The 72,089-nt window shown below is 43.3% G+C and overlaps 2 protein-coding genes and 1 pseudogene across 2 annotated transcripts; all 3 read left to right on the top strand.

Annotated features, from left to right (window-relative positions):
* The first annotated feature begins 4,141 nt into the window (after positions 1-4,141).
* LOC120225395 lies at positions 4,142-14,304 on the top strand (annotated as a pseudogene).
* Positions 14,305-31,707: 17,403 nt separating this feature from the next.
* On the top strand, positions 31,708-31,953 carry LOC120225402 (cornifin-A). The gene has a single exon (XM_039223616.1). It carries the CDS (start codon positions 31,708-31,710, stop codon positions 31,951-31,953), a length of 246 nt encoding a protein of 81 aa, XP_039079547.1.
* Positions 31,954-38,281: 6,328 nt separating this feature from the next.
* Positions 38,282-42,210, top strand: LOC120225394 (cornifin-B-like). Its single transcript, XM_039223610.1, has 3 exons — positions 38,282-38,323; positions 41,852-41,990; positions 42,062-42,210. Exons 1-3 carry the CDS (start codon positions 38,282-38,284, stop codon positions 42,208-42,210), a joined length of 330 nt encoding a protein of 109 aa, XP_039079541.1.
* The last annotated feature ends 29,879 nt before the right edge of the window (positions 42,211-72,089 follow it).

Raw genomic sequence — 72,089 nt, 5'->3', positions numbered from 1 at the left:
GCACACTCACTCTTGCACACTCACTCATGCTCACACCCTTTTGCACATATTCCCATACCTGTACATTCATGAGCCCTCACATTAGTTAGTTAGTGACAACTAACCACACATTGACACATAATCACATGCTGTCAATCACACTCACAGACGTGGCCACACACTGAAACCCTCACAGTCACCTGAATGCACAGAGGCGCACGCCCATGGAGTCACCCTCACTCACGTGATGGCCTCAGAGTGTGGACTCCAGCTACTGCTCGTGTGCCCCAGCAACATGCCCTAGCAGCTTCCGCCAGGCCTCCACTGCCTTCCATCTGGGACATCTGGCCGTAGCCGAGGGAGACAGTCCGATTCTGGGGCTTGGAAGGACGTGTGTCTTCCTCAGAGGAGAATACAGCTATGGATTTCAAATAAAGGAATCCCCTGAAAGGTGGTGTGGCACAGGAAAAAGAATACCTACCTGCCTTGAAGCCTGAGAAACCTGGGTTCAAATCCCTTATTCCCTTTTTTCACTGAGTGACCTTGACCAACTCACTTAGCTTTCCTAAACTATAAAATGAGAAACACTAAAACTTCCAGCCTGAATTAAAAACGCCAGCAGACATAGCAGCACTCTCCACAATAGCTAAAACATGGAAAGAGCCTAAGTGTCCATCAACAGATGAATGGATCAAGAAGATGTGGTTTATCTATACCATGGAATACTACATGGCAATGAGAAACAATGAAATCTGGCCATGTGTAGCAACATGGATGGACCTTGAGGGTGTTATGCTGAGCGAAATAAGTCAGGCAGAGAAGGACAAATACCATATGTTTGCACGTATAGGAGGATTAGGAGGAACTTGACGGAGGAACAAGGGGGAGAAGAAGGGCGGAAATGGTGGGGGAAAGGGAGAGAGGCAAACCATGAGAGACTCTTGAATGCTGACAAAAACTGAGGACTGATGGATGTGGGGGGGAGGGGGAGATGGGCATGGAGGAGGGCACTTTGGGGATGAGCACTGAGTGTTATGTAGAAACTAATTTGACAATAAACTATTTGTAAAAAAAAAAATAAATAAAAAAATAAAAAAAAATAAAAAGCTTTTCAAATAATCTCAAAAAAAAAAAAAAAAAAACAACGCCAGCAGAAGGGCAGTGGTGGTCTGCCCTTCCCTCTCCCCTTCCTCCATGGGCCCCCTGGGAAAGTGAAGACCTCTCTCAACTGCCAGCCACTATGCTTCGGGGAACCCCAGCTGGTGAGGGCTCCCCATAGCCAGGCTCCAGCTCTGGCCACCGGGAATCGTTAGTGGGAGCCTGCCATAGGTGCGGCCCAGTGTAGCCTACTCCACCTTCTCCTGCGTGTGTGCACGTGTCTTAGCTGTCTGGCATTCCTTGGGGAATCACAGACGCCTGGCCCTGAAGACACAGCAGGCTTGGGCCGTGTCCCAGGCTGCTGAAACTCCTCCTGGGTCACTGTGGTGCCATCTGGCACTGTGTGTGTGTGTGTGTGTGTGTGTGAAGGGCCGCTGTCATCTGGAAGTGCTGCCCAGGGGCAGAGGGTAGTCATTGTTGACATCTGACTCCCACTTAGACCTCTCTTCTATAATATTTACACCATCTATCAGGTACCAGACTGACTGATGCCATCTCGCTCTTTGATAACATTACAAGGCAACCATACTTTCTGTTCTCAGCCCTCCAGGAAGGCTTCGGCTTGAGTGTCCTCTGTCCCCAAGGGCTGATGGGCTAATGAGGTTCACCTTCAGTGGGTTTTAGGAGGCACTACAGCTTCAAATAAGGAGCGCTGGACAGAAAAGTCATGAGAATGGAGTTATTATCTTGGTTCTGTCTTTACCTTCCTGTGCAATGACAGATTGGGTAAATTATTTCTTTTTCCCAGGCCTCAGTTTCCTCACTTGTACAAGGTCCCAGCGGGCTTGCTGGATTCTTCCTCAGCTTCCTTCCCACTCTGACTCACTAGAAGGTGACTGACTCATTCTGATCTTTGTGTAATCTCCCCATCCCCTAAGTAGTCACAGTCACGGAAACCCTTGGAGGCAGGGATGGGGTGAGGCCACCTGAGAGCCAGATCACCGTGTATGGCTTGCCATGGAGGCACAGAGCAAGTTTCCCTAAAATCCACATCCATATTTTAAGATCTTTCAGCCTTAGGACTAACCTGCCTCCTTCCATGACACCAATTGCTGTCAGTTTTAGATTTCTATGTACATACACACATATACACATATACATATGTGTACACATGTGTATATTTAAAAGGATAAGTTACTTCTACAAGTAAGGCACCATACTAGGATCTTAACACTCTTTCCCTATTAGTATTCATTACTTCCATAAAAAATAACAATTCTTATCTTGCAAATGAGGAAAAGGAGGCCCAAGGAGGTAACAAACTTTGCCCACGATGACATAGCTGGTGTCTGAAGAGCTGCGATTCAAACATAGGTCTGTCTGTCATGCAAGCCCATCTTTTTGACTCATTCTCTCCCCTGATAGTTGGGCTGGAAACTGTTCCAGAGCGAGCAGGTGCTAAACTGTTCTCATCTGCATCTCACAGGGCATGTGTTGGGAGAGAAGTCTGGGTGGCACCTCATGGGGTATCTAATTAACCACTACTTCTGGCCTCCGTGGAACTGGCCAGGAGCCCTTTCTCTTGCTGATAATGCCCTTGAAGAAGCAAAGAGTAAATGGCAAGACCGATGTGCATGGAGCTAGAGCTGCTATGTTGGGAGAGACAGAGAGATTAGCTTGTGTTTAAGACTGATTGACAGCTGTCAGCCACAGGTTCAAGCCTTCACTGAATATTCTTATTCTATTCCTTGCATGGGCCTGGGTCCTGGTGGTGCCTTGTGCCTTGGCTCCCTGCAGACAAAGCACTCGTGTGTGTGTGTGTGTGTGTGTGTGTGTGTGTGTGTGTGAATGTGCGCACGCGCGCGCATGCACACACACAGGCGTACATGCTGTTGTCTTTGTAGACAGGCAGAAGAGCACCCACAGTTACCAGAATCTCAGTAAAGTTTGATGCCAGTCTCCCTTCATGTCTTGTATGATGAGGGCCCCCTGTGGGGAGACTTGCAAAATCAGAATCTTTGTTATAAAGGTGCTTATCCTGATACTCCTTAGAACGGACGGGGGCTGGTTAATAGAATACTGATGGCTTTGCTGTCCCAGAGGGCTGGCAGCCTGTGGTTGCAGGGCAGGTGACAAGAAAAGGGGAAGGTAATAGAGACAGGATTAGACAGGAGGGACAGCAGCCATGTAAGGAGGTGAGCAAGGCCAGGCTTGCACTCAGGACACCCCTGGTGCCAGCAATGGAGCACATGCAGCGTAGACTCAAGCTGACTCTAAGTTCCTCCTGCCTCCAAAATGGGCCAAGAGGGGCTGTCTGCCCTAGGTCTGGGAGCCAGAAAAAAGGTTTTTGCAGGGAGAAGAGTGGGGGCTAAGTCGTAATTAAAGCAGACTCTGTGAGAAATCTCCACAACCTGAAATTAGAGACCATCCTGGGAGGCCACCAGTGGGAATAAACCCCCAGACAGAATGTATACACCCTCAGCCCAAGTCTCACATCTCCAGATTCATCTTCCACTTGGAGCTCCTTTGTTAATTGTGGCTTCCTCTTTCACTAAGGTGAAGTACACTTCAGACAGGACTGTGCTAACAGCTCAGTCACAACCACAGGCGAATGAACACGCACCAGGGCGGCATGTCACGGGGCCATCATTCTCACCATGAGCCCCCCTGCACGAGTGCTCCCTGGCCCAGCTCCTGCCTGCCTCCGTGCCTCACCAGCCAGAAGCACACTCCACATAGGGAGGCTTTCCACAAGTTAGGCCCGTGCTTCACGTCTCCCTTGCTCTTCCAATGGCAGTGGTTTGTTAGAATGTCATTTTTTAAAATTTTCTTTCATAGGTATTTATTTATTTTGAGAAAGAGAGAGCATGCATGTGTGCATGCACGAGTGAGGAAGGAACAGAGAGAGAGAGAGAAGGAAAGAATCCCAAGCCGGCTCCACGCTGTCAGGACAGAGCCCGATGAGGGAATCAATCTCACAAATCATGAGATCCTGACCTGAGGATGCTTAACAGACTGAGCCACCCAGGGACCCCCTAGAGCAGAGCCTCCAAAAAGGGAAAAGATGACAGAGGTCTATGCTCAGATATCACCTTTTTCAAAAGCTCTTGGTGCATCCCCAGAGGAGACTGAAAGGTCCTACAGCTTCCCTAGCCGGCTGCACGTAGGAGCCTGGAGACTGTCACACTCCATTGTAATCACCTGGTCACTTGTCTTCCTCCCCACCCACTGCCTGTTTGTTCACCAAACATGGGGTTTGGCACTAACAGGTGCCCTGTAAACTTATGCCCTACTACTGTTCAAAGCACTGTGTCTGGGTCCGGTGAGCAAACTCTCATGCTGTAGTCTACTGACTGCCTGAAAGAACCACATTGTGTGGCCTGGGTGACCCGAGCCCTGCCTGTCACATGCCCTGTGCCAGAACAGTAAGGAGGCATGGGAGAGGCAGTGCGATGCAGTGCAGAGTCCAGTCTCAGACCCGGACTGACGGAGGCCTGGGCTCTGGTCCGACAATTTACCAGCTACATGACTGGAGACAAGTTACTTAACCTCTACAAGTTTCAGTCTCCTCCTCAGCCAAACAAGGGCGGTTCTTCTCCTCCTGCGGGGGGGGGGGGGGGGGGGGGGTGGCAACAGGTAGAGAGCCTTGCATTTTGTGTAGGAGCTGTTGAGTAAATGGAAGCTTTCCCAGGGAGAGTTTGTCTTAGTCTCCATTCAAGTTGGCCTTCCTGAACCTCACTAAGTTCTTCCCTGTTTCCCATGCAAGGACTCAAGTCAGTCTGTCTTCATCGAACCCCACCATGACTGAGCCAGCAAGGGACCCTTGGAAAGGCACTGGCTCCAATGGGAGGTAGCTGGTTCCTCCCTCTGATCCCTCCCCCTGACCCAGCTTGAGAGTCACTGAGGTGAGAAGCGTCCCAGCTGAAGTCCTTAGATTTTCTGCCTGTAAAGTGAGTAATTCAAGTCACTAGAGTTCCTCTGCATCTGAGGTCTCCCTGCCTCCCTATCTGTACCAGCCTTTGCAAAGGAGGAGCTCTGTTGAAATTGGGAACAGTCGCACTGGTTTGGCGGACCCAGCAGATGGCACTCTGCCCCAGCTGCCCAAGGGCTGACTTCTGACGTGGTTTGGCACAAGGTCTTGTGGCCAGAGTGAGGAAAGAGATGGTTTATTTTTTTTCCCAATCACAGACAGAAAGTCATTTGTAGGAAAATATCAGTTGACCACAAGCATATGGTTCTTGGGCACGTGTAAGCCCAGGATGCCTCCCCATTTCCCTCCCTTTCACTTACTTTCCATCCCACCTCTGCAGTCATATGTGCACACACACCTGTACGTGGACATGCACACACACACACACACACAAACACACACACACCTGAGTCATGGTCTTGGCTACCAGTTAGTATACACTGGACTTCAGCATTTACTTTCCCTTTGGGTAGAGTGAAGCAGAAGTAGTAGGAGTAGAATCTCCTTAAGTCATCTCTGGCATATCCCAGTGTATTGGTCAGGATAAGCCAAGTCATGCTTCAGTAACCAATGAGCCCCAAACCTCAGGGGTTCAAATCAATAAAGTGTTACCTCTTCCTCACCTTAGATCCCCATGGGGTGTCAGCCAGAGCCCTAATGCTCATTAATTTGATTTTGGGGGTGCAGGCTGTCAGGGCAGCCTTGATCTGGAACATGGTCAGTCCTCATGACATAAAGGCAAGACAGCATGCTCAACTGTGGCTCCTAAAGATTACACTTTACAGACAAAGCAAGTCCCATGGCCATAGCACCAATGGGCATGGTAAGATACCCCCTGAAGGAGAGGGGCAGAGGGTACAAAATATTTATGAACACAGTACAATCTACCTCACCCATGTGAAGTGATCCTTGGATAGCCACCCTTTGGAATTATTGATGCCAGTGTTGTCTTCTTTGGAGCTGTGAATATCATCCTAGAAAAGCCAACCAGACTTTATCAAGTTCTCCTATATGCAAAGGAGACTATGGCTCTGAGTAAGAGGAAGGAACCAAGATGGAGAAAAATAGGTTCCTGCTCTTCACAGGCTCATGATCCAGCAAGCAGGAAAGCATGGCTGAAAACAAAGCTCATGGAAGACATCTTTGACATGTGCCAGCAAAGGGGTGGACAGGCACAGGTAGGGTAAGCCCTGATGATGTAGAAGACTGGGCTCTGCTGCATCAGACAGAGGGTGTTGGTGCCCTTCCCAGCCACCCACTGGGAGAGCCCACATCTGCATACACTGTGGACTGACCGCATATTGTTTGTCTGGGCACACATTCATTATGAATGAGGTACCATAGTACTACATACAAGAGTTGAGGAAAGTAGGGAATGTTCCTGCCCTCAAGGAGCCCACAGCTAAAGCAGGACAGATCAGGGGATATTTTATCCCCAGACTTCAGAGTCAGTATTAAGACAAGAGCTTCCTGTACAAATACTGACACTATATGTGGCCAAGGTAACAGAATGAGGGCTGTTCAGGGAAGAAATGAGCTAGTGGCTGAAGTTCTAAGATTTGTCAGGCACAGATTAGGGACAGGCTCTCCAGGCAAAGGGAGTGGTTTATTGGCAGGAGAAGAATGAGAAAAACAGCACATTATTAAGAAAACAAACCATAAATAATTCATCAAGGCTTATGCCTAGAACAGTAGAGTATTTGTGCAGGGAGAAAGAGGAAGGTGGGGTGACTGTGGAAATGAGACTGGAAGACTTCCCGGGTTGGGGGGGGTGGGGGTTGGCCAGAGCAGGAAGGCCCTTTGAAGCCATGTCAACAACCATGGAATTTATCCTGAGGCCTGTGGGGAATCACAGAAGGGTTTGGGCATGGGGTGGCTTGGTTATGAGGTATAGTCCCACCCCCTCCCTTTCATCCTGCTCCAGAGGCATAGCAGTGGTGGGATGATGTATTTGCATACCAGCCTGCAGAATATGTGCAAGACTAATCATAGCTCAGGCTGGTAGCTCAGAGCTCTGTGATCCCTGGTCCCACCTAGGGGCGTCAGTCACCAGGCACTGTCTGAGCTGAGGGTGGCAACTCTTGCCTGATGCCTTCTGCAACTACTTTCTCATGGAAAATCTCTGTGGTCAGAGAGCAGGGCATTGACCAGAAAAACTGGCTCAGCTCTTAGTATCTGCTAATTTGTCTATTTGGTTTGGTTCCCTATCTTAGCCACCATCACAGAGACCTGTTTCTCTAGACAGAAGGATGATCTGAGCCCCAGCTCTCTGCTGCTAAGGCCCAAGGCCCAGGGAACAATCGGGTGCCTCAGTGGGCAGTGTCATAAATGTAAATGTCCTGTGGCCCAGCCATCTTCTGCCAGGAAGAGAGCTACTGTTCCATCATGGCTGCCAGTGGCTGGACCAGCTCACTTACCCTCCTTCTTTCACTCACTCCATGACTCACTCATTCAACAGCATCCTTTGGTAATTGGACCACCCACTCATCAACTCACTAGTGTATCTGTGGCCAAGCACCAGTTCTTACCAGGGTAGAAGTTCTATCCTGAACATCCTTCCTGCCCTTGGGAAGCTTACAGTTTGGCCACCTCTAAAGACATCTTCCTACATACACACACACATCAACAGGTACTTGGGCCTCTTACAAGTATGGATAATATCAGCATAGGTCTTCAAAGACAATGCATGTGGTCAGATAAAGAGAAAGAGCTACTAAGACAAGACAAGCAACAGCTGGATTTTAAAAAGATGGATTAGTTCACAAAGCATCTTGGGGCTTCATTGGTTCTTCCTGAAGGTTTATCATTCTGTTTAACCCATTCATTTATGAGTCATTCACCCACCCATTTAGGCATTCATTTGTCCGTATTCGTGGAGGGGATATGATGTGTTTGGTTAGTATGGGGAGAAGATGATAAACACATGAATATATGATAAACTTGAAACAGCTCCTACCACCAGGGAATGTACATATGATGCTAAGAGTAGTGTACACACACACACACACACACACACACACACAGTTTATAATTTATATGTGTTCAAGTTACTACATAAAAAGGGCTCATAGGTGTGGGTGTTGAGCAGAAGAGGAAAACACATCTTTTGGGAAAGATTTAGGAAAGAGGTCACAGAGAAAGTAATACTTCAAATGGTTCCTAAAGGTCACCTTGAGTTTCACTGCAAGATTTGAGAGTAGCATGCCATCACAGATTGCATGATTTGAGGCAAGAAAGCATGGGGTGAGTTTTGGGAAGAGCGATACCCTTGTCTGGGGCTGAGTTAAGGGAAGCCGGAAGCCAAGGTAGGAATGGTTTCAGCTTGTGCAGGATTTTCAAACAGTTCATACCCTCCCTCTTTCTTCAAGCGCTTTAGTCATTCTCTCTCCCTGCTTCAGGCTAATGAGGATTAACTGCCTGTGTCCACATAAGTCACTTATCCCTCCCACAGCAGATGCTTCTGACCAACAGATCAGCTGAGCCTGAATGCAGCCTCAATGCCCTCCACTCATGATTAATGACTGAGGGTGAACTTGGCTGCCTTCCCAGACCTAATCATGCATTTACAGAATGGAGGCTCAATGGGACCTTCGAGGGAATTTTAGCCAGTCTCCTTATATCGGAAAACAGGAAAACTGAGGCAAGGGAAAGTTAAGAGGGGGTGCCCAAGACCCCAGAACCAGTGAGAGGAGAGCATCAGTAGAGCTGTATCTTAGCTCCCTTGGCTGCTTCCCTGCCTCGAAACACAGCATGTCATGTCCTAGGAGAGGCAGACAAGTGCTTTAGCTCCACTTGACTTTCCAGAGGCTAACATTGGCCATCTTGGAGGGGGGCACTTTGCCCCCACATCCCTCTCATTCCACAGCCAGTCTTCGGCTCCCACAGATGATGGTCTGTGGCTGGTCTGTCAGAGCTAGCCTCTCACCATCCAGGACTTCATTTCCTCCTTTATCAAACTCCTGGGACTGTCAAAAGCTTTCTAGAAATATATTATTGAGGGGTGGAGGGGGGAGAGAAATTGCTCACATATTTCCGTAGCCTCATCCTTTCCTCTTCTCGCTCCATGGGACCACTTTCGATATTACTGCACAGAATACTTAACACCAGTAATCAAGAATCTTATTTGCAAACAGAAAAATTAGAGGCTGAAATGATTCATGTTGCACATGGATTTTCTACATTTAAAAATGTCACAAAGTCTCTTTAAGTAGCATCTTCTAAACTTTTCGTTGACAGATCTTCAAATGAGTAGTGGAGAGAGAAACTCAAAACAGAAATGCTCTAAACCATGACTGCTGATTAAGTATGTACCAGAACTCAAGATAAAGCAACTATGACATAATTCTGATGTTTTAAATGAAATGCGATTTGCTCAGTTTTAAATGTTCATTTTACTGACCAGGCAGCTGAAATATAGGAAGGCTGGCAGCTCAAATTCCACTCTCCTCCCTGCCAAGCAGTGCTCTCCTGTCCTAAAAGCCTCTCATGAGTAACCCAGAGTCCTCCTTTTTTTTCTTAATCTTGGTTCAATCTTGGACATAACATAATAAATATGTTGTTTCTAGAGGGAGCCATCAAACCCTTCTTTTCCCCAGAAGTGCCCTAGTGGAGATGTGTCCAGATTGAGAGCTAGGTGATTAGCATTGTCTCTGGCAGGGTCCCCTCCCAGAATCAGGCCTCTATATCCCAGTCACTCTACTGTTTGCCCTTAGGGTGGGGATGGGGTTTCTCTAGCTTTGACTCACCTTCAGGACTGAGTCTTGCCTGTACCCTCCCCTCCCTGATGGAGTCACAGCACACACCTACTCTCTGGTGTCTGCTCTGTAGGGAGACTTAGAGCCTGGCTTCCTGCTTTGAGTCCAACATGGCCGTTGGAGGATGAAAGGGCAGATGCAGGACTGAGCAAAGCCCAGACCACAGTGCGGTGGCCGGTTTGGATGGGAGGGGCCAAGTCGCTGGTCCGCACTGGTTCTCAGGGCCCCCCTTGAGGGGTGCAGCAACTCTCCTCTCCTCCTTTGAAAGAATAAGCCGCTCCCCAGCCAGCCAGGGTGTCTAGAAATCAGCCTTTACAGATGTAAAAGTCTTGGGTCGGCCCTGTTTTCTGGATTCCAGATTTAGCTACTATTGGAAGCAGCTTTCTCATCTATAAAATTTATTACACAATTAGCTTTCTTCATAGCATATTGTGAAAGCTTATATAGAGAGGTGTAAGTTGAATGACTAATAAAGGTACACCCGTGCCTTGCATTGTGGGGGCAAGGGACCAGTTAGAGTCTCTTAGAAGAAGGAGGGAGACAGGCTTGATGGAAAGAATGACACTGAGTGCCAGAGAAGAAGGAAGAAGGGTGGCAGCTTGGGAGGAGGTGGAGAGCCAGCTTCCTAGTCGGTTGCTGACAGGGCCTTGGCTGGAAGCTTTCTGGAGGCTCAGACACTCCAGCTGACTGAAAATAGCTGTGAAGTCAGGAGCCCTGGGATCCAGCCCTGCATTTGACATCGGCACCTGTGTGACTTTGGGCCAACCATGTCTTCATCCCAAGTCTCATTATCCCCCAAAATGGAGATATTGTGGCTAACAGGAAGTTGAGTGACAAGGTTTTGGAAAGTCTGTGTTGGATGCATATGAGCTCGTGTGCTCACACACACATCATGACCTAGAGGTCACAGCCTCTTCAAGGCCAGCTATGTTGGGCTGTCTATCCTGGCCATGCTTGGGGTGTCCTCAGAGATGATAGCTGTGTTCTAGCACTAGAGAGAGTTCTCAAAACTAAGCAGGAAGCCAATGAACAGAAGGGGAAAGGTGAGGACTACAGTTTATTCCAGAAAAGTTGTGCCAGTGCCCGAGCCATGAAGGGAGGGCACCATCTGCCCCCGGCCTGATGCCTTCTAGGTGCCAGGCTGTGACAATGCCTCGCTTTGTGTCCATGCCGGATCTGTCTTGCTGCTCCCTTCTGGGGGTGCTTGCATCGAGGGAAACACAGTAGAGCAGGGCCTGGAATTGAGGTGTGGGAGGGGGCAAAGGTAGAACGCAGAGCCTGGAGTCTGGGACCCAGAATGTGACGTTCTTAAAGTCGTCAGGCTTCGGGACAGGGGCTGGAGGCCTGGCCAGGAGAGGAAAGTAAGGAAGGGCTAACTTTCACATGAGGCTAACCCTGAAAACTGAGCAACATATAGTGGAAAGCTCAGGAAAGGTCCTGAGTCATGACCTCACCCAGGAACAGTGTCTTGTCTGCCTCTGAGAAGCTGTCCACTGCCGTGCAGGGGAGAGAAGCCCTGGCCCAGGCCCGCCCAGCTCCGCCCCTGCTCACTGCATGTTGTTGAACAAGTCTGTTAACTTCTTTGGATCCACTTTTTCAAACTGTAAAATCAGATTTACACTACCTGACAAGATTGTCGTGATTATTAAATAAGGCAAAGGGTTTGAAAATGCTCAGGAAAATACTTTTGGGTATGTCTATCATTTCTCAGGCAGCCTCACACTTTTGCTCTGATAATGACAGAAATGAGTACGTCAATGTCTGCAGTCCGGCTGGATCCTGACATGTGAGGCAGCCGTACATCAGCTTTCTAGAGTAGTCCTGCCTTCCCCATCCCGGGCCTCTGAGGTCAATGGGGTACCAGGGCTCCTTCCTGCCATCTCAATAGGCCCTTGAGTAAATTACCAGATTTATCAAATAAAAATACAGCATTCCCGGTTTAATTTGAATTTCAGATTAATAAGTAATTTTGTACTATAAGTACATTTTATGCAATATTTGAGACATACTTAAGCCAAAAAAAATTCTGTTTATCTGGCAACACCACCCCAGGGGCCAGGCTCTACCCCACTCTCTTTACCCACCCCCCCATACCCATCAGCAGCTGACTCCTGGTGGGCAGGTGGGGGACAGCAACACCATGCTGATTAAGCTTCGGGGCACAGTCTAGTCTTTGTGCTCAAGTGGAAGCTTCCCAAACATAATACAAACAGTCTCAGCTGCATTGGGAAGAGCATAAGCACCGTGGGGTATGGAGGCCAGGGGGCTCTGTGCCTAGAATTTTGACTTCTTCCTCCAATGCTTGGGTTCCCTGAACCATCCAGACCTGAGTCCCAATCCCACCTCTGCTGCTTACTGGCCGTGTGATCTTTCCCGGTCTCACTTTTCTCATCTGCAAAATGGCAACAAGGACATTTGCCTTCTGGGGGCTAGAAATTTAAAAGGAAACAATGGGTGTGACAAGCGATTTTAGCACCAGGCAGCGCCCGCTCAGGGCAGTGTTAGATCTTCATGCTCAATAAGTGGCAGCAGTAGCAGCAAAAGTCATGCTCACGTTTTTGCTGGAAGTGGTCCAAGCCCGTATTTCCTCTATTCCTCCTCCTTCCTCCAAGTTTCTTACAACTCTCAGCAAACTGCGCCTCAGATTTATTTCATTTTTTAAAATATTTTGAGTCCTTGAGTTTGTGCAGATATCTTAAGTAGGTGAAGCCTGCTCAGCTAGACAGGGACCCAGAAGGCTGGAATATCTGGGAGTGTTTTCCATCAAAACCGGCCAGTAAACCAGTCCCTGGAGGAAGTGCAGATGGGAGAAGTGGGTGAGAAATTCCCTGGAGGAGGTGATCAGGGCCACACAAGTGCCTGGGGCAGACTGGGGACTTACCAAGGGCCCAGGAGAGGCTGGTTTAAGACCTGCACTCCGCCTCCTCTACTGGGGTCCTGCTTGTGCCTCTGGTAAGTGGGGACGCATTCCCCCTGCTGGGACCTGCTGGGCCCTTCCTCCTTCAACTGTCTCCAGCCCCTACGCAAGCCCCTGTCCTCTTCTGTAATCAGAGAAATGACTTAAGCCCTGTGACAATTAAAGAAATGTCACACTAATTGCTACTTAGGCAATTCAATCTGCATCCCTCACCATTGCTAGGCATGACTAATTCCTGATTCTGGGTCTCACTTCCTGGCGAGAGGATTTTTCTCACTGAGGGCAGGTATTTAGAGCTGTAGCATTTTGTAGCAATTCTGAGCCTGCTCCAAATGTTCTTACACCGTTTCTGCCTCTTTGGCCATACAGGCAGCCTTTTCAAACATTGCTTTCAGGTTTACAGAAACAGGTATATTATATATTGCATTTATACTCTGCAGCTCCCATGTCTCTCATGATTGCCACCTGGAACTTACGTGTCCTTTATCATCATCATAATCACAGATTTAGAAAAGAGAAGTACTGCCTACAAACAAAACCAGAGACACAGGTTGGAGCTGGGAAGGCCTCAGAGGTCTTTCCGGATCAGCCTCTTCCAAATAAGGGCACGGAGGTCCAGAGAAGGCAGATGGCCCGGAGCTCTGCCTGGCCAGTGCCTGGCAGGTTTGGATCTAGAACCCATGACCTGTGGCTTCTTGGTCAAGCCTCCTTCCACTGAACTAGGCTGCCTTTGGGGAAACATCCCTCTCTAGTCCCTGACCTCCAGTGATCTGGGACCTTTACGTCCCCAGTTCTCCATGAAGGGCTAGCACCTGTATCTCACAGCCACACTAAGGCACAGGGGAGCATGCGGTGGGTCAGGGGTGGAGCCAGACTACAAGTCAGGCCTTGGAGTTCCTGGAACAGGCTTTCTCCGTGTCACTTATGCTCCACACACATCCCTTGGACACACTTAGGGCGCTTGCCTCTGCTCCACACCCTTCCACCCTTGCTGGCACTCACTGCTCTACTCACGGCAGCCAGTTGACATTTCAGATCTCATGCCTTGATCTTGCAAAAACGTTTGCGCTACTTTTTAATCCTCAACTCCGCCCCTTGTTTCCTAGGAAGACTGAGAAATCAATTCTGTATTCAGGTAAGTCAGGAGTCCATGGAGGGATGAAAGAAAATAGGAAATCAGAACAGCCTAGTGGAAGGAAGAAAGGGAGAGGAAAATCACAGCAGGTTATGTGTGTGAGTCAATCCACTGACTGATTTGAGGCCAATCAATCGCTAATCATGTCCTTGGCTGTTGTAAGGAAACATTGCTCTGGGAGTCAGAGGGAGGGGGGTGGAGGAAGCCCTCTCACAGTGTCCACTGTCTCCCCTGTCCCTGTGCCGACGTCTCTCAGCAGCAGCAGTGGACTCAGTGCCTGCCCCAGAAGGCCCAGCAGCAGCAGGGGAATGAGTCCTGTCAGATACCCTGTCAGGTGTCAAGAGACATGTGCGCCCCAGCCCAAGAAGCAATGCCCACCCAGGGGTACAGCCATGCCCACCCAACACAAGTGTTCCTCACCCGGCAAGCCCCCAAGAGTAAACAGAAGTGAGGATGAACTGGGGTGCCGTCTGCCCAACATCCAGGCTGGCAGAAGGCGCCCTCTCTTCCCTCCAGCCCCAAGAGTTGCGCTCCTCTCCCACCCCTTTCTGCCCAGGGTCAAATTCAGCATTGTCAGCATTTTCTCCCACTAAGCATTGCTCAAGTCTTCCTCTGTACCCTGCCCGGACATTCTTCCAGGGGGATATGAGAAGGACACTTCCTCTCCAGCCCCTAGTTTGACCACAGCTAGGGCCGCATCCATGTCCCAAAGCAGCAGATGCATCTGGGTTTCTCCCGGGGCTCCACCCTGAGTAATGGGGACACCAGAGGCTGAGGCACAGCTTCTGCCTTAGTCCTTCCTCCAAACCTCCCTCCATGAGCTTCTCTTCTATTGCCTCCCCTAATAAATCCGTGCTTCACATCATTGCATCCTGCCCCAGTCTGAGACCCATTCATTGGTGCAGAGGGAACATTTTGGGGAAATGTGCAAGCACTCACATGCTGGGAGTGCATCTTCATGGGCGTCGTGGCTCTGGTAACTAAAGGTGGGGAAGGCCGGACCCTGAGGGAAAGAAAGCCCAAGGGCTATTTGGCCAGAGTCTGGGAGACCCTGGCTAAGTAGTCGCATCTAGGGAAAGACAAAGGGAGGAAAGTTTTAGCTCCTACCAAACCCCCAGCCTACCTGACAGTTGTGGCTTTTGTGTCTCAGAAGTTGTCATTCTGAGATAGAAAAATATCTTTTCTGGGGCGTCTGGGTGGCTTAGTCGGTTAAGCGTCCGACTTTCGCTTAGGTCATGATCTCGCGGTTCATGGGTTCGAGCCCCGCGTCGGGCTCTGTGCTGACTGCCAGCTCAGGGCCTGGAGCCTGTTTCAGTCTGTGACTCCTTCTCTCTCTGACCCTCCCCTGCTCACGCTGTCTCTCTCTCTCTCTCCTAGAAATAAATAAAACATTAAAAAAAAAAAAGAAAGAAAAGAAAAGAAAAATATCTTTTCTGATATCTATCTATTTTTCTGAGCAGAAAAAATATATATACAGATATAAGAGTACTTCAAAGCATATTTACAGACAAGTGCAAATGAACTTTTCATGTATTTGTTTATGTGTTTTCCATTCATCTATTCATTAATGCAAACTCCATCACTCACCCATCTAATATTTAGCAAGTTCTGCTGTGAGTCAGGTTTTCCACTCTGCCATGCTGGTTTTCCAGAGCTCTCCCAAGACAGTCTAGCCTGAGTCTCAGTCTGGATGTCATGGTCATTTTGTCACACAGGGAAAGATTGTTCCAGGATTATTGTGTACACAGTGTGCACAATTTTACAATTCACCTTGTCAGTCAGTACAACTTACGGCTTCTGAAAGAAGTCTTATTTCTACAAATGGCTTCCTCACCTGAGTGCAAGACGGGCCGCCTGTATTGAAAAGAAGCAGCAAACCTCCAGATATAAAGAGCTGAGTTGTGAAGGCAAGGCCCTCAGAGGCAGGAGCAGCCAAATACACAGCCAGAATTTCTCCTTCAGCTTTATTCTTCCCTTGGGCATTGCTCACTGAATCTAGATGCCACCATGGGCAACTGAAATATTAAATTTCTTCTTCATTTAACACTGGACTGAGAAGAAATTAATAACCACTTTCTCCATTTCTCTTTAAAGATGCTATTGGTGGCTAATATTACAACACAGTAATTTCTTAACATTTAGCGGTGCAGGTATTAACCAGGAAAGTCAGAAGGCAGTACAAGGAGTTAAGATGGAGATGTGCATGCCTCTAATCCATAGAGTTCTCTGTCAGCCCACTGAGCCCCAGTTCATACATCCTGAATGAACTCTGTCAGGAAAGAAAGGCTGATACATCTTGGCAAACCCCTTTTCTGAATTCTTCCTTCTAAGCTCCAGCCAGATCCTAGGGGGCATGGGTTTTGAATGCCATCCCCATGGCTTCCTGAAGGCTTTGGTGAGTCCTCCCACAGACACTTGGAGCCCAGGGCTAGTAAATCTCCATAAAACAGCTAGTCAGCAAGATGAAAATGATGGAAACAAGGTGTGCTTCTGCTGCAGTATGAGCCTGAGGCTATCAGCTCACATCCATGCCCTCTACACCGGTCACATCAGCGGCCAACGACAAGGTCCCACTTCTCTGTGAATATGTGAGAATCCATTCCCTTCGCAAGGAATGCTTTACCCTCTTCTTTTTACCTTTTGACCATTCACTCATCCCTCCCCACTCCACCTTCATATATATATATATATATATATATATATATATGATATATATTGCACATAGACAAAAGAGCATATGATGTTTGTCTTCCTCTGTCTGACTTATTTCACTTAGCATAATGTCCTCAAGGTCCATCCGTGTTGTTGCAAATGGCAGGATTTCATTCTTTTTCATGGCTGAATAGTATTCTACTGTGCATGTGTATACCTATATACCACAATTTCTTTATGCATTCATCTGTTAATGGGCACTTAGGTTATTTCCATATCTCACAAGTTATAAATAATGTTAATTGTAAATAATGCTGCAGTGAACATGAGAATGCATATATCTTCTCAAGTTAGTGTTTTCATTTCCTTTTGATAAATGCCCAGATGTAGAATGCTAGATATATAGCAGCTCTATTTTTAATTTTTTGAGAAATCTCCATACTGTTCTCCATAGTGGCTATACCAATTTACATTCCTGCCAAGAGGGTGCAAATGTTCCCTCTTCTCCATATACTTGGTGACACTCAGTATTTCTTACTTTTTCAATAAAAGCCATTCTAACAGGTGTGAGGTGATATCTCATTGTGGTTTGATTTGCATTTCCCTGATGACAAGTGGATGTTGAGTACCTTTTCACATACCTATTGGCCATTTGTATGTCTTTATTGGAAAAATGTCTATTCTGATCTTCCCATTTTTTTAAGTTTATTTATTTTGAGAAAGACAAAGAGAATGCGTGTGGGGGAGGGGCAGAGAAAGAGAGAGAATCTCAAACAGGTTCCACACTGTCAACGCAGGGCCCATGTGGAGCTCAAACTCACAAGACCATGAGATCATGACCTGAGCTGAAATCAAGAGTCTGACCTAACCGACTGAGCCATGCAGGCAGCCCTGATCTTACCATTTTTAATCATTGTTTTTGCTATTGAGCTGTATGACTTCTTTACATATTTTGGATATTACCTTCTTATCAGATATATAATTTGCAAATACTGTCCTCCATTCAGTAGGTAGCTTTTTTATTTTGTTGATGATTTCCATTGTTGTGCAGAGACTTTTTAGTTTGATATAGTCTCATTTATTTTTACTTTTGTTGCCTTTGCTTTTGGTGTTAGACTGAAGAAATCATTGTCAATAGTGGCGTCAAGGAGTTTATTGCCGGGGCGCCTGGGTGGCTTAGTCGGTTAAGCGTCCGACTTTTGCTTAGGTCATGATCTCCCGGTTCGTGGGTTCGAGCCCCGTGTCGGGCTCTGTGCTGGCTGCCAGCTCAGAGCCTGGAGGCTGTTTCAGTCTGTGACTCCCTCTCTCTCTGACCCTCCCCTGTTCAGGCTGTCTCTCTCTCTCTCTCCTAGAAATAAATTAAAAAAAAAAAAAAACATTAAAAAAAAAAGGAGTTTATTGCCTATGTTTTCTTCTAGGAGTTTTATCATTTCAGGCTTTACATTCCAATCTTTAATCCATTTTGAGTTACTTTTGTGTATGGTATAATATATTAGTTTAATTTTATTCTTTTACATATGGCTGTCCAGTTTTCCCAATGCCATTTGTTGAAGAGACTATCTTTTCCTCATTGTAGATTCTTGTCTCCTTTGTTGTAAATTAATTGACCACAGATGCATGGATTTGTTTCTGGGCTCCTTGTTCTTTTCCATCGATTGATCTGTTTTTATGCTAGTACCATACTATTTGATTACTATAGATTTGTAATCTACTTTTCAGTCAGAAAATGTGATGCCTCCCACTTTTTCTTCTTTCTTAGGATTGCTTTGGCTATGGGGGAGGAGTCTTTATGATTTGATACACTTTTAAGATTTTTTAAAATATAACTTCATCCATCAGAGGCTTAAAAGTATCAATGTCCTATATTAAAATTTCATTTATATATGTGGCAAAAGAAGGGTGATTTGTATATTTCTTCCTCTTCACTTAAAGTAATATAATGTCACCGGCACCTGTGTGGTTCAGTCGGTTAACTGTCTGACTCTGGATTTCAGCTCAGGTCACGATCTCATGGTTTGCGAATTCAAGCCCCACATAGAGCTCTGTGCTGACATTGCAGAGCCTGCTTGGGATTCTCTGTCTCTCCCTCTCTTTCTGCCCCTCTCCCACTCATGCTGTTTATGTCTCTCTCAAAATAAATAAATAAATTCTAAAAAAATAAATAAATAAAATAAGGTAATATAATGTCAGAACAAAAGGGACATTATGCAACATTTGCTTCACCTTCTTCATTGACCAAAGAGAAAACTCAAGAGTGCTCCATAATTCCTCTATCAAGTATAAAAAACTATTGAATTACTCCAAAATTCCCCTACAAGACCCAAAATATACCACAATTCTGCAATACCAAAAAATTCACTCTCCCCAAAAACAACATTTAGTTTAGACACTTGGGTTTTTTGGTTCATGCTATTCCTTCTGCCTAGAAGGAATTTGTCCACTCTACTCTCTAAGATACCCTCTTAGTTTTAAAGGTCTAGTTGAAATATTTCTATGGAACCTCACTTAACATTTTAGTAAGAACCAGTACCTTATATAAGCTCTTATGACATCTTTGTACAAATTTCTATTAGTAATATAATTGTTATAATCTTTTATGAATTATGCATATAATTAGATTTTGCATTATAGTTCACCTATATGTGTTTATTTCCCTTATTGAATTATGAGCCTTTGAAGCCTAAGGGTCTTACTGTTCTTACATCCCCAAGTGCATAATGAACTTCTGCTTCTGAGTGGAATGGGGTAGCTTATAGCAAACCAGTCATCTAGAGCAAATCTAGAATATATTCATAACTTTTCTGAATTCAGATGAGGACACTAAGACTCCAGAGGAAGGAGAACTTCAGAGGTGAACCAAAAGAAAATTTTTTGCACTGGCATCATTGGTGGATTCTGGCCATGAGCAGAACTAAAATCTCGGTTTTCCACTGTGGTAGACTCTTGCTGGGGGACAGAGAAACCGAAAGAGCCAATGGATGCTTCAAGCCAGTGACTGACTTTTCCATTCTTAAAATTTAGTGAATTCTGGGAATGTTCAGGTTAAATGCAGGAAGTGTCTAAAAGGGAGAGAGGAGGTTTTAGTAGGTTTATAAGACAATGATTAGCATTTGTAACCTGCTGAGGAGAGAGGCCCTCCAGATTGGCACTTAGAAATATTTTTTAATGTTTTATTTATTTCTGAGAGAGGGAGAGAGTAGGGGAGGGTCAGAGAGAGAGGGAGACACAAAATCTGAAACAGGATCCAGGCTCTGAGCTGGCTGTCAGCACAGAGCCCGACATGGGGCTCGAACCCACAAACCGTGAGATCGACCTAAGCCGAAGTCGGAAGCTTAACCGTTGGAGCCACCCAGGTGTCCCAGGCACTTAGAAATATTAAGACTATAGGAAAATACAATCTGTTATAGAAATCAGAATAGTGGTTATCCCTGGTGAGAGCGCTGACCAGAGGGGACATGATGTAGCTTTCCAGATTTCCAGAAACGTTCTGTCCCATGCTTAGTGGTTTACATGAGTGCATAGGTACATAAAGACTTCACTGATCTGTACTTAAGTTTTTGCTTTTTGTTGACCTCAACAACAACAGAGACAAACATTTCACAATATGTGCTTGTATTAAATTACCACATTGTGCATGTTAAAGCTTACAAAATGTTGTATGACAATTGTATATCAATAAAACTAGGGGAACAAAGAAACCAAAAGAATAGCATCAATTACCTTAACTAAATTTAGTGAACAATATATAAGACCTTTATACTAAAAGTATAAAACATTAGTGAAACTAAAGAAGAGCTAACAAGTGCAGATATATGTCATGTTCATGTATTGAAAGATTCTATTAGAGTCTAATACAGTCACACACACACAATTATCTTACTCATTCCCCTCAACCCACACCCAAAAAATGGCATTACAAACAAATGAGAAAAGAATGTTTTTTCAATAAATGGCAATGAGTCAAATAGATCTTCATAAGAAACAGATACATCTTAACTCTCAGCTTGGGCTGAGAGATTTTGTTTTATTTTATTTTATTTTATTTTATTTTATTTTATTTTATTTTATTTTATTTTATTACAAAAATAATTCCTGGTAAATTATAGATCTTAATTTCAAAAGTAAAACAATATAAGATTTTAGAAGAAAGCCCAGGGGTGCCTGGGTGGCTCAGCTGGTTAAGCGTTCGACTTCGGCTCAGATCATCATCTCACGGTTCTTAGGTTCAAGCTCCACACCAGGTTCTGTGCTGACAGCTCAGAGCCTGGAGCCTCTTGCAGATTCTGTCTCTCTCTCTCTCTCTGCCCTTCCCCCACTTGCGCTCTGTCTCTCTTTGTCTCAAAAGTAAATAAACTATAAAAGCAAAAAAATATGTATAGAAGAAAGCACAAAAGTCAGTCTTACTGACCTTGGAGTAGGGCAAAGATTTCTTAGATACCACAAAAGTGCTATGTAGAAAAAAATTAATATATTTAACTATATTAAAAGTAAGAATTACTTTTTGTTCAACAAAAGATATTATGAAAAGACACAAAGACACAGACTGGGAGAATTTTACACAAACACACGCACATATATATATGCATGTGTGAATATGTATATAAATACATATGTATGATATGTACATGGTACAGATAAAGTATTATATTCAGAATACATAAAAGACTCCTAAAATCAATAAAAACTACAGACAACCTACTGGGAAAATGGGCAAAGGTTTGAACAGGTGCTTCATGAAAGAGAATGTCAACATAACCACTAAACATATAAAAAGCTGCTGAGATATTCAGATTAGAATGAAAGTCTAAGGACACAGAAGATGCCAGGTGTAGGAGAGGGGGCAGATAAATATGATGTCTCCTGCACTGCTGATGGGGATAGAAGTTGGACAGCCACTCTGCAAAACTGTCAGACAATATTTGCATCAGAGTTGCACCTCTATCCCAGCAAGTTCACTCTTTAACGTATATGCAAATCAAATATATACATATGATTGTAAAACACATAGATGAAAATGTTCATTGAAGCAGGACTTGAAATAACCTCAAGCTGAAACGATCCTAAATATTCATTATCATAAGTATGGATAAGTTAACTGTGGTATGTTCAAACAATGAGACACTACACAGCAATGAAACTGGACATGTTACACTACAGAACATGGATAAGCCGCATAAACACATCCCTGAGGGAAAGGAAGCAGATAGTAACATATTTATATAGGGTGAGACTACCGGAAGGTGAGATAAGGAGGCTCCAGGTACCGGTCGCATTCTGTGTCTCTCTGAGTGCTGTATAGACGCGTGTGGTCACTTGGTGAAAATTCATTGAGCTATGTGCATTTTCCTATACAACATTGTACTTCCAAAAATTTTAAAGGGTATATAAATTTAAAAAGTACATAGGCACTATTTCCATCCTGACTTGACCTGACAAATGATGACTTTTCTCACTGTGATTTCTCACCCCATTCTGTCTTCAAACCCCATCCACAACAAATCAATGAGGTTGGAAGAACATTTCTGCTCTTCTGAGGAAAGGAGAGGATACTTAGAAAACCTCTAAATACTGCAGTAGGGGAGGAAGCTCACCACCCCCTCTTCCTTCTTTCCCAACTTCTCACCATTCCACTTGATCAGAAAATTCTCTCTACCCCGAGACAGAACAAAGCCCCTACCTGATCCAGCTGCACAACTGGATGGTCACAAACCTAACTTGTATTCCTTGCTGCCTCCTATTTCAGGAGCCCCTCGGGGGCAAGGTGGCCAGGGCTGGGTGTCCACATAGGAGCTCTTCTGACATTCCATTCCTTTGAGAAAGGAGCAGGCTTCTGTAGTCAGGACCGAACACACTTGAATCCCAATGTCTCCATTTCCTAGCTGTGTGATTGCATCCAGTCACTTAGATCTCGAGCCTTATCCTTCTGTGAAAAGCTAGAATGGCTAATAACAAGTATTTTCAGGATTTTTGTGAGGATTGGTGATAATGTCCAACTTGGCTCTGTGTGTGTGTGTGTGTGTGTGTGTGTGTGTGTGTGTGTATCCAGTATATGCTCAATGAATGATTGATCTTATTATCATTCATAGCTGGGAAAGCTAACTGCCAAAGCATTAACCTAAAGACACTTCTCTGTCTGGAGAGTGGCCATACGGAATTCTTTTCACTAACTCAGTAATACGTGTTCATTGCAATTGTGGTCTGGGGAAAATTGTAATTCTGCACTGGGGGAAAAGTTGTGGGCTATAGCTCTACTCTGCTACTAACAGATCTGTGCAACCTGGGCCAAGTCCCTCCACCTTGGCCTTTACCCACAAAGTGAGGACAGGTGGGATGCCCTCTTCCTGCCCTAAAATTAGGTGGATCTAGCAGTCTTTTGGGCTTTTGCGTTTCTGTGGGCCTTGCCCCTACCCCACCCTTTCTACCCCCATAAAAGTGGATGTGATGTCCTCCCAATAAGCAGAGTGCACATGTCTGAGGCAGGGGCGAAGCCCAGAAAGTGAGAGAATGAACATACGGGTGAATAAGCAATGAAGGAAGGTCAGATACCACGAACCATTTCAGACTTGTGGTCTGGACCAGAACCCCTAAAAAGAGATGACAACTGTGCATTTTAGTTGATTTTGAAAAATAAAGAATTATTTTGATTGATCAGAGAAGGGAAGAGGATAGAAAGCTACAATTTTTAGTACTTTGGGACTCCAAAACTCATAATTTGGCACTGCTTGAAGCTTCTTGGAGGTAGGAAGCATGCGCCTTTAATCCACTGAAGGAAATCAGAATGTCACCCATAAATATGCCTCTTTGACATAAGAATTATTTTGAGCTGAAGACAATTAAGAAACAGCAAACACAGGAAAGTTCCCTGTTTTCTCCTAGAGGCAGTCTATAAATTCTCCTTCTACTGGAAACAGATGCCAACCAGACGTAGATGGCTACAGATGAATCTGCAAATAAACCTCCCCACTTCAGCTCCCACTCATATATTTACCTTCCCACAGTTTTCTGCCCTGGGAAGCCTGTCCTGTCATTTATCTACAGAAGTATTGTTCTTTGTTGAAGATGCCTTACAAGCTGCGGTCCTGGGCCATGGTGTTGACTTCCTCTTTGTTTTAGGTTTTTCCCTGGAGATGTGTGCTGCACAAATTAGTAAACTGTTTGGTTTGGGTTTTTTTAATCTCATTAATCTGTCGTTTTTTAAAAGGTCTGAGTTAAAAAGCAAAGATGGTTAAAGGTACATGTCTTCCCTACTATCTGAAAGTAGTGCATCCCTATGAAACCTTCAGTAAGCTAAAGTAGAATAAAGCAAAGAAGCAATGACTATTAATTTAATGTGGGAATTTTTTAGCATTCCCAGCCCCAAAACACAACCTCTCTTAGGCTTTTCTGATACCTTAGGACACATCCTGCTAAAGGATGCACAAACTAAACGAAAATGAAGCACAGATGCTCACAGACAGTTGTGAAAGAACTTTAATTCCCTACAAGAATTTTCCACAAGAAAATTATGGAATATTCTGAGTCACTTGAGATGAGTTTCCAATAATCAATGTACTTCTGACCAGTGGCTGCTGGCTCCTTAGACACTGAGTGCCATTCCCAGGCCACAAGCTTGATGGGGACGCTCTTGCAGTTCCGAGGGTGTGCTGCCTCTATAAGGGCTGGCTGCAAAACAAGAGCTTAGCACTGTTCTCACTTTTCGCCTTTTCTTTTGTAAATACGGCAATATTCCTTCTTTTTGGTTAGCAAAAATGGAGACTAATGTAAGCCTTTGGTTTAAAAAAATATGGTATAATGCAAAGTTTTGAAAAGTGAGGAATACCTGTAAAGTTTTGCCTCCGCCTCTCCACCTGCCTACACCAGCAAAACATCTCCATACCATGTGTGTAATGTTAACGTGGGACAATCTACTGGCTCCAAGCCAAGTGAACCAGAGCCTGTCCTTTGATGATTCTTTGGAGGGGAGGTTGGGTTCAAGGGTGTGCGGAAGTATTTAGCCTCCCTTGGATGAGGCTTAATTGCTTCCCAAGGTTCCCAATGTCCTCAGGTTAAATACTCACATCCACCAGCATCTAGTTGCATCAACATCAATATGTGCCCAGCACCTACCTCACCTCCTTTCCACAGGGAGGAGTTCAGGGCACTGGGGCTGTCTGGGTTCAGGGAATAGGAGTTAAGCCTTTCTGTTAGAGTAGTGATTTTCAACTCTGACGGTTTCTGAGGACTTGTTAAAAACCAACTGGTTAGAACTAAAGAGTAACCCATATAGGGATTTAAAAAAAAAACAAAACCAGATGATGTCCATTGCAATCAAGGAAGAAAAGCCATTTGGCTTAGAATCTAATGTTTACTTATTTTATCATAAGAACTGTCTGATAAACACTTTAGAAATACAGACTCTCAGGTCTCCCCTAACTATTTCTATATCATTAAAGTAACGAAGTTGTAGCTATACTTTTAACAAGCATCCCAAGTGATTCTTACGCTTAGGACAGTTGGGGAAACACCCTTTGCCAATGGGTAGTGGGTTCCAGAAGCTCACAGAAGCTGGCTATGTCTCGACCAGATGTCATAAAGGCTGGGACTTCATGCTTGACATTTGGCTGTGATTCAGCAAATATGTGTTAAATAAATGACTAATTGACTATTTCACAAATCAAGAAAATTATAGAATGTTCTGAGTCACTGAAGATGAGTTTCCAATAACTCCAATAACCCTAAGGAGAAGAAACACACATGATATCCAGTATCCATCTACTATGCTCTAGTCACTATAGTAGTTGCTTTGCATATGTAATCTCATTTAATAACAGCCCTGGAAACAAATATTATCATTCCTAACTTACAGGTAAGATCAACTGAGATTCCTACGCCTCAGCGCTGGATTTGGATCTTGTCCCTGCCTCCCATTCGCCATGTAAACTTGGTGCAGGTGACTATTCTTTTGCTTCGGCTTCTATGCCTGTAGAGTGGGTTCAATGACCTGTTTGTAGCAATGCTCTTGTGAGGATTTCTGTCAAGAGCTGAAAACAAAATTTTGTAGGTGCCAATCAAATGGCAGCTGTTACTATTAAGAAATTTTCCCAATATCGTCCACACACAGCTAGTAAGGAGCAGAATCAGAATTTGAACCTAGAACTTTATGTTTCCAAACTTGGACCTATGAGTATAGATTTTACTATGTACTTTGCACACTGGAGCTGCTTGCTTTCAGCAGTGGATAGAGGACAATGCTGAACAAACAAAAGAGGGGACAGGCAACTACAAACAGCAGTCACTTCCAGTGGGGTTTTTGACTATGTGTGGAACATGTTTGCCATGAGGCTGCCACTGCCCTTCAACAGCCCAAGGGACAACGAATAGTGGGCAGGACACCTGGAACATTTATCCGAACCACCTGAGATTCCATTCTAAAACTCGATACCCTCAACAAGAAAATATATCTGTGTCTTTGATCATCCATACCCAGAGAAACTCTATCTCAAATAGACAGCAGATGGGGAATTTATCAGTTCAGCTGTGGAAGAACAGCAGGACTGGGTCCGTGTTTGTCCTGAATATAGCCCTCCATCTTATAGAATGACCCATTAGTGTTGAGAAGCAACATAGCAGAGTTGTTAAGGCACTGTATCCTTGCACCTCCTATCCTTTGACCTCTGAGAGTTTTCCTTAATGTTTTTCTGCCAAGTTTCCTTACCTAGGGCATGCCCAGGTCATTGCAAGATCTCCAACACCTTTATCCACCCCCTGCCCCCCAGCTCATATAATGTCTAAACTGGGCAATCAAAAAAAATGTATACCTGAAAATTTAGTAGAAATAAACAGGGAGATAAAGTAATTGGAAAGCCCAAGCAGGGTGCTCCTTGAGTGAGAGGTGCCTGGAGCCTGGGTCCTCACACACACACAGAGACACACGTGCACACACACATACATCCACAGAGCAGAAAAAGGGAAACACACACACCACAGGAGGAAGTTTCATCTGATTTCTAGTGAAAGAAGAGGAATTAACAAGAATTAGTATGCACATTTTTAGTCCATTCATCCTAAGAATGTTTGAAGCATCATTTCATTTCATCTTTACAACACTCTTGTGAAATACACCTTAATGTCCCCATTTTAAAGATGGGAACATGAAAGGGCAGAAAGCTAGGTAACACGCTTAAGGTCATCCTGCTATGAAGGTAACAAGGCTTTGGAACATCTGGGCCAGTACTAAGTCTGGGTCCTTATTTTTCTACCTGCCTCAAGTAAGATAAGCCAGATTTAACTTTTTTATCCCTCCCTTGATGGATTGAGAAGGGAAGAGAGGGAGGCTGAAGGGGCTGTGCTTTTAGAGTGACAGTGAGATAGAGAGGCAGGCAGGCATCCCAGGCTCTAGCCTGATTCTGCTACTAAACCAGCTGAGAGGCCTGGAATGGGTCCCCTTCCTTCCCTTTTGTCTCTTCCCCTCTCCTGGACCAGGACCAGGACCAGGACCAGGGCCAGGGTGGAGGCTCTCCAGGGCTAGGACTCCTGTTCCTCTCTACTCAGCATCCACCCCTGCAAACTTCATGTCTCCTGCCTGCTGGACCAAGGTGTTCAAGAGGTTTCTAAATGCTTAAGATCTGGTGTCTTTTCTTTGGTTTCCTTCTCTTTTTTCAAATGGAGGACCTCGTGTGCTATGGAGACTTCTTTAAAACCATCATGGCCTCAAACGGTGTCTCTACCTATTCAAGGTGATAGGGGGAGGATCTCTTAGCACTGCTTGCCTCCAGGTGTTAGCGTGTCTTAAACATGGCCCTCATGGTAAAATGACTAGAGTTGGAATTCTGCATGACAATTCTTTGAATGCTCTGAGTCTTGGGGAAGCACAGGAGGAGGGAATGACATAAGCAGAAAAGGGCCTGATCACTGACAAGGCTCAGAGCTACCCACCTTCCCTGCTCTGCAAATGCATGATGAGACTGAGGCACACTCCGAGCTAAAGGACCTTCTCACAGCTGGTCCAGATGGGAGCCAGGTTTTAATGTGTGAACAGCAGCAGCCCCCTGTGTCCTAAAGAGGATATCCTGTGAAATCATGGGAGATGTACTTCTCATTGGAAGCCACTGTTTTCTCCCTTTCTTTATGTGGGTCATTTGTGGGGCCAGATTCACCAACTAACCCCACACTGATAGTGAAACAGAATTTCCCTGAAAGGGAAAAAAGACTTAACACTAACCACTGAATGAGCCTCAGATTAAAAAATAAAACAGGGAGAATAATGTTGGGGGTCACAGAAAGTTCCAGAGGCTAGAGCCAGAGCAGCGTTGGGTGGAGTGAAGGGAACACAGGCCAAGATAGGTAGGAGAGTCAGCCAGGGCAGGATCAGGTGACAGGGTAATTCCTTGGCATTCAGGGCCAAGGCCCAGGGAGGGTAAAAGATATTCCAGCTGCAGAGCTTGGTTCAGATCCTCCAGAGCCTGAGACAAGCTGGGTGACCCTACAGGACTGAGGAGTAGGAAGCAGGCTCCTCCAGCTAAAGATCCTACCAGGTAGAGCAGCAGGCTCTGCCTGGGGCTCCTCCTGTTAGAGCCTCCTGAGAGCAGGTTTGGGTGAAGATAGGGACCTAGCCCAAGCCTGGAAGAGAGCCAGGGTGAGGTGAGAGGCTTGGAGCTCAGCTATGGTCATGGCACTGAGACCAGGTCAGAGGGAGGTGGTCACTAGACTGGCTGACAATGAGCAGATGCATGGGGTAGGCAGTGGCAGTGCTGTTTGTCCTTTGCTGAGCCTTTCTTTCTCTTCCCAGCTCAACCCCCAAGGACAAGGAACTTCCCAGCAGCCTCTGGGCCTTTCTTTATAAATGATGCCATTCATTCATTCATTCATTCATTCACTCATTCATTCTATAATCACCAGCTTGCTGAGCCACTACAACACAACAGGCACCTTGTGAGGATGGCCAGGAAGACACAGTGAGAGGCTGATCAGGACTCAAGTTCGCTAGAGGTGACCCAGCTGGAACCAGCAGGTGCTCCACAAACATTTAGGTGTATGTTTGGGGGTAGGGGAGGGGAATGAGGAAGAGGAGCTATCCATGCACCTGGGTTCTAAGGGTGATTCGGATTTTCCAAAGGCCACACCTAGTAACAGATGTGTTTTGAGGACAGCATCGAACCAGTGACTTCAGTTTCACGTTATGTTGATCACAGGGAGTTGCTGGTGTAGAGACCTTGGGAATCCCTGTTCTGGTGTTCCCAAAAAAAGAGAAGCCTGTGGCAAGGAGAATCTTGAGGATCTGACCATCATGGAAGGAAGGCATGCCTGGGCAGGATCTCAAAGGCTGCTCACACACTGCCAACCTCAGTGTCATTACTAGTCAGGATACTTGGATTCTGTCACTGTTCCATCCTGGGGTCTTCTCCAAAGTGAAAGCAACTCTGGCTCAAAACAGGCATTTAGCTTTTCCCTTCCTCTCTCAGACCCTAGTCTACTGAGTGATGATATGGTGAAGGAATCCCTTATTTCCACCTATGCTAATTCATGCCCCTCCTATTTTCAGTGGAGCTAGAAATACTACTGTTAATCCCAAGGCCACTTCAAACATTAAGCAGCTTTATTCCTACCTAAAAGGATTCATCTTAGCAAAGATTAAAGATTTACCCAAAAGGCAAGGCTCTTTTTTCTCATTACGTTGCCTGTCACATAAAGCTCTCCCAGGGCTGAGTGGACCCAACTGCAAATCAGGAAATCTGAGTTCTCCTTCCCACCTGTAATCATTTCCCTGCCTGGGCTTAATTTCCTGTATAGGTATTAGGAGTAGGGAGGGGCTAAAACAAAGAAGAACACAGAATTTCAATGTAGAATTAATTTTCTCGTGGGGATTGTTATTTGACTTTGGGGGAGTTATTTCACCTCTGGCAGCCTCAAATTCCCCAATCATCACTTGAAGAGTATAGACCGAAGCTCTCTGAGATCCGTTTAACTAGTGGCTCTGAAGTAGGATGTGTCTCTGGTGCTAGGAATCTTCCAGTCTGTTGAGGGGAAGTGGCCTTCACACTTGGATAGCTCCCAGAATGAGACGTGCTTGGCATATACTAGGGTCTCGATTAATATTTGTTAAATGAATGTGGAAACAAATATCACCATGGGAAAGCTGTGGTTTGAAGCAGACACAGCTCTGATGCTGGGAGAGCCCCCAGGTGATACCAAGAGAGGAAAACATTGCAGCCAGCAAGACCTCCAGGGGTCAGGGCTGGAACTGAAAGTGGCAAAGGAGTGGGAGTGGGCTCATGGGGGCTAAGGTAGTTAGAAGAGGCTTCTAGGCTTTTGGTGGGTGGTGGGTGGTATGCAGCTGGGTTAGAAAGGAAGGGCCAGGGCCAGAAGGCTGGGTGGAGTGGAGGGAAAAGGTTATCCCAGAAGACGAATTAGCCTTTGAAAATCTCTGATGTAGGAGAGGGGTGAAGGTGTGGTTGGTAAAGACAAAGCAGGTTTACCCAGACTAGCAACCCGTCAGGAAGGGGTGGGGTTGGGGGGGTGATAATTAAGTAATCTGAACGTGCGTAATTCAGTGGAGTTAGGAGAAAGATGGGAAAAATGTATTAGCCCCCCAGACAAGAAGTCTGTCCTACGTCAATCGATGACCTCTAGCATCTACTTTCATAAGACAAGTGGTGCCCACCTCAGCTCCTCCGCACCCCTCTCCCACATGTTCATGTGCCCAGATGTGTTCTATCCCACAGAACGGAAGACAGAGCAAGAAGGTAGCAAGGCCACAAGGACTCAGATCTTCCTCCAAGGTTAACTCATTAAACCCTCTAGGAAGCCTGTGGCTCACCCCTCCCCTAACACAAACCCTATGCCTGGGTCTAAGGGAGAGGGTGGCACTGGAAATTAGGTACCAGTGACATCATCGTCATACAGCCAGTGCCAAAAAAATATCAAGTGGGTGGTTTTCATCACAAAAGCTGAGCCAACTGGTAATTGAGGGGAGTAGGGTGAATCATGTTTGACAGGTAAGGAATGAAAACAGAGGGGGCCTGGGGTGATTCTGTTTCCTTGAGGCAGGGCACAATCATCCTATAAAAAGCCAGCTGGCCACTGACTTCACAGCAGACCAGAGCAACCAGACAACCTGTTCTCTGTGCACCAGGTGAGTCTCTGATTGGAACTATTTGAAATTCATGTTTAGTTTTTTATTATTGGAAACTGGACAAAGGCACATATGTTTAAGAGGGCTGATGGGGGTATTAATTACAGAGAGAGTACTGGGGTATCTGCATTTTAGAGTAAGGCGCAGTTTGGGTGTGAAGGGAATTTAGGGGCAGGTAAGTCTGCCACTTCAATGGATAGCTATGGGACTGGGAGCCAGGGAGGGGCCAGGTCTGTGTAAGTACCCATAGTCAGTGCACCAGGACCGTGACTAGGACTCAGACACAGACACTCTCAGCACACCGCTATCTTCTGTTTATGACTCTTATAAAAATGCTAATTCATGAGATAGATCTCTCCTGTGTGTTTGCTATATTTCAGGCACCATGCTAGGCACTTGGTGTAAATCAGACCGTGATATAACTTCCTCAGCAAGCTCATAGCCTAGCAAGGAAAATAATGCATGCACCTATAAAGATGAAATGCAAAGCAGATAGTGATTGGCATGGGAACAGAGGGACAAGAAAGGGCTTTGGCAGTTTGGGAGAGCCTGTTCAAGATCTTCTGGTGATGGCACATGATGCCTACACTGGAGGCATATTTGTACCAGCAGAGATGGGAAGGAGAACATTTCAGAGCAGACTGTATAAGCAAAGGCAGAGTGGGGTCACAGGAGCTGAGACTCACAGAGGCATTCTATAAGTCACAGGTGTGCTGCATGGTTGTAGGGGTGGGTAGACTGCAGTTGTTTCTACAATGTCACTTTCAAAAAGACCTCAGTGTGGTCCTGGGCACTTGTAAATGAGGGATATGACGTGCCTGGAGATGAAATGTTGCTGGGGGAATGAAGCCCACTGAAATGGAGCAGAACAAATTGTCTTTTAGCCCCTTCTCTTGAGATGGCCCAGAAATTATCAAAGCATATTTTACTTTCAAGTGCCGGGGGGACAGCCAGTGGAAATGAAGGCTGTTTGATCTAAAGGAGACTGAGAAGAAACCTATTTGACATTGAACGTGGCTTCTACCCTAGTTAATCCCTGTTTAAATCGTCTGATCTGTCTGTAGTGTCTGTAGGTCCAGCCTCCTGTGAAGCATGAGTTCTCATCAGCAGAAGCAGCCCTGCCCCCCTCCCCCTCAGCCTCAGCAGCAGCAGGTGAAACAGCCCTGCCAGCCTCCACCCCAGGAGCCATGTGTCCCCAAAACCAAGGAGCCATGCCACCCCAAGACTCCAGAGCCCTGTCATCCCAAGGTGCCAGAGCCCTGCCACCCCAAGGTTCCTGAGCCATGTCCCTCAACGGTCACTCCAGCACCAGATCAACAGAAGACCAAGCAGAAGTAATGGGTCTACAGCCAAGCAAGCCCTTGGGGAGCTGACCACAGGATGCTGAATCTCCTCTCCCATTCTGCTTCTATGCCTATGCTAATTACAAAATTAGCATGCTGCCACTCTGGGTCATAACCCTCCCTCTGTGCACCCTCTACAAAAATTTCCCTCACACTCCTTTGGAGGGCTCCGAGCCTCTGAATGACCCTGAGAGTCTCACTGGCTGAGCTACTCTTCTAACTTCTCAGGGCTCACCTAACGAGGGGTTTGGGGGATCAAGTGGATCTTTCCTGCCCTGCCCCCCATTAAATCACTTTAACTCCACAGTTGGCTGTGAATGTCATTTGCTTACTCCACCTTCTTAATTGTTTTTTCAACATAAAGCAGCAAAGGGTCTGGCACTGGCACTGAGTGTGTGGGTGTGGGTGTGTGTACGCACGTGTGTGTGTGTGTGTGTGTGTGTCTGTGTGTGTGTGTCAGGTCATCTGTGATCTGGCAGTGTCAAGGCCACCCAGAGCCTGTTATTTTGGGCAGCTTTAGCTACAGCAGGGCTTCTGCACCCGAGTGAGCCCTTCCTAAGTGTAGATAGTACCTGTTTCAAACTGTCTGGCTTAGTTCTGGCTCCCAAGTTGCCCTTTTTCCGTTTGATTCATTCCTTTATTATTATTATTCTTTGAAAGAAATAGTGCTTACACACATTCCAACATGACTTTTCATACATTCTCCCTTGCTGATGCCCCAACACATGGAGCCAACTCTGAAACATACAGACCCACACACAGATAAACTCCTGCACACACTGACCCTCCTCAAACCACACACACACACACACACACACACACACGCTGATTTGATCATTGAGACCTTTCTGCTCTAGCAGGACAAAAGAGAATAGAATCCAGTGCCTGCCTAGGAGAAGCCTAAGAGGGTGATATCCACCCCTTTCCCACATAAATATACACTCATGCAAATACTCACTGATACCAGAGCACACATGAACCTTCCCCTACTCTCTGGCATGTGCTCTCTCTCCCCTCCCTGCCGCTCCCACCCCACTCCACACACACATCTATTTTCTCTGAAGAGAATAAAAGCAAATGCACCAAAGAAGAAAACATAAGTTTAGACAGGTTTCAGAAGGAAGACTGGTTAATGTACATTAGACAAAAAGTCAGCCTGAAATTGAGGGAGAGCAAGTCATCATGGGTAAATATTAGGGTAAAAAGACACTTGAAAGCTCCCAGCAAGCCTATTCAGCTTCCAGATTAACAAACCAATGTCCTTCCCCAGAAGGAGGAAGATAATTCATCAAGACCACCAAGAAGCCATGTTTCTGAATCATACCTAGAGCCCAGCTCTTCAGATTCTGACTCTGCTCTCTCCCTGAAGTGACGTCTTCTTGACTCTGCTGGTGGCAAGCAAAACATCTAGGGATTGAGAGACCAACAGAATTTCCAGAGGACCTGCAGTGGTCACTGGGGAATGAACCCCATCTGTAAAATAACATCAAGCAGGTGTGAAGCAGACAACAGGTGTCAGGTGCCAGGTGTACTGCTTGTCACCTGCCTCACACCTGCATGATGCACACACACTCCAGATAGGTTTGAAAAGAACTCCAGAGAAATTTGGAGACTGTAAGGCAAAAATTATCCAGCAAAGCTTTGCTAGTTGGTAAGTAACCATCAGACTGGGAGGAGAGAATGATGTCACCTAGGTCTTCAAGCTTTGCCCATGTTCAGGGGATTTCAAATTGCTGCTTGCTGGCATGATGGGAAATGTCAAAAGTAACTCTAGGGGCCAACTAGGACTGGGGACGCTGGCTGGACACACAGATGTTGGGCACCTAAAGTCGAGGAATGATCTTATAAAAGTCCTTCCACACCTGCATGCCCTCTGCATTCCACTGGGAAATATGCATTCGGGCACGCAATGATTTATTTCAAAGTATCAGCACTTCTGCATTAAACATAATTAGCAAAAACAGAAAATAAAAGAGCTGGGAGGGAAACAACATGTTACCCCAAAGAGAAATTTGATCAAACAAGTTGTATATCTGTCATGAAATATACTGCAATCATAAAATAATATTTAGTCGTATGGGAAAATGTTCAGACAATCTTAAGATCATAGAAAATATTATGGTGTGTAACACTTTGTTAAAATGCATGGGGATACTGTATAAATTTTTAAAAATCCAGCAGAAAATACAGTAAAACAAAACCAGCAGCTATGTTGGGATGGAAAACAAAACACATTGTTTATTTTATTTTTGGAACGTCTCTATATTTTAAAACATGTTCATAGATCCAAATAAACTTATTTTTAACATTTCTTTCCACATCTCAAAAACCAAAGCAGTCCAATCGGCTGACGAGTTAGAGGTAATATTTTTTCCAGAGCCTGCCTGAAGCCCTGCAACAATTTCCAGTCCAGCTTCCCCGAAGGAAAAGAGGGGAGTATAATTAAGCCTTTAAAATGATATTCTATATGAAACCCCAATGCGCCCCTGAATCGTTTTTGTGGGAACCCCCCAGGACATCACTCTTTCCATCCCACGCACAGCCAAGGGCTCCAATCTTGCTCATTGACTTTGAACCTGTGACCACGTTAAATGAGGTTTTGGGACAGGTGTGAGCTTCTCTCCCCTCTACTCCCTTGTCATCAGTAAAAGAACACCATTCTCCTGGCCAACAGTAGAGGGCAGGGTACTGCTTTTGTGTGAGGAATTCAGGGGACAAACTGCACACAGGTTGATAAACTGCAGGTGCATGGTGCGGCTGCAATCTCATCTGTGCGGACAAAGAAACGCATATTTCGTTCTCTTCGTAGATAGATCTTGGTTTCCTGGTGCCGTGTTCCTCTGTCCTAGGAGTGTGTCTGCTGAAGGAAAAAGAAGATAGTACCTGGTTTAGATGAGAACTGTTCTGTAAGGAAGTTCAACTGGACGGCGGGTGCTTTCCTCCTGTGTCTGACTCAGAAGAGCCTCTTTCTGAGGGGTCTATGCCAACCACTTTCCCAACTGGCTTCCTGCATCTTCCTACATAATGTCCTTCACTCTCCACCAAGTTGCTTCTCCTCCTGTCTCTTTTCTGCAATATGCTCAACGCCCCTACCCTAGACACCCCACATTTCTGCAGAACAAGGTGTCCACCAAATGGTAGGAGCTTATGTGATGTCTGCTAGGATGCTGAGTAGTCTGTACCTTGATCAGAAGATGCTGTTGATTTGAGGGGAATCCTGAACCTCTCTCTGCAAATGTTCAGGGCTTCTGTCATTCAAACTGCCCGGGGGGAGCAGAGCCTCCGGCCCACCCCATCCTCATCCTGTTAGGACTTTCACAGGGCTGTGTGTTACCCCAGCAGCTCCACTTCTCAATGACAGGGCCCACCTACCCTACAAATGCCTATTCCTCATAATTGCCACTCTTTTAAAATTTGATTCTCACCCTGTATTAGAGAATTGGGTGAGTTGGAATTCTTGATATTCACGAATTTTTTTTTCAAGAAAAAACATGACAGAAATCAGGGTATGATCTTTTGCAACAATATCTGCGTAGTTTTCTAAAAACCTTTAGTTTCATGGTACATAATTCTGAATACAATTTGGAATATGAGTCCTGGACTTATTTGGTGACTCCAACCAACATTTGCTACTTCAGAAAAAAAAATGTTCTTTGACTTATGACATAAGAATGGAAGATCTTTATAATATAGAACAAATTGCCAAAACCAAAAAATGCCAGATAAGAAGGCAGCTGTTCATTATATCCATAGATTTACTTGATCAAAGAATATCATCACAGATTAGATGTGGAATTTCCCAGCTCATAATAGGAGCATTGGTTTCTCTCACCTCCACTAATACTTCACTTGCTTCCTTTAAACTTCCCTGAGTTCAAAGAAAAGGAGATGCAGTGCAGGCTTATCTGCTGCCACCTGGAATTCCACGCATGTGTCCTTGTCACGCCCCCTCTACTACTTAGAGACATGAATCCCAAAAACCCAGTACCTTACCTACACCCACAGAGTTCATCTTGCCATTGTTGGCATTTAGTTTTTCAGTGTCTACTTATCCAGCGCTCAGCACCACCCCAGTGTCCACCCACACAGTACCCACCTTAGCATTAGCCATGTCCACAATGTCAGACAACATGTTGCCCTGCGAAGCTGTCTCCATTCAGCAGCTACAGTGCCTCCCCCACCCCACCCCCACAGAAACAGAGAAGCCACAGAAGCTTGCAGGACTCAAACACAACAAACATAAATGGTTCTTTCTTTGGGAGGATTTCCATCATATTCCAGCAAAGCCTCTTCTTCTATTGGGAGGTGGCATTGTCAATAGATTTCACTCATAATCTCCTCAGAGTGATGAGAACTGACTTCTTTCTTGAATTTGTTACCATGTAACATTCCAGGAATCTGCTGAGAAAGCATCGTTCTTAGCCCTGCCATACTTGCAGATTCCAGAGCCATCCTATACAACTTTCTGTGGAGACGGAAACATTCTCTATCTGTATGGTCCAGTACAGTGGCCACCAGCCACATACATGAAATGTAGTGGCATGACTGAGACACTAAACTTAATCAGATGTAAGTTTAATTAAATGTGTGTGTTGTCTTCAAATATTTATTATTAATTCATTAAAAATACCAAATATAAATCCACAACATGTTCACATAAAAACAACTACATTTTCCCAAACAGAAGAATTAGTTATAAGAGTAGCACTGTTTAAAAAATACCTTTAATGTCTTTGTTAATGACATGTAGTTGGTTTCTCATATCCGCTTCTGCATTCAGCCTGTTGTGATATGCTGTTTTGGTTGAAGGATGGGGGAAAAAACAGCCTCACACAGATATGTAGTTGGGAAATAGAGAAGTGTTTTAGTAACTTTTGTATAAGTATGGATATCCTTTGGATGGATATATATATAGATATATATCACATCTTCATCTTCTTTATCCTTTCAATCAACATGATACAACACATTAATAAAAGAAAGGAATTTCCATTAGGGCATATATACCAGAAAAATGAAAACATTTTCACACAGAAAGTTATACACGAATATTCATAGTGGCTTCATCAATGTTCCTTAAGGAAGGAAGGATGAAAAAGGCTGTGGTACATTATTTCTATGGAATACTATTTAGCAATAAAAAGGAGTGAAATATAGATACACATACAGCTTGAATGAACCTGAATGGAATTATGCTGTGTGAAAAAAAAAAGTTAACTTTAAAAGGATACAAACTACATGATTCTATTTATAACATGGGTGAAATAACATCATTAAGGGGATGGCAAACTGATTAGCAGCCGCCAGTTGGGACGTAGGGGGAGAAATGAGTGCAGCTATAAAAGGGAAAATGAGAGAGTCGAGGTGATGGTAAAGTCATGTCACTTCATTACATTGGTGGTTATGTGAAGCTACACATGTGATAAAATTGCAGAGTTATACACACACACACACACACACACACACACACGAGTGCATGTGTAACTGATGAAATCTGAACAAGCTCAATGGATTGTAGATCAGTCCCCTGTTTTTGATAATATCTTGCAACATGCAATATGTTAGCACTGGAGGAGGCTGGATGATGGTGTACATTTCTTTGCACCTTCTTGTGAATGTATAATTACTTCAAAATTAAAAGTTAAAAATATGCATATGGAAAAATACTGAATTTAGAAACTGATGTTAAGAATCTGTCCAAAAATTAAAGAGATCATTCTTTCCCCATATGTGTTCTTAGCACTTTGTCAAAGATCAGTTGACTGTATATGTATGGATTTATTTCTGTGCTTTCTATTCTGTTCCATTGGTTTATATATCTGTCTCTATACCAATACTGTACTGTTTTAATTTTTGTAGCTTTGTAACATCGTTCAAAATCAGGAAGTGTGATGCCTCTAACTTTGTTCCTTCTCATTTTGACTCTTCAGTTTTTGGTGGCTCTATATGGTTATTATTTTAAAAGCAAAATATAAGTGTTGATAACATTATAAAGAAATGGAAACCCTTAAACATTGTTGATGGAAATGTAAAATGGTGCAGCAGCTGTGGAAAAAAGTATGGCAATTCAACTCAAAATTAAAAATATAACTACCATGTGATCCAGACTTCCCACTTCTGGACCCCTATCCAAAAGAATTGAGACCAACATCCCTAGGAGATACATGCATTCCCACACTCTTTGTAGCACTATTCTCAAGAGCCGAGGTGTAGAAACACTACAAGTGCCCACTGACAGATGAGCGGATAAAGAAAATATGGTACAGACACAAAATGGAACATTATTTGGCAATCATAAAGGAAATCCTGCCATTTGTGGCAATATGAATGAACCTGAAGAATATTCTGTGAAGCAAAATAAGCCAGTAACGGAAGGACAAATACTGTATGACTCCACTTATATGGGGCATCTAAAATAACCAAATTCTCAGAAGCAGAGAATACAATATTGGTTTTCATGGGTGAGGGGGTATGGGAAATGGGGAGTTGTAACTCAGTGAATAAAAGTTTCAGTTATGCTGGATCAATACATTCCTAGAGATCTGCTCTGCAATGTAATGGCTATAGTTACGAATAAGATACAGGGTGCCTAAAACTTAAAAGAGTAGGTCTCATGTCAAGTCCTCTCACGACACACACAGCAAAAGAGAGACAGAGAGAAAGAAACAACGGGAGGTTCTGGATATGTCTATGTTCTTGATTGTGGTGATGGTATCACAGTTGTTTGTGATGTCCAGATTCATTCAATTGTGCATATTAAATATGAAAAAAAATTATCTCAGAGGTGTTTTCCCAAGGATTGAAAGAGAGAAGCATTATATATCAGTTATGGGGAAATGTGGCCATCAGGATTCAACTATTCAAGCCTGCACTTCCACAAATGCATTGAAAATTCCCACAAACATCTCATGCCATGGGATCCTGGAACTCAGGATCGAGAGAGGAAAGGCAGATTCCAAGGGAATGTGTGGGAATAGTCCATGCAGACATGACTGGCAAAAAAGCAGGACCCAGACTAAGAGTGTTTTAAGGTACCTAATGCCATCCATATACAGGCCCAAAGTAAGGCTCTGGTCACTGATATGGGGACAGTAGCAACCTCCTGCCACAGAAAAAGGGGCCAGTGGGAAAGATCAAGGTATCTCTAGAAGTAGGACTCAGATTCAGAACTAATGTGATTAAGTAATACTCTGTTCGGGGTCAGTTTCTTTAGTGGATGTGGCACTGGCGAAGAAACCAAGCTTCTCTTGAGGGTATCAAGAGCCTTTCACCCAGCCATTGACTATACTTGTCCAAACAAATAGGAACACTAGGGATAGGGTGAATTAAAAGTTCTAGAGATGGATGCCAGGAAGGCCTTTGTTAGGTAGAGTGAACAAGGCATGGTTAGGACAAAGCAGAAGAAAGCCCACCCAAGGAAGGAAGACAGGAAATAAGGAAGAGATTTCTTCTATAACCAAAGTCTATAATCAAGATAGGACAAAAGAAGACAAACATTCATACAGAGGTGCAAGAAGCAAATTTTTCTGGAAGTAAGAATCCTAGTTGGAGCAGGTCAGCCAAGAGGTGGTTCTGGTGAAGACAGGTACCGAGACTCATCCTAGAGGATGGCTAATGTGATACCAGAGACTAGAGCTTAAGTGTGACAGTGGCACTGCACCACCCCAGAGGGAGTTGGCTGGTTCAACACTAACAGAGAGGGGAGAACATGGGTGGGGAAGGAAGCCGACAGCAAGGCTGATGAGTCCTCACCCCTTCTCAGCTTTTGCCATGAGGCCTGTCATAAGATGAATCATTTTCAAGAAGTCACTTTAGGGTTGTCAAAAGCAGTATATAGACATCTTTCTAAAATAATCCAATTTTCTCTTTCCCTCTCTCCTTCCCTTCCTCCCTGCCTTCCACCCTTCCATGAACCTGCACATCACTCCGTGAAAACAATAGTTGCCCACTGCCTGAGCATCCCAAATAGCACAAGTAGGGCATTGGGAAAATGACAGAAGGAGCGCACGGTGTGTCTGTGCCTGAGGGCTCAGGTTCATGGGAGGTAACACGGAACCAGTAGTGGGAAGGGAGGAGCGATCCACATACCTGAGTTGTAAGGATGTTTGGATTTACAAGCGTCATGGCTAGTAAGAGATTTTGCTTTAAGGCCAACTCTGGTTTAGCGACCTCTGTTTCATCTTATCCTGATCAGAGAATGTGAATGGTGTACGAATTCAGAGAATCAGAGCTATGCCCCATGTGGAAAGATCCAGTCAATTCTGACTGCCCATTCTCAGTGACATCTACCACCTGTGGTCAGCATGGCATCTTACGGCTCTCTAGAGTGAAGCATTTCTGCTTTAGCCTTCCCTGTCCTGCCGCAGGCCTGGATCAAGTGAAAGAGAGAATGAGATGACTCACTTATTGCCAACCTTTCCATGGTCTCCCAGAAGAACCAGTTCCTGCTATTCATTTCCATATTCACTTTGAAAACTAAAATGCTCAACGGAATTAATCTGAGCTGAATATCAGGGTCCTGCCCAAAAGGCATGGTTGTTTCTGTTCCCAGAAGACCAGAACTTCTACCTGATTTAAGTCATCTCCACCCAAGAATCCTGTTACCCACAACAGCCTCCCACAAAGGGTGGACAGTGAGGACAGCCCCAGGTGACATCACTGTCAAACAGTAGTGCCAAAAATATGTTCAGCCAGAGATTTTCATTTAAAAAGCTGAAATGAAAATAGAGTAGCCCTAAAAAAAATCCCACTTCCTTAAGGCAAGACTCATATTCTGTATAAAAGCAAGGCTCATATTCAGCTGGCCAGAGACTCCCCACCAGACCTCAGAGGCCTATCAGTTCGAACTTCTCTGCGTGACCGGTGAGTCTCTCCACTTCGATTTTTTCAGTATTTGCACCATAGCTTTTTTTTTTAGATTGGGATTTCTTCTCCGTGCTAGGATATATTTACTTTTAAACGCAATGCAATTTGTGTTTAAGATTACTTGATAGATCTTTTTTGACTTCTCACTCAGATTATAGCTGTGGAACTTGGGGTCAGAAAGGGGAGTGGCTTCTGTCGCCCATCTGTTCAGTTAGCAGAAGGATATGAACTACAGCTCATGACCAGGGCACTTGTAGTGACACTTTAATACTCATTATAACTATTGGGAATTCACAGTATTGAAGGCATTGCATTGGCAATTTAGATGTTTAAAAGATACAGTTCTCTTTACTCTATGAAGCTACAACCCATCAGAGAGCATAATACATGAGCGTAATTTGCAAACATACCGCGTGGAAAGTGATTAGTAGAAAGGCAAGGCTGATATTGTACTGGGGCAAAATAAAGAAGATGACTTGGAATCTGGCAGAGAATGTCTAGGAAGAGAGACATAATGGGCAGGCATGTGTGGACAAGCAGAGACAGAAGGGAAAGACTTCCAGAGGCATGCAGAGTGATTGATGTGAACCAAGGATCATAGGAAGGATCATGTGGGCTTGAGGAGTTTTGTACAGAATTTTTATATGACAGCTAAGGTACCCTATGTTGTAGACATGAGAGAGTAGACTCCAGACTGTATCATCTTTTCATGTTATTGAAAACCTGGGGCCTCTATTCAATCCTAGGAGCTGACTGCTGTGTTGTGTTGCTAATAAGGATTTTCAGAATCAACAGAAAGAAAAGAAGCACAGAAAAAGACTCCACTTCCCTGCAGCAGAGTAAATCACCTTTAAGCTTCTCCTCCTGAAAGTTCACAGGAACCACCAAAGTTTCCTTCAATCTCAAAACCAGGGAAACAGGAAGAGAGTCTCTTGTTTCTGAAGGGTCATGAAATAAGACATATTTCTCATTAAACTTGCCTTCTTCTTCTGTTTTACCAAACCACTGAGTTGGTTTTCTGTCTGTAGGTCCAGCCTCCTGTGAAGTATGAGTTCCCACCAGCAGAACAGCCCTGCACCCCTCCCCCCACAGCTCAGGAGCAACAAGTGCTACAGCCCTGCCAGCCTCCACCCCAAGAACCATTTGTCCCAATAACCAGGGAGCCGTGCCACACCAGCGTTCCACAGGATGGCAACACCAAGATTCTGAGCCAAGCTACCCGAAGTATCCTGAACCAGGCCATCCCATGATTCTTGAGCCAGGTCACACCAAGTTCCCTGACTCAGCCTACCCTAAGGTCCCTCAGCCTGGCCACACCCAGGTACCAGAGCCAAGTCCCTCAACCATCATCCCAGGCTCAGGCCAGCAGAAGACCAAGCAGAAATGATAGGGTCCACAGCCATGTTTTCAAGAAGCTATGGCCTTGAGGAGCTGACTGCCAGGTGCTGCCTACCTCCTCCCCTTCTGCTCCTGTGTCTTCATTGCATAAATATTATAATCAGTATATTTTCATCCTGAGTCATATCCCTCTCTTACTAGCATCATAAAAATACATGCTATGACACTTTACCTTACATACTCTGAAGAGTCCTTTGAGCCCCTAAATCATGCAGAAGACTTTAGGGGCTTTGCTGGTCCTCAGTTGCTCAGGGTTCATCTGAAGAGGCAATCTGGATTGGAAGAATGCATAGAGGCAATCTGGATTGGAAGAATGCATATTTCCTACTCTTCTCTCATTAAATAACTTTTAATTCCACTCTTGACTGTTTACGTCATTGGTTAAATCTGCCCTTTCTTCATTCTACCATCATGAGTAGGACCTGTAGACAGAAGAGTTAGTGTAAACATCATCTATCTAACCATGATACCATATACTGTTATGTGTGTGTGATTATATTTAGGGGGCATCCCTGAAACAGCAATAGCTGTTTTGTAATGGAACCCAAAGTTTATCATTCTGAGCATCCACCTGGAGTGGGGCTCTCTTCCGACACTGGACTGTCATGTCTGTGTTCCAATGGTGCCTGCTCCAAGCTATCTCTCATCCTGAGTATCCTGTCGCCAAGGCTCCTGTTTATGCCCCCCAAATTACTCCTACACATGTGAATCTGATATATCTGGTTTTCTTCATCCATTTTACCTTACAAATACCTAGCACATGGAGACACACTCTCACAACAAGGCACATTTATTGTAAATAGCCACATGCTCACAGAATCACCCACACAGGTCCTACCCTCATTAGCTGAGATAATGTTATCTTTTGCTGGGGACCCACTGTGTGCAGTGGGACCTAAACCTGTACCAGGAAAAGGGATGGGAGGATACAGAGTGCCTTCTCTTGGAGGATTTGCATTCTTCTCTAGGAGGGGCGATATTCACATTCTTCTCATGCAAATACACATACAACCGTATGCACATGCACAAGCACACACACATACACACACAAACACACTCACACAACAGCGTCTCTCCACAAATAACTCAAAGGAAGCTATTTATTAAGTGATTAGGATAAGGAGGGGATTATTAAACTGGGATTACAAGTAGGAATACATGGTCCAAGGGAGATGAATTCGCAGTCTTGAATGGCTAAGCAACATCATTAAGGTATAAAATACCAGTAGTGAAAAAAGGGCCAAATAACACCTAGCGTGTCCCCTACATTTCAAGATAAGGAAATTGATATCCAGAAAGGAGAAGATTAATTGAAATCAATAAGTAACTGTTTTTGAAGCACCCAGAGCCCAGTTCTCCAGATTTCCCCTACAGCCTAGTCTTGATTAGGGAGTTGGGTTGTTGTTGTTGTTGTTGTTGTTATTAATGAAGCTTGCATACATTTTCAGAAGGTTTACAGTGGTCACTTGACAAGCCAGATTGTCCATAATATCAAGCTGGTGTGAGGCCGGTGATAGGTAGGTAGCATCTGAGTGGTGCACAAATGCTCCAGATAGAGTTGGCAAAGACTCAGAAATATTCAAGACTGTAAGACAGAAATTGTGCAGCTTGTCATTAGAAGGTAACAAGTAGTTGTCAAACGGACAGCAGTGCATGATGTTACTTAGGTCTGTGAGGTATGCATCTTTGAGGTGGCTTCATGTCACTGCTGATTTCAGTGTTGGAAGTGTCTAGGGATCATTCCAGGGTCACTCATAATTAAACTAGCTGATCCCAAGTGGGGAAATGGGTTCTACAATACACAGCTTTTATGAAGAAGAGTTCAGTAGGGATGAGTCAAAGATTTGAAGGTCTGACTCTTGAGCCACCAATTTTATTCTAGAAATTTACTTTTAGGAAATACTTATGCATGTACACAAAGATTTTATACATCAGGATATTGACTTAAGCATTGTATATAATAGCAAAATATTGATAATTTAAATGCCAGTTCAATAATTGATGGATGTCTATGTGTTGGGATTGTACACCGGCAATTAAAAAGAATGTTATAGGAGAATGGTTAGTCTTAACGGAAAATGTTCAGATTATATTAACAACACAAACAATATAACAATATAAACAATACAAACAAACAGCATCAACAAAAAAGCCTTTTAATAAGGTAGGCATGTCTGTGGATTTATAGAAAAAAATATCCTTCCACTACATACAACAAAATATAACTAGTTATTTCTGGCCACTTATATGTAAGTGTTCATTTTCTTCCTTTTTTTTTCAATAGCTCTGTTTTTCTCATTATACATTATATAATGTTATTTTATTGCTTTTAAAGCTTTCTATCAATATATTAAAAATACATAAGTCAGAGAAGATATTGATGACTAGAGAAACTGTAGATCCTGTCCGTCCAGAACATTCCCGAGGCTCTGCAGTGGGTCCCCTCTGAGCAGCACCCTGCCTCCTTGTTAGAGTAGCCATGGTGTCTCTCCTCTCCACATACCCCCACCTCAGCTCTCCATCTTCTGGTGAGGACCTTGGGTACTCCAATACCCACACAAACACACACACACACACACACACTCAGCCTTGAGCCCCTTCATCCTGCTCACTGACTTGGACAGCGGATGTCAGTCATGGGTTAAAGGAGGACTTGTCTCTTTCCTGTTGCAGCTCCATGTCTTTCCTTGGCTCCTCATCTCCTCTGTGGCTGGCATAATTGTCCCCTATGGGGCTAGCCATTTAGAAGAGCAGATACTATCTCAGTGTGAAGAGCATGGGGTCCAGGCTGCACAGTTTGACAACCTCAGGCTTATAGCGTGGTTGCTCATGTTGACTGTGCAGATGAAGAAATGCACATTTGGTTTCTCTCTTTGTTTCTTCCTGGTTTTCCTCATCTTCACTTCCCTTCATCCTATCAGAACTATAACCTCTATAATTTTTAAAAACAGATTCATCCTGGCTCGGATAGAAAGCGGTGATTGAGTAAGTTCTCAGTACTTACATATTTCTGACTCAGAAAAGTCATTTCTGGGTGTTTAGGTCAATCACTTTTTAATTTATTCTTCACTAAACCCAAGCTAAATTTTCTCTATTCTCTCCCTTCTCTTCTGTCTATTCTCTTTTATGTCCTATATTTAACAACCCTCCCCACCCCTTCTACCCCCACTTCCCCAGAACCAAGTGGCATGTCTGGGCTTTGTGGTCTTATTAGGCCCATCTGGCCCTTGATACGCTTGCAAACACAGCTGTTACAGCCAAACTGCCCTGCACTCCCCACACCAGGGCTCTTATCATTCCCTGGATGCTGGATCACACCTGACTTCTCTGTACTGTAGGCATCATAAGGGGAGGAACCCTCTCTGTCTTGTTCAGGGTGGACAGCCTTGTTCAGGCCCAGCCTGTACCTACCAAATGGTGGGAGCTTATCTAATGTCTGCTGAAGTGCTGGGTGGTTTATACCTTCATCAAATGATGCTATGGATTTGTAGGGGCACCTTCTGAATTTCATTTGTTGATCCTGGATCATTCCTGTCCTCTGGTAAGTCCTTGAGCCTGAAACACCCCAACCCCATTCTGTTCCCTCTACATCTAAAGCAACAGGGTTCAGAGCTGCAAACCACTTGCTCTTTCCTGTCCATACCTACAATACTTTTGGAAAAGATGGGTTCTGTATTTTCTAGAACACTGGGAGAAATCCTGTGGGCAAGATTATCTCCCCCAAATCTTCTGACAGACCCCTTCTTCATTAAGGTCTGTCCATTTCCTATGTAAATTTCACGAGGACAATAGGGGTTTAGGAATAGAAGACCTACATAAAATAGAAAACTATGGGACACAAAATATAATTATCAGTAGTACATTAGTCTATATTCTTTATGAAATGTAAGTTGCTATTTCTGACTATTTTTAAATATTTACAGTGTTTGTTTTTCATTAAGATGAACAAAACTCAAAGAGATCTATAAGCAATTTGTTATAAATCAGCCAATGATGATACTATATCACCATGCCACTTCTACCTGGATCTGTTACCTAAAAACAAAAAATCTATTTGAAAATCTTCAAAGCTGTCATCCCTATAATAATTCTTATTTAGTTAATGTCTCTTACCACATCCTAGTAAGCCATGTACCTACCACTAAAACAAAGAAACAAGTAATAATCAAACAAAATTTATTATCCCTGTTCCGTGTCATGTTTTTTGTCAGGTTACACTTTCTCGATGACAAAAACAAACAAACAAAAACACCAAAATGTTCTCAGCTGCATACAATAGAACTTTATTCTTCATGTATACCATAGTCCAACTTGGGTGGGCAAGAAGTCAGACTCCTGCCCTTCCTTGTTTCATAACCTCAAGGTCATTCCTTCCTTTGTATACTACAAAACAAATAGTAAGTACCGTCACCATACAACATTATTACAATATTACTGACTATCCCCCTTTGCTGTACTTTTCATTCCCATGACTTATTTATTCTGTAACTGGAAGTTTGTACCTCTTAGTCCTCCTCATCTATTTCACCCATTCCCCCACATACATAGTTACGTTTTTAAGATCATGTTTCTGTATTGTAATGATTCATTTCATTTCTACTTTCAAGTTGGCCATTTCCTTCATGAATTCATTAATATTTTACCAAAGGAAGTCAGTAGTCACTGATACTAACCAAATCTCTGCATCGTTCCATTTTTTTTTATAGCTGCAAACTTAATGGGCAAATAGTTTATTTTTCAAGTACCAGGTAACTGATTTACTAACCAAATGTTCTCACACAGGGTAACATTTAGGGACGTGCTGAGGAAAGGTGAATCAGGAGGTGTCTCAGTGTCCAGTAATGCAGAGAGACTTTTTTTCTGAAGACACATAAAGCCAATATTATTTAAACATTTTTTAAAAATCCACGGTTCAAGAGTGGATGGAATCAGGTGCGAGAATAATTGTGCACTGGATGACACTAAACAAAAGGTTTATGGTGGATTTTGGTCAGGGTTTAAGATAGGAAACAACAGAGGGCTTTTCTCAGGCCCTACATTACCAAGAAGACCAGACAGGTGCCATTTGGCTTATAGTAAAGGATATACGAGGGTATATTTTTCCAAAATTCAGTTACTCATACCAGCATTCCTATTTTACACAAACTCATATGCCTGTACTGTTAATGTGCCCAATATATCTCTTTAACATTACCTTATAACAAAGGATATCTTTCCAAAAGTCACAATTATGTATTTACCAAATGAGAGTGACTTGGTGGTGTTCTCATCACATAAGAGAAACTAAAGCCTGCTTAAAAAAACATTTTCTTGGTAAGTAAACTTTCTTTCCTCAAAGGGCTTTATATGCTATTTTAATCCACACTTACAGGTAAGCCTACCTCTGTAGAGTAGAAACTTTAAATCCAAGAGAACCCAGGGGAACTAAGTGGCATGTGGACACCCAAGGAGACATTCCTCCATGCACTGGACTCTGAGCTGATTGTTTCTGCAGACTGAGGAGGCACTCTGGAAGAAGGAAGGGTAATAATGTCTTAAGGAGGGCTGACGACAAAGAGTCAAGGCAGAAGATAAGCTTGCCTCTGTTCAACTTAATCTTTCCAGTTAAGCCACGGCACCCTCCAAACATGCCTGGTTCTGGTCTTGGAGCATTGGGAAGTGTATTCTCTTTCCACAGATATTCTAACATCGAACTCCTTCACTTTCTGCAAGTCTATTTGAACACCACCTTCTCAGAGAGGACACACAACTCCACTCTCATCTCTTTGATGCTCCCAATTGCTTACACTACTATTCCTTTCTTCATAGCAGGTAATATATAATTTCCCAATGGGCAGGTTCCAGGGCACATCATCATCTGATGCTCCCTGACTTGTCCTTTCAGATGACTTGTACTTAGCTTGGGAAATAACTGAATCTGCCCAGCCTTGGCATGCTCCACTGTCCTGTCCTCCCTGTGAAGATGCAATTTTCCCCATGCTGAGCTCTTGATCTTCACATCTTTTTTTTTTTTTTTTGAGTAGACAGATTGTATTTTGAATCTGAAAAAAACAAATGATACATTGTGCTTTTTTTCATATGCTTTTGAGGAGAAGAAACAAATATCATGTAATATGACTTTGCTTTGTTTTACGATGGGTTGTCTTGAAACCTACATGGACAAGAAAGTTAGGCAGATGACACTGGAAAAAGAAAACAATGAGAACAAGAGAGTCTTCATTTAAGAAAGAATTCCTCCATGTTGATTTCAAAGAAGAGTGAACTAAATGTGATCATTCTCCTCAAGCAGCCCAGGCCTCATTCCCAGAGGCTGTTTAGTTAAAACAAACTTTGTGGTAGATAAGGAAAAGGGAAAATTATTGAATCATAATTTCAAAAATTTGGTGAGTTTTCCTTCATTCATCCAGTGTTTTTACTGCATAAGAGAAAAAACATTTTCTTTGAATAATGGCATATGGGGGGAGAGTAGTCATAGTAAAGCACAAATTTCTGGTAAGAAAAAATGCTAAATAGGAAGGAAAGGAAAGAACTCCAAAGTTACAACGAAGGTTTTAGGGCCTGAATAAATATTTTCATAGGTTGGGCAAGTACTGCCCTAACTCACCAGGTGAACTTTGCCTTCTGCCCTGCAATAAAGACCCGCTATTAACACAGTCACCTGTTTCTTTTAGATGCTGCTAAGTAACAAGAAAGATGTTCTACTAGAAGTTGCCTCACCAGCCACCTCAGGCAATCACACCTCCTTATCCTGTGACATCCTCCCTCAGCTCTAGAGGTATGGCCTACAAGTGTCCAGCACCTTCCACATTTCTGCAAAGCCCACTTGCTACCATATGCCACTACAGGACTTCTCCCCAGTGTCTACCCCTCCAGTAACCACTTATACAGTGTCTGCCCAAGCCTTCTCCTTTGAAGACCACTTTGCATTTCCCAAAGCTAGCAAAGCCTCAGAAGCTGGCCGAGCCAGAACACCACAATGATAAATGGATCCTCCCTTTCATGACACTCTATCAAATTCTCTCCATAGCCTGTCATGGTGAGAGGGGGCATATTTACCAAGCCTTAGCCCCTGACCTCCTTGGGATGACACCTAACAAAGTAATATTTCTTTCCTGAGATTATTATCAGGCAATGTTCTAGGATTAAGCTGAGAAAGTGCCATCCTCAGCCACACCAAGCTTTCCAGAGCCTCAGAAGGCACTCAGGTCAACTCTAACCTTCTTACAGTGATCCGTCTCCCTTCCTGTGTTCTGAGGACTGATTTGCATATTCTGGATGATTGTGTTTATGTGTCTACCTTGTGAATTATAAGCCTGTTTCATAATTGTCTTAACCTATGTTTTCCAGAAAATTGTGCTTGATGCTGATGCCTCGTGTGCAAAGTTTATTTGGGAATGTGATCCCAGAGAAAAAGGGATAGCTGAGAAGGAAGGAACATACATGCAAGGAGGCATTATCTTTTATGCACATCACCAAGGACATGTGGTGGTCAGGCTCAGAGAACCTTTCAAGGATTCTTAGGGAATGGTCTTAGGACTCATCATCCTGGAGATGAAAGCAGGAAAATTTATCCATAGCCTCCTGTCACTTCCCTTCACCACCACCATTTGTCCAATCTGGCTCCCAGTGCATTAACTTCACCACACTTCCAGACTGAGCACACAAACTTGCACTGTGTTGCACAGGTACTCTGCACTGTAGTATCATAGATCACTTGGATCAGGAAGGGAGAGGGACCCCCGCACAAAGCTTATCTGGATCTTTGTGGAAGAGCCACATGACAGTATGTGGATAAGAGGGAGGGCAGAGATCATTTGTAGGGATACTCAAGAGGTATTAAAAAAGCTAATTAGGAAGAGCAAGATATGATAAAATTAGCATCCTATGATCCTGAGAGGGCATTAGTATAAAAGTCAGAGGCATGTGGGGAGATGCTACTGCAATTAGAAACCATGTGGCTTTTCAGCTAATTCATTGGCTAATCCAGCACTGCCGCGAAAGAAATCGAGCTTCTTTGCATAGTAGAAAAAGCTTTAATATTCAGTACACTTTGGACAAAAGCAGAGAGTAAAGGAGAAATTTCAGGAGCTAGAAAGGAAAAGGTTGCTGGGGGCAAAGACGTACAAGTCAGGTAGATTCACAGACTAAATCCTAGCAAATATTGAATGACAGCTCTATTTTGCACCCAGGAATGTGGGTCTAGGAAAGACATAAGAAGCAGGAGCTTAGCCTCAGAGCTGAGGCTCAGGTCAGCTAGGTCCATAGCAAGTGCCATGGAGGAACAAGGAGCAGAAAGCAGGTTGCCCTAGGTCTGAGAATCCCATGAGATCAGCAAAGTGTACTTGGAACTCCCTCTGCAGAGTCCTTAGAGACAGAGTCTGGATGAGGAGAGGCTTGTATCCAAGACTAGAAGAGAGTTAAATTTATGCAAGAGGGCTGGAACCAGCCAACTTCAGTAGAGAGGGCCAGATGGCCGGGGACAGTGGCAGAAACATCCACATCTTTCTGAACCCTTACTCGTCATCCCAGCTCATGTTAATGAGGCTTGTTGCAAGGGAGCATTTCTTTTATAAGAAACTTCTTTGTCATTGTCAAAGCAGCCTCTGGGTATCTCATAAGAAATGTTCATTCACCCATTAGTTCTATAATTGTCTATCTACAGAGCAGCTATTCCACACTAGACAACATGTGAGGATTGAAGGGTAGAATAATGGCTAGGGGGGCCCAGTGAGTGGAGCTTTTGGTGGTGGCTAGCTAGGCCCGGGCTCAAGTTCAGGGGAGGTGACACTGCCATAGAGACAGCAGGTACCCCACAAACATTTAGGTAAGCAAAGTAAGGAGGGAGAGGCCACACAAGCAGAAAATGATTTAGATTTTCCAAAGACCACAGCTTGTTGGATTGTGTGTTGAGGGTAGGTCTGGTTTAGTGACCTCAGCTTCATTTTACCTTGAGGAGGGTGAACTCTAGTGTAAAGAATCAGGGACTCCCATACCTCTTGTCCCTGTGCTGCCCCAGGAAGTATCCCCATTACACACATGCTTTTCAGGGCCTGCTGTCACATTAACAGAATAAGTGGATAGGCTGACAGGAATGCATTATTTGGGGCTGTTGAACCCAATTGCTTTCCCCCATGTTTTCACAAATCAGGGTCCTCATGCCCTGTCTGCTATTGACTCTGAGACTTTTCTTGGAGTAAAGCGTTTTTATGGCCCAAAGAATCATTTTAGACTTTTCTCCCCCCCTCCCTCAGCCTCTTCCCCCCACCACCTGTAACCCCCAGGCCTGGGTACATTGAGTGATGGATAAACAGAATTACTTTTTTCCAACTGGGGAAATTCATCCTGTCATACCCTTGGCCTCCCAGAACCAAGAAGATCTTGTTCACCTCCATCTACACCCCCTTCATGTATTTAGCAGCCTGACAAGACTGGCCTGTGCTAAGAATTAGGACCTTCTAGAAAACAGAGCTTTTTCTAGTTCCAGACACCCTAGGACTTCTTTGTCTCTCCTTTAAGGCCACACCACACTCACCATCAACACTACACCTGGGTTCAAAGGATGCTCAGTGCGGTTTTGGCACAGCAAGTGCCAAAAACTAAATTGTCAAGAGGGTGGTTTCATCACAAAAGCTGAGACAACAGATAAATCATTGGGTTGAGGTGAATCATGTTTAGCAGGCAAAGAATGAAGACACAGAAGCCCCAAAAGTGTCCCATTTCCTTAGGACAGGTCTCGGTCACTGTATTGAGTGGTGGGGACCCCGCAGCAGATCCAAGTGACCACACAGCCTGCTGTTTTCTGCATCTTCTTCCTTTGCAACTTTTTACCATTCGCTCAGGGTATTTGACATTTATTGGAACCTCCTTGGTCTTCATGGTATCTTTCCCTCATTATTGGAGTTCAGTCATCAGATGTATAGCCTCTAGAAATATCTTTGTTTTAAAAGTAATCATAGTTTGGGGGCGCCTGGGTGGCTGAGTCGGTTAAGCGTCCGACTTTTGCTTAGGTCATGATCTCGCGGTTCGTGGGTTCGAGCCCCGTGTCGGGCTCTGTGCTGACTGCCAGCTCAGAGCCTGGAGCCTCTTTCAGAGTCTGTATCTCCCTCTCTCTCTGACCCTCCCCTGCTCACGCTGTCTCTCTCTCTCTCTCCTAGAAATAAAAAAAAAAAGTAATCATAGTTTGAGCTTAAAGGGACTTAAGACGTTACCAATTCTGTCCCACCAGTTCTTGCTGTGTTAGTAAGATGGGGCTGGGTTGTGCAAAGTCAGCAGGATAAAGATGAGAACTGAGGTCCACAGCACTATTAGTGATGTTATAATTCTTGCTTAATTCATAATTTCAATGCAGAGAATTTTATTCTTTCAATAAATCATTTTGTGAGAATTTATTATGTTTGATACTTTGGCTGCTAAAACACATTTGGGCAACAGAGAATACACTCCATGAAACTACAATTTATGCAGGAAAAAAAAAAGACATGGGCACAAAGAGCTAAAATTCAACATTGAAAGTCATCAGCCAGAGTAAGAAAGTGAAGTACAGTGGCAATTTGGGAGATAGATGATTTCTGGAAGACTTGCTCTAGAAAACCTCCTACAAGTGTCACATGAAGACATCTATGATCCATGGTGGCTGGGTAGTACTTGAACAAGCAGGAGTGAGGAAAATATTTGAAGCAGGGTGGGTAGGAGAAAACCAGAGGCAAGATGGTGTTCTAGAGAAGTCAGTAATTATCTTACAGATGAAAAGCCATTCTATTTATCAGAAATGTGAGGGTGGGCTAAAGTTACTGAGTTTGTTTTTTCTTTTACATAATATCACATCTCCATATGATCCAATCTTGGGATTTCACATCCCTGCCAGGAGCCTGCCATTGTATTGTGTTATTAATTGGGTTTTAAGATGTGCCAGGAAGAGAGGGGCGCTACTCAGGTGAGACAAACCAAATCACCTTTATATTCCTCCTCCTCCAAGGCTCAGAAATCATCAAAGTGTCCTTTGTGGTAGAAAGGGATAAAAGAGAACTGAAGCAGCATGGAACATGGCTTCTACCCTAGTTAATCCCTGTTTAAGTCGTCTGTTCTGTCTGTAAGTCCAGCTCCTTGTGAAGCATGAATTCCCACCTGCAGAAGCAGCCCTACACCCCCTCCCCCTGCCAACTCAGCAGCAGCAGGTGAAACAGCCCTGACAGCCTCCACCCCAGGGATCATGTGTTCCCAAAACCAAGGAGTTGTGCCACACCAAGGTGCCAGAGCCCTGTCACCCCAAGACTCCAGAACCTCAGTGGTCACTCTAGCGCCAGCTCAGCAGAAAACCAAGCAGAAGAAATGGGGTCCACTGCCAAGCAAGCCTTTGGGGAACCAACCACTGGATGCTAAGCCTCTGCCTATTCTGCTGATGCATCCTATTTGCCTTGGAGCATGCTGTCACCCTGAGTCATAACTCCTTCTTTATTTGCACCCTAAAAACATGTGCTATGAAGTTTTCTTCCCAACAGTCTGAGCTCCTGAGCCTCTGATTTTGACTGCTGGTCTTGATACCATAGAACCTGAGTTCCAGCTGCTCTGGTTTCACCTGAAGAAGGACTTAGATGAAAACAAGTGAATCAGCTCTGTTATTCACCTATTAAATGCACTTCCAATTCCACTCCTGATTGTGTGCTGGTCTGACTTTCCCTTGTGAAGTAGGACCTTTACACAGATAGGTTAGTGAGGAAGGCCTCATTCAGAGGCATCTGGTCTTGGTACTAGGTAGATGGGGGTTGCCCCCATCAAGCCTTCCTGGGATGGCAATGGGAGGTTGTGCAATGCTACCCAGAGGCTGTTGCTTTGGGCATCCAGGATTAGAGTAGGGCTTCTCTTGCAACTCAATGAATCACACCAGAGTCTAGTTGGTGCCTGTCCACGCTGACTCTGATTCTTTGCCTTCAAATTTTGCTTCTAGGTTATTGAGTTATCCAGCCAATCCCTGATTGTTTCAAAGAATGTTAAGTTCTACATATGTGACTCTTCTCATTTCTTCCTGATACCCATAATTCAGATTCTCAAATATACCCAAAGACTCAGAGCCTTCACCTGTGTTATCTCAATCAATCCTCTTCCATTCACTGGGGTCCCCCTCTGTGCCAGAAAAGAGTTGAGGACTCATGGTGTTTATCTTGGGCATTTACAGTCTTCTGTAGAGGCGTACTTCACTCTCTGATCAATGCCTCAAACAAACAAATGCATAGACCTATCCACACTAGATTGGGAGTCTCCCAGAGAAACACGAGAGCTGAGCCTCTGGGTCGCACAGGTGGAGACTGTTTACTTCACACATGGTGTGGTAGGAGCCACAGAAAGTGAAGATGTGAAGCCCACCAGTGCATCTTCCTAGAGTATAGAAATGTTTACAGTGACAAAATAGAATTGTCAACTGTACATTCATATGTATGTGTAAACATTTATATGAAAAGTATGTTTCTTTTTTATGTGGCTGAAACTTTTATATTACAAAGCAAATTTTCCTGCAGCAGTATAAAAAGAGACATATTTTTCCTAAGCTTTGAAAATGAAACAATGAACAAACCATTAACATTTGGTAGAATTTAAGCAATTGTGAATCTTTTGTTCATAATGTCTTTACCTGATTACATTCTTTAAGCTTATGACATCTCTTTGAAAATATTCACCCTAAAAGTCTTGTGATCCTAAATGTCTTCGTGTTTAATTAGTAGATAAAGTCTACTATCATATCCGACTAAATAGTGCCTCCTAGCACCAGAACCAACTAACCAAACAAACAAGGGGAAAAAAGTGTTCTGATCATGCTGTTTATTCATCAGCATAGGTCAGCTTCTATAACAAACACCTTCACCCCACAACTGTTGTATCTTATCCCAGTAGGAGTTATTTCTTACTTATGCCCAAATCCAACATGATCTTTGCTCCATGTAGTCATAAGCCAGGTTTCTCCCCTCACATGGTATCACCATCTTTGAGTGTTTTGCCCTTCTCTGAATTCAGGTATAAGAGCATGGAAATCAACAGAGTATGGGAAAGACACCCCTTCACTTATCCACCTGTAATCAGAGATAACACACATCCCTTCGGTTCTTATTGGCATTCCCATCAGCAGCGCAAGAGGGTTCCCAATTCTCTGTATCCATGCCAACATCTGCTGTTTCCTGAGTTGTTAATTTTAGCCATTCTGACAAGTGTGAGGTGGTACCTCATTGTGTTTTGATTTGTATTTCCCTGAAGATAAGTGATATTGAGAATTTTATCATGTGTTTGTTAGCCATCTGGATGCATTCTTTGGAAAAGTGTCTATTCATGTCTTTTGCATTTCTTCACTGGATTATTTGTATTTTGGATGTTGAGTTTGACAAGTTCTTTACAGATTTTGGATACTAACCCTTTATCTGATATGTCATTTGGAAATACCTTTTCCCATTCTGTCAGTTGTCTTGTTGATTGTTTCCTTCACTGTGCAGAAGCTTTTTATCTTGATGAGGTCCCAATAGTTCATTTTTGCTTTTGTTTCCCTTGCCTCCAGAGACATGTCAAGTAAGAAGTTGCTGTGGCCAAGGTCAAAGAGGTTGTTGCCTGTTTTCTCCTCTAGGGTTTTGACGGTTTCCTGTATTATATTTAGGTCTCTCACCCATTTTGAGTTTATTTTCAGGTATGGTGTAAGAAAATGGTCCACGTGCATTCTTCTTTATGTTGCTCTCCAGTTTTCCCAGCATCAATTGCTGAAGAGACTGTCTTTATTCCACTGGATATTCTTTGCAGCTTTGTCAAAGTTTAGCCATATGTTTGTGGGTCCATTTCTGGGTTCTCAATTCTGTTTCATTGATCTATGTGTCTGTTTTTTGTGCGAATGCCATACTGTCTTGGTGATTACAGTTTTGTATACAACTTGAAGTCCAGAATTATGATTCTTCCAGCTTTGGTCTTCTTTTTCAACAACACTTTGGCTATTTGGGGTCTTTTCTGATTCCATGCAAATTTTAGAATTGTTTATTCTAGCTCTGTGAGGAATGTCGGTGTTATTTCAATAGGGATTGCATTGAATATTTACATTGCTTTGGGTAGTATCAGCATTTTAACAATATTTCTTCTTCCAATCCATGAGTATGGAATGTTTTCCCATTTCTTTGTGTCTTCTTGAATTTCTTTCATAACTTTCTATGGTTTTCAGTGTAGAGATTTTTCAATTCTTGGGTTAGGCTTATTCCTATGTATTCTATGGTTTTCAGTGCGATTATAAATAGGATCAATTCCTTGATTTCTTTTTCTACTGCTTCATTATTTGTGTGTAGAAATGCAACCAATTTCTGTACATTGATTTTATATCCTCCTACTTTGCTGAATTCATGTATCAGTTCTAGTAGTTTTTAGTGGAGTCTTTGGGTTTTCCACTACAGAATCGTGTCATCTGCAAAGAGTGAAAGTTCGACTTCCTCTTTGCCTTTTTGGATGCGTTTTATTTCTTTTTGTTGTCTGATTGCAAGACTAGGACTTCCAATACTGTGTTGAATCACAATGTTGAGAATGGACATCTTGTCATGTTCCTAACCTTAGGGGGAGAGCTCTGTTTTTCCCCATTGAGGACGATATTAGCTGTGGGCCTTTTGTATATGGCCTTTACGATCATGAGGTATGTTCCTTCCATCCCTATTTTCCTGAGGTTTTTTTTTTTTTTATCAAGAAAGGATGCTGTATTTTGTCAAATGCTTTCTCTCCCTCTATTGAGAGGATCATGTGGTTCTTATCCTTTCTTTTATTAATGTGATGCATCACATTGATTGATTTGTGGATATTGAACCAGCTCTCATCCTGGAATAAATCCCATTTGATAGCGATGAATAATTCTTTTAATGTATTGTTGGATCCAGTTTGGATCTCTTGTTGAGAATTTTTGTATCCATGTTCATCAGGGAAATTGGTCCGTAGTTCTTTTTAGTGAGATCTTTTTCTGGTTTTGGAATCAAGGTAATGCTGGCCTCATAGAATGAGCTTGGAAGTTTTCCTTCCATTTCTATTTTTTAGAACAGCTTCAAAAGCATAGGTGTTAACTCTTCTATACATGTTTGGTAGAATTTGCCTGGAAAGCCATTTGGCCCTGGACTCTTTTTTGTTGGGAGATTTTTATTACTAATTCAATTTCTTTACTGGTTATCTGTGTGTTCAAATTTTCTATTTCTTCCTGTTTCAGTTTTGGTAGTTTATTTGTTTCTAGGAATTTGTCCATTTCTTCCAAATTGCCCAATTTTTTGGCATATAATTGCTTATAATATTCTCTTACTATTGTTTGTATTTCTCCAGTGTTGGTTGTGATTTGTGATTTTATTTATTTGGGCCCTTCCCTTTTTCTTTTTGATCAAACTTGACAGGGGTTTATCAATTTTCTCAATTCTTTCCAAGAACCAACTCCTGGTTTCATTGATCTGTACTACTGTTGTTGTATTTTTAACTTTGATATCATTGATTTCTGCTCTAATATTTATTCTTTCCCTTCTTCTGCTGGCTTTGGCCTTTATTTGCTGTTTGTTTTCTAGCTGCTTTAGGTGCAAGGATTGATGAGTATTTGAGACTTTTCTTCCCTCTTTAGGAAGGCCTGGATTGCTACATAGTTCCCTCTCCTGGATGCCTTTGCTGCATCCCAGAGGTTTTGGACTGTTATTTTTCATTTTCATTGGCTTCCATGTACTTTTCAATATCCTCTTTAATGTCTTGGTTAACCCATTCATTCCTAAGTAAGGTGTTCTTTAATCTCCAAGCATCTGTGGTCTTGCCAAGCTTTTTCTTGTGATTGATTTACAGTTTCATAGCGTGGTGCTCAGAATATATGTATGGTATGGTTTCAGTCTTTTTATACTTGTTGAGGGCTATGTTGATGTGGGGGTGAACAGTGGCATCAGCTAGCTGTCTCATCCCTGAAGCAGAAAGTTCACACCTGCCACTGATCAGGAAGCCCTCACAGAAGAGCGAACTATCTCCTATCTTGTGTCCCAGGCTTCCATCAGAACCCTGTCTACACCCTGTCGGTGTCGAATCCATCTTTCTGCCTGGTGGCTCAGTATTCCTGTGTTTTATCTCAGGCATGCAACTGGGTTTCCAAAGTCTAAATTTTAGGGCCATGGCAAGGACCCGCACTGATATTCTGGGGGAGGGTCTCACTGCACTGTGGCTGGTGCTGGTTTGTCCCAGAAAAGCTGTGGCATGACTGCACAGGGGCTGAGTTTATGGTAAAGCACAGCCAAAAGCTGATTTCCAGACTAGCTGCCTTCAATGGGTGCCTCTGCTGCTATGCTCAGTAACGGGGCTGCTCAGTGGTGCCTGCCACCTCTTTTGGCACCCGCCATCTCATTTATCCCAGGAGAGGCAGTGCCACCTCTCCCAAGTGTACTCAAAGAGTGGAACTGCTTCTCCTGGAGTGACCTAGGGGATCTTCAGGCCATACTGTCTGCTCCTGGGCCTCTGCCTTCCTTTCCCACAGAGAAGCACTGCTACACCCACAAGGCGCCACCCAGTGGTGGCTGAGACTTATAAACCTTCAGACTGTGACTTCGACTGCTTGTAAAAACTTGTAACAATCAGCACTAAGGACAATAGCCACAGTATGGAAAGGGCCCAAACGTCCCTCTACTGATGAGTGGATAAAGAAGATGTGATATATGTATATATAGTGGAATACCAGTCGGTGATCAGAAAGAATGAAACCTTGCCGTTTGCAACAATGTGGCTGGAACTAGAGTGTATTATGCTAAGCGAAATAAGTCAGTCAGAGAAAGACAAATATCATATAGTTTCACTCTATGTGGAATTTAAGAAACACAGCAGATGAATATAGGGAAAGTGAAGCAAAAGTAAGATAAAAATGGAGAGGGAGACAAACCATAAGAGACTCTTAAATACAGAGAACAAACCGAGTGTCGTTGGAGGGTTGAGGGGAGGGGTGGGCTATATGGGCAAGGGGCATGAAGGAGGGAACTCTCGGGGATGAGCACTGGGTGTTACATGTGAGTGATGAATCACTAAATTCTATTCCTGAACTCACTATTACACTATACATTAACTAACTTGGATTTAACTAGAAAGAAAAATAAAAAATAATAAAAAATTTAAAAATTTTTAAAAATTAAAAAAAAAATCTTGTAACAATCACCCCCCCCTTCTCTTCACTATCAATGGTTTTGGGGAAAAGTTTTCTTGTGTAATCCCCTGTATGTTGCTTTCTCACTTTCACTCTCTCACTCTCTGTGATCAGGGCTTCCTCCCCTCCACAGCACCCACAATTCTTTTCTCCCCCCAAATCAACTCTCCACAGCTCATACCTTCCATGATGTGGTTGTTTTTCTCCCTCTAGATGTGCAGTTTGTTCTTTCAATCCTCAGATCAATCTCTTGGGTGTTCAGAATGTTTGCATACTTATCTAGCTGTGTTCAAGGGATGAGGCAAGTATAGGGTCCCCTTACTATTCTGCATCTTAACCTGAATTTCACACTTTTAAAATGTATATTTCAATACGGACAGTCCCCAATTTACAATGACTTGACATGGCATATTTTAAAATTTTACAGTCATGCAAAAGCCATATGTATTCATCAGAAACCATAATTCAAATGTTGAATTTGGATCTTCCACTGGGCTAATGAAGTGCAGTATATCCTGTCTCATGATCCTGGACACAGCAGCCCCAACTCCCAGTAAGCCACACAATCATGACGGTCAACGCCCATACGCTGCCAACATTCTGTACCCATACGACCGTTCTGTTCTACGCTTTCAGTACAGTATTCAGTAAATTACAATCTATGCAACAATTTATAATAAAATAGATTTTGTGTTAGACGATTTTGTCCAACTATAGACTAATATAAGTTTTTAACACATGTTTAAGTTAGGCTATCTAAGCTATGATGTTCAGTAGATTTGGTGTATTACATGTATTTTCAAGTTATATTTTCAGTTTACAAAGGGTTTATTGAAATGTAACCCCATCAAACCCCATCATAAGTTGAGAACGTTCTGTAATTTTTAGTATAGTCACAGACTTGTACAATCATCTTCACTATCTATTTATGAAATATTTTAATTACTCCAAAAATAAACTCATATGGATGAGCTTTGCCAGCCCTTGGCAAGCACTAGTCTACCCTTTATACCTTTGCCTATTCTGGACACTGCATGTAAATGGTATCACACCATATGTGGCCTTTTGTGTGTGACTCTTTAACTTAGCATAGTATTTTAAAGGTTGATCCATGTGGTAGCATATATTAGATTTTCAAATAATATTATCTTGCCAAACAGTATTATAGCATGTGGATATATCACATTCATTAACTGCTATGTATTTGGGTTGTTTCCATTTTTAGCTATTATGAATAATGCTGTTATGAATATTCACATGCAAATTTTATTACACATACATTTTTAATTTGCTTAGGTACATAGCTGGTAATGGAATTGCTGTATCATATGTTAACTCTATATTTCACTTTTGAGGAACTGCCAAAATGCTTTCCAAAGTAATTGCAACATTTAACATTCTCACCAGCAATGTATGAGGGTTCCAACTTCTCTGTATCCTCAGTGAGACTTTTTATCGTCTGTCTTTTTTATAGCCCTCTCAGTTGATATGAAGTGGTATTTTGTTACAGTTTTAATTAGTTTACAATTCCATAACAAGTATTGATGGTAAACATCTTTTCATTGCTTATTGTCCATTTGTATAGTTTCTTTAGAGTACTAGTCTTTGCCCATTTTTTGGTTTTTTTTTTAATGTGTTATTTATTTCTGAGAGAGGGAGAGAGACAGTGTGAGCAGGGAAGGTCAGAGAGAGAGGGAGATACAGAACCTGAAACAGCCTCCAGGCTCTGAGCTAGCTCTAAGCACAGAGCCTGACGCGGGGCTTGAACCCACGAACCGTGAGATCATGACCTGAGCCGAAGTCGGACGCCCAACCAGCTGAGCCACCCAGGCACCCCTAGTCTTTGCCCATTTTTAATTGGATTATTTTTCATTTTATTGTTGAATTGTGTTCTTTATATACTCTGGATAAAAATTCTTAATCAGATATATAATTTACAAATAGTATCCTATCTTTTCACTATTTCAATAAGTGTCCTTTAAAGTACAAAAGTTTTCAATTTTTCTAAGGTCTAATTTATCTGGTTTTTTTCCTTTTGTCAATTGAGGCTTTGGAGTCATAGCTAAGAAACTATTGCCTAATTTGAGGTAATAAAGTTCATACTAACATTTTTGAGAGTTTCATAGTTGTTGAACTTACATTTAGGTCTATGAACCATTGTGAGTTCATTTTGCTGGGTAGTATGAGGTAGTGGTCCAACCTTAGCATCTACATATGGAATCTAGTTGCCCTGCCATTTTCGTCAAACATCAATTGGCCATAAATGTAAAGATTTGTTTCAGAAATGTCTCCTTGTGTCATATCACACTCTTTGTGTGCTGTAACTTTGTAGCAAGTTTTAAAATTTGGGGAAGTGTGAATCCTTCAATTCAATGTTACTTTTTCCAGACTGTTTTTGGCTAGTCGGGTCCCTCCCATTTCCTTTTGAATTTAAGGATCCACATATCAATTTCTGCAAAAAAGGCAACTAGGATTTTAATAGGGATTGTGTTGAGTCTGTTGATCAATTCGGGGAGCATTTCCATCTTAATATTAATCTACCAGCCCATGAGCAGAGAACATTTTGTCATTTATTTATGTCTTCTTTATTTCAGTGATGTTTGTAGTTTTCAGTGTACAAGTATAGCACTTCTTTTGTTAATTTTATTCCTAAGTGTTTTATTCTTTTTAATGCTGTTGTGAAAGTAATTGTTCTATTTTCACATTCAGGTTATTCATTGTGGATAGAATACAATTGATTTCTGTATATTGATCTTATATCCTGCAATCTTGGTAAACTTGTTCATTAGTTCTTGTGTATGTGTGTGTGAAGTGTGTGTGTGAGTGTGTGTGAATTCCTTAGGAATTTCTATATATAAGATTATATCATCTGGGAATAGAAATAGAATTACCTTGGGACCCTGGGGTGGCTTACTCGGTTAGGCATCCGACTTCAGCTCAAGTCATGATTTTACAGTTTGTGAGTTCAAGCCCTGCCTAGGGGCCTGGAGCCTGCTTTGGATTCTGTGTCTCCCTCTCTCTGTCCCTTGCCCACTCACACGCTGTCTCTGTCTCTCAAAAATAAATAAACATAACCAAAAAAAAAATGTTTTTAAGCAGTTATCTTTACAACCTAGATGCCTTTTTGCCTGGTTGCCTAAATCCTCCCTGTCTAATTGCTCTAGCTAAGCCTCCAGTACAATGTTCAGTAGTTCAATAGAATATCAAGAATGCACATCTTTGTCTTATCCCTGCTCTTTGTGCAAATGAATCCAGTCTTTCACCTTAAGCATGATGTTACCTATGGGTTTTTCACAGATGGCCTTTATCAGGTTGAGGTTTTTCCAAGGCTGTTGGGTGTTTTTTTATCATGAAAAGTTATTGCATTTTGTTTAAATTTTTTTCTAAGTTTATTGAGATGATCATGTGTTGTTTATCCTTTATCCTATGAATATGGTATATGATATTGATTAATTTTTTATGTTAAGCTAATCTTGCATTCCTGGCATAAAAGAGAGAGAGAGAGAGAGAGAGAGAGAGAAGGAAATGAAACAGACAAACAAGAACTATGAGCCTGATTCCAAAAGAAAAAAAGAAGAAAAGAAAAAAAGGTAAGGCCGGTCCTCTTTCCACCAGAATTACAGGTGCCATTTAAAGCACTCAGTTCTCAGTACACTTGGCTGGCTACCTGTGCTGGTCTCCTGGAAGAGAGGCCCACTGTGGGCTCAGTCAGTCTTGCCCCAGTAAACAAGTAGCTGCCAAGCACCTAGGGGCGGCGTTTAGGGTAAGCGGTCTTATCTTCACTGCTGGCCATTATGCTGCTCTCTGAAGCCTCACAGTGTTGATGGTCATGGGGGAAAATGGCACCACCCAAATCTCTTGTTCCCAGATAGGAGCTATCACATGGCTTGCTGTTCAGGCAGTCTTCTCAGAATAGTGAGGGCAAGCCACACACCCTGTACCACAGGTCTCCTGTGTTTTTCCTTTGGCCCTTGGCTGGGATTCAAAACTCAAAGTCTTAAAGGATCAGGCACCGGCCACCTCTCCATGCTGTATCGTAAGTGCCCTGTCACAGGCAAACAGTCCCATATCTGCACAGTGCATGGAATCTATGGTGTAGCACTGTTAAAAGCAGCAACACTGTTATAGTCCCTCTGGATGTGCTTCTGTCCCCTGTTGATGAAAGGCTTTTTGCTGGTTCCTGCACAGTCTTTTATCCTTGGGGAGGCAATACGCCCTTTTCCAAAAGTACTCCAGGAAGGGGTATGTTCTCTCCCGGTGCACACAGTGATCTTTACACCATACTGTGCACTCCGGGGCCAGCTCCCTCCTCCGTAGAAGCAGGTGCCACAGCTATGCTCTGGAGAACATCATGCACTTCCAAAACCTCTGAGTTTGAGCTCTAAACGCTATTTGGAAAACAAAAATCTGTTAACACTCAGTACTTCTAGTTCCCCAGTCTGTGGTCCAGAGAGGTTTTCTTCTTGTGCAAACCTGATGTTGCACTTAATCCTTCTCTACTTCTCTCCCTTTTGTCTCTGCACAGAAAGGGTTCCCTCCCTTCCTCAGTGCTGCCATTTTTCTCTTCACTCATTCACTTCCAGGCACCTCACACCTACCACGCTGTCTGCCTCCAACCATGGAGATCCTTCTGCAACTCCACAGATTAATTTTCTGGGTGTTCTAAGTGATCTGACCTCAATACAGCTGTGTTTGAGGGATGAGGAAAGCCCAGCGACTCCTACTTCCCTGCCATCTTAATTCCTGTCCTCAGTGGGGGTTTTTCTCTGTCCCTCTTTTCTCCCTAGGTGTGCATCTCAGCATGTTCATTGTGTAACTTGAGTGGAAGTCTTCTGTGGGTTACTTTTCACTCTCATCACAGCATGAAGACAGTTGAGCAGTAATCTGGGAATACCCTTCCACCCGTAGTTCTATCATCTTGGAGTCCTTCACTTCTAGCTTTGTTACTGGAGGATATAGAAAGAGGAAGAGCCTCGTGAATAGGTGCAGGTGTAGTGTGATTTAATATGAAGACTCCGTTGCTTTAAAAAATAATGTTTTATCTATCTATCTGTGTGTGTGTGTGTGTGTGTGTGTGCGACCTCAATTAACTATTCTGTTTGTGAACACTTAACACCACAAGAAATGATGTATTTAAAGAACATAACCTCCATTCTTCAGCTTACTTGACGAGTTGATTAAACAATTAGAAAACAAATTGCATAGCAACAGTAGCTTTGCAAACCTAAATAAACATGTGAACCCCAGAATTCTCAAATGTGGGTTTGCTGGGAGCCACACCGGCCTCTCTGAATGACAGTCGCAGCAAGGAAATGACAGTGTTTGCACAGCTCCTGCCATGAGAAACGAAAACTGGTATCTTTCTGCTACTACTGGCTCATGTTGGAAATGAGCCTGCTGGTATTGACCAGGTCTCACAATATTCCAGATCAGACCAATATTCTGCACACAGATACCTCATAAGGAAAAGCATATTCCTGCCTTTTCAAAAGAGATTTTAGATGAAAGCTCTGTGGATGATTGTCAAAAGCCTCTTCCTATGGGCCTTGCAGATCAAAGACAATTGAGCCTGGCTCCGAGGCGAAGAGCCTAATTTAGAGTTAAGGAACAGATAAGGGCAGAACTTAAGTTAACACGTATACCTTTTCTAAGTGGTGATGTATGGCAGTCCCTTCCTTAAGGCCTACTTTCCCCAAACACCCTCCCTTACAGGGGTGGCTGGGATGAGGACACATAAGAGTAACTAAAACATAATAACCCAAAAACAAATGCCGACACACTTAGGGCCTCCATGGTGTTTACACATTCAGCATCAAGTCAAAAAGGTTTCCACAAACAACTTATTAACCAGCTCAAAAACATTCGTCCTCTTGTGAGCCAGACAAAATGACTCCTAGCCTGTCTATATACAACTTAACCTATGTCCTAATCCCAGCGTTATTAACGTAGAACAAATATGTATGACATCCTGTTTTTCACTAAGAACATCCTGTTATTTCCTTAGTTGTAAGATTTACTCAACCTCACTACGATTGGAGTAGTTCTACAAGAAGACTTCTGTAAAACCTGCTTCTGTACACTTTCCAAAGCATCTTATCACAAAGACTTATCCATTGTAAAAATTCCTTTTTCTGATGTCATGTTACCATTTGACCTATAAATATAGAGACTAAAACCGACAGGACAGAGACGCCTGCCTGGTGATCAGAAAGAATCTCGGGGCTCTCTCACTCTCTCTCGCCGACACCGTCCATCCCTCAGGGACCCCTGGACCTGCTGCAGCCGGCCTCCAGCATGAGTTAGAACACTCCAAGAAGCAGTTTCACAAGTGAACAAACATGAGAGATCCCTGGACTCTATGAGATGCCAGAACAGGAAGAGCAGGTGGTGCATGGGGAGGAGAGAGCACTGTTCCTTCTAAGAGCCTCATTATTTCCCTTTCTGTTGCTTTCCATGTTGTAAGAACAGCTATAATTTTATACAGAATACGCTAATTTCCAAACTACCTGAAATGTCACATAAAAAATAAAGTGAAGTAGAAAGTAAAGAGAGCAATAGAATAGGAAAGGGTAGTAAAGTCCAAGAATCTTCACGTTTCCTACACGAGTTATGTCTGAGCCGCTTTCCTGCTGGAGCAAACATGGTGGTCATGGTGATGATGATGATGATGATGATGACAATCTGCTGCTTTATTGAGTGCTTATTATGTGCCAGGCTTTGTGCCAATTAAGTTAGACATACTCATTCAATTTTATGCCTGACAAGTTTGCAATGTAAATATTATTTTCTCCACTTTGTAGTAGAGGCAAATCCTGAGAAGCTAAATAATTTGTTCTCCAGATCAATCAAATAGTAATAAGGGAAAATAATAGATTTTAAATTATATAGAACTAATCTCTGATGTGACCCAAAATTCAGATAACACTGGTTATGAGACCTTAGGCCTCATAGGTCTCATCCCTAGACCTTAGGCCTTGGGATGAAAGTATAGGAATAAACCACAATGATGGGATGATACTGCCAACAATCAGAAGTAAAAAGAAGAAAACTATTTATCCCATCACAAGAAAATTGTACTTTATTCAGGAAATAAGGAAAAGTGACAATGGCCCAGGTGGTAGACAGCACAGACAGTCCCAGGAGACATCAGAACCCTCTGCTGACACCCCCAGAGAGCTGCTGCCGTTCCTTCAGAAGCTCTGGGGTCTGACACAGCTGCTGGCTACCCTTCTGCAGCTGCCTCCGGGAGAGTAATGGTATTACAGCCTTTGGGAGGAAACCTTTCCCTCTGTGATGCAGCAGTCATCACAGACATGGTACAGGCTACGGAGAGAAGCTTCCTCTGTACCCATGTTAGGCTTTGAAAAGAAGGTAAGTAGAAATGTGGAATTAGGTGAGCCAATGTCCTTATCCTTCCTGGTCCTGATGATTCCTGAAGCTGCTACTTGCTCTTGGGTGGGCACTTCTGCTGGCACTTTGGAGGAGGGCATGGCTCAGGACACTTTGGAGGTGGGCAAGGCTCTGGGCACTTTGGAGGCGGGCAAGGCTCTGGGCACTTTGGAGGTGGGCAAGGCTCAGGGCACTTAGGTGGGCACACGGGAGGTGGCTGGCAGGGTTGCTTGCACTGCTGCTGTTGATAAGACATCTTTCTGGAATCTTAGAATCTGAAAGAAAACATGTGACCATGTTCAAAAGAAGGGACTCTCACAGAAAATACTCTCTTTTCTCATACCGTTTTTCCAAAGAATTAAGTAATGTTACTTGCATGACAGTAACATCTCTGAGAAAGGCAGTCACAAGTTCTGAAATCCTGGGCAGTCTCACAAACAACCCCTGTCATTATTATCTCTTGTGAGGTCTCAATAAACTGGCATAGGTATAGAACAAAGGGCCACTCACAAAGAATGCAATGGCTTCATACCTTCTAAGACATAAACTTTTGAAATCACAGCAGGAGGCACACCAAAAATACATAGAAAAGAGAAAAGCACTTTGTTCTTTCTTCTTCTTATCAAAGCCTTCCTATTAATTTTTTTTGCATAGGGAATATCAAACTATCTACCAAAAAACAAGTGAAAACAGTCTATCATTGTGCCCAGATACCAAGTTTCCATCACCTACAGAGTATTGAACCCATGCTCATAACTTGCTGGCCACAGACTAAATTCAACATTTGAGAGCACCAAAAAACAGATGAACTCAAAAAATCAGACTCACCAAGCTCTCTGAAGTAGACCAGGCCTCGAGTACCAGAAGGATGGTAGTCCCACAGCAGAGGACCTCTTTATAGGGCTTGCTGCCCCACCCAGCAGGAAGTGGATTTGCCTAAAACTGGCCTGGTCCAATAATTTCCCAACTAAAATGCAAATCCACCCATGACTTGCAGGACAGGGACTCTGCAAACAGGGAATATCCTGCTCTAGGATTACTCACTGGGTTAAGTAAGTGTTCGTGACATGGAAACCCTTAGCTCTTAGTTTAAGTGACTTGTTACAGCAGAAGAATTTGGGGGATTATCTAACTGGTGGTCAAAGCCTCTTTTTTTTTTTTAATCTTTTATCTCTTTTATTTTTCATGTTCCCTGAATCATAAAACTGCCTACCTCATTCCACTTTTGCTGGCTGGCATTCTGTCGTACATGCTGGGTTGAAAAGAGCCCTGCTGCCTGATGACACTTTTTTCTTTGTCTCAAATTCTTCTTTTAATGAATTTCCTTTTGATCCTATGGCTTGCTAATCTAAGTATTTTTTTCTTGTTCTAACATGGACTGAGGTGAGGCTGCAGACCATCTCATTAGTCTTCCCCTCATGATACTTAGAAACATTCAGTGAAATATTGACCTCCAGACTCCTAGTTTCATTGCTTTATTTGTTCCAATAGAGAACATCAAACTGATTCCTGTGGCCTTTATAAATTTTGGGCCAAATGGAATCCACTAGGACCACAGTATCACCTGCTGTAATTCACCTATTCTGGCAGCCTCCAACTACAACGGAAAGAAATTTTCTACTCATGACTCCCCAGCATCACATGCTACCTGCATAATTTCTTCCAATCTTTCCATTTCTTCAACTTTTTAGGATAATTTAGAGGATTGTTCAAATCTCCTAGCTTCCTGCCCCCTTTGAAATCACTGGAAAACTCAATCTAATAAGTAATGCCATCCAAACAACCAATTTTATATGTACTTATTTTATATTTAATAATTATTTAAGGGGCACCTGGGTGGCTCAGTCGGTTAAGCATCTGACTTTGGCTCAGGTCATGATCTCATGGTTTCTGGGTTGGCCCCGCATAGGGCTCTGTGCTGACAGCTAAGAGCCTAGAGCCTGCTTCAGATTCTGTGTCTCCCTCTTTCTCTCTCTCTCTGCCCCTCCCTTGTTTGTTCTCTCTCTCTCTCTCTCTCTCTCCCCTCAAAAGTAAATGAACATTGAGGAAAAAATAATTATTTAAACACATTTTATTTGACATAGAATCCACTGGTAAATTCAAGACAAAGCTTAAATAACTTTATTAATAATTCAGTCACTGGAGTTCATTGCCATTTGCTTATAACTTCTTTGTTTTTAATTTTCTTAGCGTTTATTTATTTTTGAGAGACAGAGCATGAGCAAGGGAGGGACAGAGAGGGAGGGAGACACAGAATCTGAAAAAGGCTTCAGGCTCCAAGCTGTCAGCCCAGAGCCCGACGCGGGGCTCCAACTCACAGACTGAGAGATCATGACCTGAGCTGGAGTCGAATGCTCTATCAACTGAGGCACCCAGGTGCCCCTGTTTTAATTTTTTTTTAATTTGTTAATGTTTATTTATTTTTGAGAGAAGGACAGAGCACACTTGGGGGAGGGGCAGAGAGAGACAGAGACACAGTCCCAGTTCTATCTTTGACAAGCCAAGTGACCACAGACAGTTTTCCTCTTAAACAAGGGAGAATGACACCTGATTCTTAGAGAGCAGACTGCTGGCACTGGATCATCTGTTGACCCTGTTCATGCCAGAAGCTCTCTCCTCCTCTTTCTTCCTTTCAATAGAACCAAAGACATGGCCAATATTTCCTGCCACTTTGAAGCTGTCTTCTCCACCCTATTCCCAGAGGTGTTTCTCTCCAAAGGGAGATTTCAGGGTGGGATCCAGTTTCTTTAACATGTTTCCTCCTTGCCGCCCAGAGGGATACACACTTGAGCCCTTTTGATTTTAACAAATGTACTCTTAGTCACCACTTAACAGAACTGGAGTGAAGTAAGCAAAAATCACAAGCATTTATTCAACAGTTATTAAAACACACCTATGGGTTTCCACTATGTTCCCCACAATAGAGAACAAGATGGGGCCCCTGCCTTGTTTACAGGTTAATGGGGAACACAGGCAAATACACAAGCTACAGGCTATCTACCCAGAGATGGCAGCTGAACCAAGAAGTGTGCTCTCTGCTTTTATCTTCCCATCAGCTCCAAATGGAGCTTTCCTCTATCCTGGCCCCTCCTTCAGCATCTAGGCCAGCAGATACCATCAGGAAAGAATATTAAGTACCAGCTAATATCTCCTTAGGAACACACACTCCTTGCCCTGAGGCCTTCTGTCCCATAAATGAGAGATGACCTCACAAAGATGCATTAGTTTATGAAAAGCCTTTTGAACATGGTTACCAGTCCACAGTGAAAATGTTCTGAAAGCAACTACCAGTTTCTTTTTTTAATTGAGGTATAAATTGACATATAACATATTAGTTTCAGGTGTACAACATAATGATTTGATATCCGTATATATAGGAAAATGATCACCACGATACGTCTTGTTAACATTCATCACCATACATAACCACAGTTTTTTCTTGTGATGAGCACTTTTAAGATCCACTCTCTTAGCAACTTTCAAAGATGTAGTATGGTATTATTTTAGTCACCATGCTGTACATTACATTTCCATTACTTATTTGGTTTATCACAGAAATCGTGTACCTTTGTACCCCCTTTACCCATTTCACCCACCCCTCACACCTCACCTTTAGCAACCACAAATCTGTTTTCTGTACCTATGGTCTTGATGAGTTTTTTCCTTTGTTTTTTGTTTTCTTTTTTTTTCTTTTTTTTTTAGATTCTACATATAACTGAGATCATATGGCATTTGCCTTTCTTTGTCTGACTTATTTTACAAACAGAATACCTTCAAGGTCCATCTATGTTGTCACAAATAGTAGGACTTCCTCTTTTATGGCTATATTTTATATACATACAAAACATATTTTTTTATAAAATATATTTTATATTTCCTTTTTTCCATGTCTTGGCTATTGTAAATAATGCTACAATGAACATGGTGGTGAAACCATGGTTTGGGTTTTTTTTTCTGTCCCCTTGGGCACTGAAGCTTTTCTTTTGGGGCCATGGCTGGAGAAGGGACCCCATCTGGTTTAGAAATGAAGTTTACGACAGTGGCTTTATATTACTGTAGATTGTGGGAACACATTTGTTAAGGGGACCCAGATGTCCCCATCTCACCTGACCCTAAATCTCCTTAGACTGCAGGTATGGTCTTTAAATTTCTTCATCAGGAAACAAACCATTTTCATTCCATAAGTAAATACCAGGTTTCAATTTCAGAAAACCAAAAATAAATATAAGACCATTTTAGACTCACACCATTACATGTAAATGACTTAAGAGTAGATTTGGGGAAAGAAAAAGGAATCAGCTCTAGAAGTCTGAAATCTAGAGAAAATAGGTACTTAGGCGGACCCCATATATTTTTCTCCCACTCTCTTTCCAAACAAGTTGTAGGTCTTTGAAAAGCAATAATTTAAAAAATGTATGGGCATGTTTATTCTCTCTTTTCCTTAAGCTTCTACCCCTCAACCTCCACATTATCTTCTCATTTCTCCTGCATATATCTCTTATCTGTGCAATCTGGTACATATCAGTTACTCCAGACACAACAATGCATTTAGTGATTCTGATCATTATGATTATTTATATGAATAATCCTTTCATATCTTTTTTACCTCTTCTTGGAATTGGTGGGGCTGACTAAATGTTATGTGTATTAAACATGTAAAGTGATGTTGCCAGAGCTTCTCTTTCTTAGCCAAATAATCAGGGAGCTTTCCAATAATGTGGTTTATAATTGGAAATGGAGGAAGAGGAAGAGAATGAGGAGGAAATGAAAGAGGAAGAGGAGACACAGAAACCTCTGAGTCAGTCACTAGCTATGCTATGGGGAATAAAGGAACTCTGGGTCACCCAACGTCACATCCATTCGGTTATAAAGTTTCGGTTCTCAGAACTGCCATTGCTCTTACCCGTCAGGAAGAGCTTTTGGCCAACACCTTCATTGCCTGTGACCACACAGGGATGGAGCCAGCACTACAGCACCTTGAGGCCAAGTGTCTACAGTGTCATCACCAAAAGTACATTATAGACTATTTCAAAGGCCAAAGAGAAGGGACTTCACTCAGTAAGTCAGTTACTGCTCCCATGGCCTCACATCACCACTGAAACATAAATCTGGTTTCTGTCAGCCAAAATTTGAGAATTGCCTGTTGAAATGGGATTGCAGTGTCAGACACCCCAGTTTTGGTCACATTTTGAGACTCTCTGAGGACACCCCTCTCATAAGGGTTGCAAATCATGCTAAGGTGGGCAGCGAAGTCATAGCAGCCCCAGTACCCTCAACGTGTCAGGCAGAATTCACTTTATAGATTGCAATAGTAAACCTGAACTCTCAGAGCTCCTCAA

This window comes from Hyaena hyaena, unplaced genomic scaffold, assembly GCF_003009895.1.
Source record: "Hyaena hyaena isolate Hyena2069 unplaced genomic scaffold, ASM300989v1 scaffold_1382, whole genome shotgun sequence".
Taxonomy (NCBI): Eukaryota; Metazoa; Chordata; class Mammalia; order Carnivora; family Hyaenidae; genus Hyaena; species Hyaena hyaena.
This window is presented reverse-complemented; position numbering and strand designations above follow the sequence as displayed.

Bases quoted from the DNA above. Each gene is read 5' to 3' on its own strand.
- LOC120225394 (XM_039223610.1), top strand. From the start codon at position 38,282: ATGAATGAACCTGAAGAATATTCTGTGAAGCAAAATAAGCCA. The intron at 38,324-41,851 runs GTAACGGAAGGA...TTCTGTCTGTAG, and splicing joins CTGTGAAGCAAAATAAGCCA to GTCCAGCCTCCTGTGAAGTA. The intron at 41,991-42,061 runs GCCACACCAGCG...ATCCTGAACCAG, and splicing joins CCCAATAACCAGGGAGCCGT to GCCATCCCATGATTCTTGAG.
- LOC120225402 (XM_039223616.1), top strand. From the start codon at position 31,708: ATGAGTTCTCATCAGCAGAAGCAGCCCTGCCCCCCTCCCCCTCAGCCT.